At 42.0% G+C, this 72,089-nt stretch overlaps 2 long non-coding RNA genes and 1 pseudogene across 2 annotated transcripts in view; 1 reads left to right on the top strand and 2 right to left on the bottom strand.

Moving 5' to 3' along the window:
• Nucleotides 1-15,800, bottom strand: part of LOC140614419 (uncharacterized) — a 15,975-nt gene extending 175 nt beyond the window's left edge. The window contains exons 1-8 of the long non-coding RNA XR_012015282.1: nucleotides 15,660-15,800; nucleotides 11,175-11,271; nucleotides 10,980-11,053; nucleotides 5,600-6,584; nucleotides 4,648-4,764; nucleotides 2,198-2,373; nucleotides 683-771; nucleotides 1-80 (exon numbers count right to left, since the gene is read on the bottom strand). The exon at nucleotides 1-80 is cut by the window's left edge and continues 175 nt beyond it. This is a non-coding gene — a long non-coding RNA (uncharacterized lncRNA). The remainder of the gene's footprint in view (nucleotides 81-682; nucleotides 772-2,197; nucleotides 2,374-4,647; nucleotides 4,765-5,599; nucleotides 6,585-10,979; nucleotides 11,054-11,174; nucleotides 11,272-15,659) is intronic.
• Nucleotides 15,801-25,065: 9,265 nt separating this feature from the next.
• Nucleotides 25,066-46,646, bottom strand: LOC140613848 (uncharacterized). The gene is made up of 3 exons (XR_012014738.1): nucleotides 46,255-46,646; nucleotides 46,040-46,092; nucleotides 25,066-26,229 (listed from the first exon to the last, which is right to left on the bottom strand). It is a non-coding gene; the product is annotated as an uncharacterized lncRNA (long non-coding RNA).
• Nucleotides 46,647-65,713: 19,067 nt separating this feature from the next.
• Nucleotides 65,714-66,033, top strand: LOC140613847 (cytochrome c oxidase subunit 7C, mitochondrial pseudogene; annotated as a pseudogene).
• Nucleotides 66,034-72,089: the final 6,056 nt, after the last annotated feature.

The raw sequence follows: 72,089 nt of genomic DNA, 5'->3' as shown, positions 1-72,089 counted from the left end.
CATCTTCAGGCCACCAACTGGCCATTCAGGTCCCAGTGAGGAGTCATCTTTCAGGGTGTCCTTCCCCGACCCCCACGCACCTGGGGAAATTAAGTGACATCCTTGGCCCCACATCACAGGACTTCACACTATTCTGTTTCATTTTCTTCATCCAACTTTTTGCTGTTTGAAACCATCTTTTCACACGCATGACTCTCTTTCTTTTGTTTGCTTGTGTGCCTGCCTCCCAGCTTCTAGAATGTGAGTTCTACCAGGACAGGGACTTGCCTTGCCTTTGGTTTTCACAAAATTAAAGTCCTTGGTGTGTTGCTACCGCCTATAATAATGCCTAGGATATAGTAGGTGGTCAATAAATACTTGCTGAAAGCATGCGTAAAAAAATGAATAGATGTCCCTGAACTGCCATGGCCCACAGGAGTGGAGAAAGCATGGAGATACTTTGAGGTTCTTGCATTAGGGGTGAACTAATTTTAACTAAGTCTCCAAGGGGTCTTCAAGCAACATCTGGTTTATGTATGTATTTAATTGTACCTTACCTCATTGCAAAAGAATTTGCGGTCATTTTCAAAGATACATAGAGTGCAATAAAATTTTTAGAAAGGAAGTAGTGGATATAGAGGGGGAAATAAGCATTGAAAAACTAAGATAAAATGAGAGCAAGATTAGCAATTAAAACATATACCGTAAAGTTCTTTCTTCCTTGCCAGAAGTGGACTGCAAATGTGACTTTGAACTTTTAATAGCGAGTGACAGCTCATCTACACTAAAGTCCTTAAAAAGGAGAAGAGAGAACATGTAAAACTTGACTTTTCCTTTACTTTTTACCTGTTAGCCATGAATCATAACTATGCTAACGTTAAATGTGTTTCCAATTAAGTTTACTAATCTTCGTTACAGCAGTAAATATGAGTTGTTATCAATCAATATTTATTGAACATCTGTACTCAAAGGGCTTATGCATTCCAGCACATTCTCATGCCTTTCTCATGCTGCCCCAGTAACCTGGCAGGATCCCGACCAGTCCAAACATTTATGAGGAGCACAGCCTGCCTGAAGGATGGTTGACAAGGCCCTGGGTGATGCAGGTCTGACATGGCTTACTTCTAATTGGTAGAAAATTCTTATTTGAGTTTAATTTATAGGCTCCTTAATGATATTGAGGATCATTTTCTTCATACTGCCTGCCGTCTCAGCCCACTTCTCCACAATAAATCCCCTCAATTGGTTTAATCTTTTTCTAAAATTTGCGCGTCTTCCCAAATTTTGCTCATCTCTGTTTGTCTTCAGAAACTTTCTATTCTCCTCCCCCATCCTCCCATTTTCTCTCCCTCCTCCTCTTTCTCTTGCTCTTCCCTTTCTCTCCTTTAGACAGTTTTGAAAGGCAGTATAGAAAGTGTCAAAAGCCATTAGAAATTCTTTGGGCCATGGGATACCGGCCAAATTGCTTGATATTTTTGTACTTCAGTCACCTGTTAGATTATGATTATATACTGTTCCCTTTTAAAATGATCTCCTCTCAAGCACCTGGGTGGCTCAGGTGGCTCAGTTGATTAAGCATCTGCCTTCAGCTCAGGTCGTAAACTTGGAGTCCTGTGATGGAGCCCCGCATCGGGTTCCCTGCTCCACGGGAGCCTACTTCTCCCTCTGTCTCTGTTTATGAATAAATAAATAAAATCTAAAAAAAAAAAAAAGAGAGAGAGATCTCCTCTCTCTTTCCTGTGTCCCTCAGCAGAAACTATATTTATTCCCGTTGTCCCGTATCTCCATGTCTCTGAATATTACCAGAATTCCCTTCCTCTCTTCTTGGCTTGGAGAACTCCTATACGTGCTTAAAAACTAATCTTAGATATTTCCGTCTGCAGAAAATCTTTCTGAATTGGCACACCCAACTTCTCCTCCGGGCTTCCCTGGCAACCTGTGCGTACCTCTTTATCTATCTGCTTGCCTGTCTATCTCCATAAGGACTATCAGGACAAGGGCTAGAACTCGAGCCTTCTTGTCTTTGATATCTAGCATATTTCTTGCTACATAGTAGTTGTTCAGTTTAAGATTGGTTGAACTAAAATGAGTACAGAACTGACCCCTGGAGAAAAATCAACCTATAAAGTGGTAGCATCATATTTCTTATATATCCCACACAAAGTAACATGCTTGCTTTCCTGGATGAGACTAAAAGAAACTTATTTTTATTACTTACCAATTAAAGATTTAAAACTCATCTTTGTAGGAGACAAAGCCTTTTTTCCCCTTGTAAAAATAGATCAGGAAAGTAGCATAAAGTACTGAGCACTGGGTTTGAATCCCTCTTCTGTACCTCCTGGTTGTGAGATTTGGGCTAAATCAGTTCATCTTCCTAGACTTCAGAGTCTGCACCTATAAAATGGGCATTGTAACACTCACCTCTCTCATGTCTTGTGAAGATTAGATGTGATGTGTCTGCGAATACACTTTTAGAATAGCATATATTTCCTTTGCAGATGTTAGGTAATACATTACTTGGGGAGAAATCTTGGTGTCTAGATTTAGGTGCTCATCCAACTCAGGGGTGGGAAACTATTCTGGCTGCAAGGTTAACTGGAGATAATATTCCTTTTTAAAAAATCTTTAAATTTTATTTTAAGTTGGCTCCACACCCAGCATGGGGCTCAAATTCGCAACTCTGAGACTAAGCGTCGCATGCTCTACCCACTGAGCCAGTCAGTTGCCCCAGCACTATTCCTTCAGGATCAAGATTCAACTGTCAGGTAATTTGCACATTTACATTTCCGGTTACACCATTTCATTAGATACTAAGAGACTTTCCGATATAGTTTGCATAAATGACACTGCTTTGGGAGGCAGGATGTCGCTGCATGCCAAATCCATGGTCTCTACAGGGCGTGTGGAGTGTTCCCAGGGCAGAGGATGACAATGTAATTTCACCAAGGAAAGGTGGGGGCAGGCCTGCACAGTCCAGGCAAAGCCAGTCCATGCACTCCAAACACAGGGCCGTGTGGATTGTGATTATTTCTACATGGCAATTGACACCTTACGCACATAAGGATTTGTTGGCTAGAGGATGTCTACATGCCAGTCCTTTAATTTTTCTTTGCTGCTTTCTAATTTTACTGTGATGATAACAAACGGAACCACAGTGCTTCCATCAGAAACCAGAGCATGTCCATGAATAACTAACAGACTGCATACAGTTTTCCCAGTGAATTTTCAAAGCCAAACGTGGGTTGGCTTTTGTATATAAATTGCCAGTGCGCCTTTTCCATTCCGGTGGGAGCTCTCTGAAGGGAACATTACAGCTGTGATGAATAACAGTCCCTCTAAAGAAGCTGGCATGAGGCATGCATTTCATCCCACTGAGTGGAACACCGCGCCTGTCGCCAAATGTGCCGGGTCTCCCACCATTAAATAAATATATACATATGTCACTTGGCTTTGTTCCCAAGTCCTAGGCTCTGTAGAAACCAAGCACTTTATTACTATTAATAATGCTATAGTTATAATAGATGCAAAGCCAAGAAGTGGGAACTTTGTCCTTAGCATCTTTGATGAAATTTCCCAATGTCTGTTACTTAATTTTTACTTACCACATCCTTTAACTCTTCATTTGCCACTACTGGATAAATAGCAGTATTCTTTCCAATATATGCTAAATCTAAGCAGCTGACATTTTAATTAATGAATTTATAAAAATAATAACCTCTACCTCACAGACCAGGATAATAATTAACATTTATTATCTGGCAGGTATTTTTCTAATTATTATTAACCCTATTTTACAGATGATAAAACAATTCTAGAGAGGCTCATTGACTTGTCTCACATGACATTGCTAAAATTTGAACCCAGACCACTGTGTTCTAATGCTTCTCTATGGAAGTGAAGTATAAAAGCATCGTTCAGTAAATCTTTTCTTTTTTTCTGAGAAATAACAGAATCATAATTATTCTCATGTATAGAGATGTTTATTAGAACACTCGTTAGTGATCTCTCAATAATTTTTGCGAAGATATTTTATTTCGTTTTGAAATGACATTAAAAAAATAACTCAGGTTAATAGTTAGACAAGAGACCAATGGAGGCAAATATCCAGTTTTCCATTTCTTTTAAAAATTGTATTAGCGGGCAGCCAGGGTGGCTCAGTGGTTTAGTGCCGCCTTCAGCCCAGGGCCTGATCCTGGAGACCCAGGATCGAGTCCCACGTCGGGCTCCCTGTGTGGGGCCTGCTTCTCCCTCTGCCTGTGTCTCTGCTTCCTTCTCCTCGCTCTCTCTCTCTCTCCCTCTGTCTCTCATGAATGAATAAATGGAGAAAATCTTTTAAAAAAATTGTATTAGTTGCAAATTTTTAAGATAACATCACCCGGCCCTTGGATTATTCCTATAAACTTAAATCTGTCCTTCCGACTCCACTCTCCCCACCCCACCACTAACCTGAAGAAGCTTCATGAAACTGCAATTTGATGGCTTGGCTCCCAACTGCATCCCCGTTACATCTCCTCCCTTACTTCTACAGTGAACCTATTGCCAGTGGAATCAAATCCAAAATCCTCATGTCAAAGTCTTCACCAATGCAGTTTCATCCTAATGATCCGTTTTTATTTCCTACAATGAATCAATGTTTACCCTTACTTTAAACCTAGAGTGGTGCCTTACCAATTATTCCTTAATTGCTAAACAATTAGCAATGAAGTGTCTGGCCATGAAATATATTGTCAGCTCCTTAGGGACAGGTCTCCTCTCGTAATTTCTTTTGTATCCTCTAGGATAATGCTAAAGAAACATTAGGTGCTCCATATGTACTCACTGGGTAATGAAGATTAGAATTAGCCAAACTTGGATTTAAAATCTCAAATTTCTAATTTGTAATACACTCCCTAACTTTGTAATTTTATTTAAATAATGTTCTAGATCAATCTAAATATACAAGAGTAAATGTTGAGTTCCATAAGGGATGACATAGCCATACAGTGGAATACTGTGCAGCCATTTTAAATAGTGTTCTTGAAGAAATATGAGGTTAAATGCTTTGTAATATATTGGTAAATTTTTTAAATGCTATGAAAGGTATGTACAGAATAATCCCAATTTGGGATAAAAACTCCAAAATTAATAGGACATTGAAAAGTACTCATCCTAAAGGAAAAGACTGATGATTTGTACTTTATAAAAAACTTCTATTCATCAAAAGACACCTTAAACAGAGTACAAAGACAAGCCTGACAGAGGACTCATATCCAAAATATATAAAAGAAGTCCTACAGATTATTAAAAAAAAAAAGACAACAACATTTATAAGATAGGCAAAAGGCTTGAACAGGCAAAAAAGAAGGTATCTAAATGATTGATAAATAAATGAGAAGGTGCCAAACATCATCAGTCATCAGAGAAATTCAAATAAAGCCATGATGAGATACCAGTACACATCCACCAGCTGGCTAAGAAACAAAACAAAAAACCCCCACAAAACCAAAAATTGATAATATCAAGTGTTAGCAGGGATGTGGAACAACTAGAACTCTCTATTACTAAGGGGAATGTCAACTGGAACCTCCATTGTGGAAATTCTTTTTTCTGTTTGTTTGTGTTCTGGAGAACTTCCAGATACCTCTGGCCACAGATGTTGGCCTTCGACTTTCCTTCTCCCACTTTCTGGGACTTCCGATCACCATTCTCCTATGGTCTCTTGCTTCTTTGATTCAGTGACTTCTTATTTCTTAGTTCATTTCCTATTTCTGCTGGTATGTGTATTTTTTGATACTTTCCCAAGAAAGTATGGATAAGAGATAAATGTTTGAGTCCTCTTAGGATTTTGATGACATTTCTCATTGTCTCCCAGTATCTAACATTACTGTTGGTAAGCCTGGAGCCGTTTCATTCCTGTTTCAGTGAATGTGAACTTGAGAGAAATAAGCACTAGAAGCTTTAAGATCTTTTCTTAACCCTGGTGTTCTAGAATTTTTAAATGATTTGCCTTGGTTTATCTCCCACCACTGTCACTATGATTGACTTCCTGGGGTCCCTCCCTTTTCATCTAAAACTCATAATCAGTTCTGAATAATTTCTGTGTAATTTCCTCCTTTTCCCCAACCATGCACCCCTTGTTTTAACTCTCTGGATTAGAGGTAGCTGTTGGACCTCTAGGGTCATTTCTTATCTTTTTCCTTTTCTTTTCTTTCCTCTTTTCTTTTCATTTCTTTCTCTTCTACTTGTAGTATTTCTGTGACTTTATCATCCCATCCCTCACTGAAATTTTCATTTGGGCTATTATATATTTAGTTCTATGAGCTCTTGTTATTTGATTGTCTCCTTTTCACCAGCCTTGATTTGTTTCAACAGATGCAGTAGCTTTTCTCTTGAGGGATATGAATTCTAACTGTTTCAGAGATTTTTTTTTTTCTGGTCTCTTCATTATCTTTCATTGATCTACATTTCTTTACTCTGTACGTATTTGTTTTTGTGTCACTTTCTTTCATAGTGGAGGTTTTCTCCATTTTGGCGATCCTTGGCTTCTGTTCATATTTTAGAGGGAGGAATTAAAAAGCGTGAAGACTCTGGGTGTGTGAGCAGCGTGTGTCACCTAGTGGGCTCCCCTGTAAAAGAAGAAAAGGCAAATTCTGAAAAAAAAAATAATGTTCCAAAATGATTTCCAAGGAAAAAAGTAACCCATTCAGTACCAAAGATTCACGTAATGAAAATTTTGCTTATAAGAGAGTAATTGGGCAGCTGCAAAAGGAAATAATTAAATTGTAGAATCCAGTTCAGTTGTACAGAGAGAAAGTTAAGATGATAGATCTTCAGTAAAGCAGTTCCATAGCTTATAACAAAGTCCAGTAGCTCTCCTGGTTCTAAATAGGTAACAGAGGGGCACCTGGGTGGCTCAGTCGGTTAAGCATCTGCCTTCAGCTCGGGTCATGGTTTCAGGATCCTGGGATCGAGTTCCACGTCCATCCTTGCTAGGTGGCCAATCTGCTTCTGCTTCTCCCTCTCCCTGTGCCTCCCCATTCATGCTGTCTCTCTCTCTCAAATAAATAAAATCTATAAAAAAAATAAACAGGTAAACAGAGCTTCTTTTAAAGCAAGTATTTAGAAGATGAATCTGACCATTGTTTAAAGACTTACTGGTGCCTAATGGAAAATTTTGAAAAACATAATCTAGAGACAATCCCGTGAATATAGTGTATACTTCCTTAGGGTTTCCTTTCTTCTCTGTTTTAACCAGTTTACAAAATTTACATTTAAAAGCACCTTGGCTGCTTAAGAGTTCTGTGGGTTGTTGGTTTTTTCACTTTGCACTTCATGGTTTTATTTCACCAGTAATTAAAACTGCACTAAGCCAGAAAGAGATGAATGAAAAAAATATCCCTCAAAGCTGCTTTTCCTGTCTTGTTAGCAGAAAGTCTTCAAAACAGAATAGTCTTAAAAGTTTTCCAGGTGATACTGGATTCACTGAGATACTCAAGGGAAATGAAACTTGTAAATGCCATCAAAGCCTTATTAATTCACTTTCACGTATTTGCCATTAAATCATTTTGTCATAATAGCCTCATTAATTCATCACCCTTGTTTTTCCTCCCTTTTCCGTTCTCTTATTATTACTTATTGGTGACCTCAATGTGTAAAAGCACCTTTAGTCTCTTTTGTTTGCTAGCTCCTCTGTCTGATTTATCTGGGGGGAAGCAAGTAGAAGGTCACAAATGGTGACCGCCTGGCTTCACACAGGTGCGCTTGGAGGGTGGCTCATTGATTAATGAGCGTCTCATTTTGAAGGGAATTACTTGGCTGGTTTTTTACAGCTTGACTTTCTGCCCAGTGAGGTAATGGCAGAAAGTTTTCACTTGCCTAAAGACGATTCCTTGTAGGTTGTATCAGAAAGGAGCTGAGCATTGCAATTTAACTTGTAAGACATAATTTGAAATATGGAGAAAGTGCAGCCAGAAGACAGATTGAGTGGCGTGGGGAATCAAATACAGCCGAGGGCCAAGTCATCCTGCTTCATAACGTGCTGTGGAGCTCGCTCTTAGCCATACAGGAGAATCACTGGTGGAGCTTTTAAACAAAGACCCCAAACTGGGCTCCATTCTGTATCAACTGAAATGGAATCCCTGGGAGTAGGGCCCGGGAATTTGCTATTTTAAAAATCTTCAGATGATTCCAATGTACCGGTGAAGGTTACAAAAAACTCATGTAACAGGACAGGATACATTAAGCAGTGAATAGGAATAATTAAGCTCTGGCTTCCCAACTCTGGCTCAGACACACCATGGGAGAAGGTGCAAAGACAGAAGGTGTGGGTGTCAAGAGATTTTCCGACCCATTGGAGAGACAAGATAAGCTCGAATGAAGATAACTGAGAGCAGCATAAGGCACAATATAATCGTGGATGCTATACCTATGGGATTCTAGGAAGAAAATACCACTGTGGATAGAAGTAGTAAAGGGTCTTCGCAGGGCAAGTGTTGAGTTAGAGCTTTGTGGGGGGAGCAGAGGTGGCTCCACACTATAGGTGACACAAGAAGTAGGGGAAAGAGTGTGCTCAAGGGGGTGGGAAATAGTGAGCAGATTGTGCTGGAGCTTGGTTGAGGGGTGGCCTGTTCTGGCACCAACACCATCCTACGGTGAGCGCTTGACATCAATTTTTACTGTAACTCCTCAGCAAAGTACCATGCACGACAGATGGAGAAACTTGTCCCCTATTCTGTTGGAGGATTCCAGCTAGGCAGCCGGGGACAAGGGAGGACCAACGAGAGAAGTGGGAACACCTGTTATCTGCAGCTGTGACATCAGAGGGGCGAGAGTTTGCAGGATCAAGGTGGAGAGACTGGAGCAAACTGGTGTTTAGTGCAAGAGAATCTGAGGGCCTTGTCAGGAGCCCAGGTGAGGGTCCAGGGGCTCAGAAACCAGGGTCACTAGACCCAGGGCGGAAGGTCAAAAGTTGACCAGAACTCGACACGGGAGAGAGTGCCTCTGCCTTCAGCCAGGCAGCGCCACGCTCCGGGCTTGTGTGTGACGCAGGAAGTCCTGACATGGCCCTCTGAATGCTACAAATATTTTGTGACCTTTACAAAAATTAGCATTCAGGTTTTGTCTTATTATTGGGTAAAAACATGACACAGTGTGATTTTTAAGCAACATGCCCCTCAGCCTGCTTACCCCGTACCTGACCCCGAGCTAGAAGGAGACATTTTGGCACCTGGGGCAGACAGCAGGCGATGTTCTCCTCCAAATCAATTTTATAATTCATGATATGGCTCACAGATGGGCATTATTAACAGTGCGCACCATCTGGCAGTTTCCTACTTTCAACCATTACTCTTGCTAAAGAGATGTTAAGCTTTCAAAATCATTATTTACAATTGTCGTGTCCTCTAAATCTCAGGGCTTTAGGTCCGGCCTCCTTTCCTGGGCTTGACTCCTCCTGGGCCATCTCTACCCCTGCCAGGCGAGGGTGCGGGCACGCATGCTGTGGGCACACAGCGGCATGCAAACAGCTAAGAGTTGAATGGCTCAAGTCTTAGGCTCCTGACAGTATATAAAAGTATTAACAATGTTTGTGGAACCCAAGAGACCGTGTCCACACAATAGGAACCCACGGTGTGATGCGATGAGTCCCCTTAAGGGAACCAGGGAGGGCAGGAGATTCATGGGCTCAAAGAAAGCAAGTGGTATAGATGTGACTCGAATTTAGTGTGTGGGATTCCTGAAGCTGAGAATTTCTTTTGGCCACGTCCTGCTCTGACCCCATGTGCACGGCAGAGAGGCATCAGCTCCGACCCTTGTCTCCCAGGACCTTAACTGCACCAACCAGGCTGGAGTAGGAGATAAAGAACAATTCCTTGTTAGCGTCAGATCCCAGGCAAACATGAGGAAGAGGCGTCAGGTGCTGAAGCAGACCCATGCCCCAGAGACTCTCTTTGGAACTTACTCTTTGAGATTACTTAAGATTAAATTCCTATTTCTAGGCTTTTTTTTTTTATTTTATTTTTTAAAAAGACATTTTATTTTATTTATTTTTTTAAAGATTTCATTTATTTATTCATGAGACACACACACACACACACAGAGAGAGAGAGAGAGAGAGAGAGGCAGAGACACAGGCAGAGGGAGAAGCAGGCTCCATGCAGGGAGCCTGATGTGGGACTCGATCCCAGGACTCCAGGATCAGGCCCTGGGCTGAAGGCAGGCGCTTAACTGCTGAGCCACCCAGGGGTCCCAAGCTTTATTTTTTTATAGTTGCATTTTTGAATGGGTATTTTAGGCACCGAACCAGATCTTGAAATGACACAAGAGGATGCATCGTGAATAGTGAGCTTCCTACCTTCCTCAGTCAGGGTTCCAGCAGGAAATGAAATTCACCTCCAGAATGTTCAAATTTGGGGACTTTAAGGAAGGGACCACTTGCAGAGGTGAGGGCAGGGGTCAAAGGAGACAAAGGGGCCTGGACACCCCGGGAACTAGCAACAGCTGAGGAAGAAAACGGTGTGGCTGGAGCCCAGCGGGGGCTGGGCCTAGCTGGGCACAGAGCAGGTGTTCCCGGCATGGCACCAGAGGGGGGTGAGCGTGGGGGGGAAGGGCAGGCTTTCTCTTTGCCCAGCCTCCGATCTCCTACCACTGTCTCCCACTGGCCCAACCCAGGAGGACCTCAACCCTCGAGGGAAATGGGGTGATGGAGGCCCTGGAGGACAGATGCTCTGCAGGGAACAGAGCACAGAAAGGAAAATGATGAATTGGGGAGAGACCCAGATAACAGGCAACGTAGCACCCCCAACCCTCAGTCCTACAAGGCCTCCAAGGCAACAATTATTAGCATTTTTTGGGGGGGTAACCATCCAGAAATAGTCTATGTATATACCAGCTGCAAGTGTATATGTCAAACCATTTGCTATGCAAATAGTGGTAAAGTCTTCCCTGCCTCCTCCCACACCCCTGCCCTTGCCTTTTAGTCAGTATATCTTGGATTTGGCCCCTTCTGGCATTTATGGAGCTACCTTGTCATTGGCTGTCTTGTCATTGGAGACGAGAGCGTGGTCCCCAGAGAGCCAGCATCGGTGTCACCTGGGACCTTGTGAGAAATGCAAACAAGTTAGAGACCCTGGGAATAAGGCCCCAGGAATTTGTGTCTTAACAAGCTCTCTGGATCATTTCATGCACACCAGAGTTCCAGAATGAGGCTGGGACCCCACCTGACCAAGGCTTTGGCTGCTCAGGTGTCAGTGTACCTCAGGGACAGGAGAACAGAGAGTGCTGCAAGGCTTTCGTGTCCATGTCGTTCCACCGAACCTACCAGCAAGAAAAACAGAAAGCAGCACGTACTGATGCAGCCTCTGACATCAGCTCTCAGGGCAAATCAGAATCCCAAAAGAGCAAAGAAAGGAGAGGCTCACTCACTTCCTCCAGACACATCTCCCTTTCTCTCTTTTTGTGTATATTTAGCTCTTTGGACACAGATACTGTGCTTTAATATGTTGGGTTGAGTATGTGATGCAACGCAAGCTAAATATAATCGTGAAGACTCATAGTCACCCCATGCTTAGGGTTGGCATCTGCTGGGAACCCACAACTATGAGACTCACCACCGCCTTGGTCCCTTAGGACACTGACTCCCTCAGGAGGACCCCGTCAGGCATTGCTCTAGCTTTGTCTCGTGTGGCTCCAGTACCCACTGCATCTAAGGCCACTGCCTTCTATGCCCACACAGAAGATGGGCATCCGGTCCTCTGGAAGCTCGCAGAACAGCCTGAGGTTTGGGAGGCACTTGTTAGCCCTGTAACCCTAGGGCCCTCTCTGTGCCTTGGTTTCCCCACCTGTAAAATGGCAGCATTAGAAATGGCAGGGCTGCTGGCTTGCACAGTTCTGAGGGGGCATCCCTGAATACCTGAGTAGTGCTCCCTGTAGGGTGAGGGCAGGATGGATGATTATAATAGAATCCCCCTTCCTATGTGATATACATATATGTAATGGGTTACTATTCAGCCATCAAAAAAAAAAAAAAAAAATGAGGGCAGCCCGGGTGGCTCAGAGGTTTAGTGCCACCTTCGGCCCAGGGCGTGATCCTGGAGACCCGGGATCGAGCCCCACGTCGGGCTCCCTGCATGGAGCCTGCTTCTCCCTCTGCCTGTGTCTCTGCCTCTCTCTCTCTCTCTCTCTCTGTGTGTGTGTCTATCATGAATAAATAAATTTTTAGAAAATCTTTAAAATAAAATCTTTTTTAAAAAATGAAATCTTACCATTTGCAATGATGCGGATGGAACTAAAGAGCGTTATGCTAAGTGAAATAAGTCAATCAGAGAAAGACAATTGCCATATGATCTCACTCAGATGTGGAATTTAAGAAACAAAACAGAGGATCATAATGGAAGAGAGGGAAAAAACAAAACAAGATGAAATCCGAGAGGGAGACAAATCATAAGAGACTCTTGATCATAGGAAACAAACTGAGGGTCACTGGAGGGAAAGGGGGGAAGGGGTCACTGGTGATGGACATTAAGGACGGCACGTGATGTGATGAGTGTTGGGTGTTATGTAAGACTGATGACTCACTGCCCTCTACCTCTGACAGTACATGTTAATTAATTGAACTTAAATTTTTAAAAAAAGAAAAGAAACCCCCTCTCCTGGTGCCTAATAGTGGGCGGCACAGTTCTGCTGTGTGGCAATGAGCTGTGGGAGGAAGTGCAGTGGACGTCAGACAGTCTGGGATTGAATCCAGGCTCTCTTCCTTACTTAAAATTCTGTGACTTGGACCAGTCATTCACCTCGAGCAATGCGGCTGGCATATTAATGGCGTGCGATAGATATTTGTTGAAGGAATGAATGTGCACTTAATGAGTCTCAGTTTCCTACTCTGTATAATGGGAACAAGAATATCATTTACTTCATAGGGATAAATTAATATTAATCGAGAAAACATATTTCAAAAGTTCTGGCATAATGGAAGGAACCAAATATGTGGGCAGTTACCGTAAACATGTGCCAGGGGCTGTCTTGAATACACTGCTGAGTTTTTGGACCTGGGTTATCATGTCTGGGTCAGACTCCAGGCATGGAGTCAGTTTAGGAACAGAACTCAGTCTCTGTAAGGCCTGGCAAAAGCAAAGGAGAAGGAGTGGGTGCATGACCCCTGGTTGTAGTTTAGATTCACACTGGAGCTTTTAAAAATTTACAATTAAGTCAAATCCCCGGTCACGGATCTTGAGCATGGATATTTTTGAAAAGGGCCCCAGGTGATTCTAAGGTACAACCAGAAGTGAGAACTCTGATTTATGGACACCTACTATGTGCCAAGTGTTATGCTAGATGCTAAACAATATTATTTCCTTCACTCCTCACAACAACTCAACATATTAGATATTTTGTCCCCATTTCACAGGTGAGGAAATCAAGGATCGGGTGCTAAAGAAACATCTGGAAGGTCACAGACCAGTGTGATGGATCCTAGCATGGAAACCTAAGCTAGGGCGGTCTGACTTTGAAGCCAGTGCTCTTTTCACTGCTTTGTACCACATCTCGGAAGGATTCTCCAAGGAAAAAGTCCGGAATGCCCTATATGATTTCTGACTTGTCTCCCACAGGGCTGAGGCCGGGCAGGTGGTGGGCTCAGCGGCTCCCATCGTGTGGGCAGGGCGCAGCAGGGGTGGACAGTGTGCGCCTGTGCTCCTTCATATGGCAATGGGTCATTTACAGCAGAAAAGTATGGGAGCTGTTTTCCTTTCAAAATAAGGGGTATTTCTTGGTAAAATGGCAAGGAAATTCCTGAAAGCGTCAGAAATGGAGTTTCTATTTCCGGCTAAGAAAGATTGGTTTTGTGGCAGTAATTGATAGCTTCCAATGTGAGCCAAATCCAAACTGCTTACAAAATATCAGAGTTTGCATCCAAGGCAGACTGGCCCTCTTGCACGTCTGTGATTGCAACATGGTCTGGATTCTCTTTGAGTCTAGAGATAGAGTTTTTCACTTGTGAATATCACTGTCCCATAACTATGAGAGATGACACTCAGAACTCATATGGAGACAAACCCAAGGTTTTTGTTGTTCTATGAATAATTATATCCTTCCCCTTAAAACTGCCTTTAGAAGCAATGGGGAGGGGGGCAAGAGGTGGGGGCGTGGATAGCACTCCATTTGGTTATAAATTCACTTGGGCCCAAGCTGCATATTTGGCTGGTTGGCCAGGGTATATTTCAACAACTGGATAACCAAATATCAGGACCTCTGGGAATAAAATTTTTGCCCAATTAGTGATCGTATAAGCAGTTTGGACTTCCATAGTTTTTGTCTATAAATTACCATCGAATAACCACTATTGGAAAGTGATTTAATCTCTTACAGAGTTTTCTGCATTCATTAATGAAGGCGGGTTGGGGGCAGGACTGCATGATCCAGAGAAATTTCCAGTCCAGACATGTCGTGCGTCTCTGACGTTCTATTGAATTGACCGTTTAGGTCAAAACTTAAAATAATGTTTCCTAAACTAAGGACTGGGCTCCAAAGTAGGGCTCAAAATATAATACTGTGTATTAGAAACAGAAGACTTCAGAGCCAGCCAGACTCTGCATTCAAATGCTAGAATGTTCCACACTCCCCATCTGAGCCATCCCTTTGGGCCTCAGGGTTTTCCTTAATAAAATGGGAATAAGTGATAGTTCTGGCATAGAGTTCTTGTGAGGATTTAAGGAGAGATACAGAAACAGTATAGTAGTGCATAACGTGTCATTATTGTTTTTATGATTAATGGGATGGTCTGACTTCCTCAACCACCTGGTCCGCCTCTACTCTGTAGCACTTGGAGTTTGAGGATAAACAATTATGTTGAGACTGAGGGCCAGGAATTAGGGTGTACCAGAGGCTCCTTATCTCAGTGGTGGCATGGGGAATTGATAGCTGGGAAGATGTTGACTGGGCATGAAAAACTAACCTAGAATAACTTATACCTATGTTGAATGTATGCTTCTTGCTCGGGTTTAGTGGGCTAGCAACACCTCTTCCTTCTTCCTCCGAATTTGGAGCCAAGTAAGAGGTAGACACATAAATGAGACGCTTTGCTACTGATAGACCTGGCATGGAGGATGTGGCTTAAGCAGGTGGCACACGGATCCCAACACTCGCCTCATTTCAGACTCTGCACAGCTTCTCTGGAAGATGCACACCGCTACAGGCCCTCCCCACGGCCCACTTCCCTAAGCTCAGAACCAGCCTCCCCCTGCAGCTGGGAGGGAGCACCCGTCCCCTGAGTATAGTCAGCTCCTTCTCCCAAATGCACCATTCTGGGGAGTCTGCTTCCCCCAGAGGGGAGAGACTGTAGTTCCTGGGAGGGAAACTCTCTGGCTTCTTTTTTCCTCTCTCTTCCCCAGAAACCGAATGGTTAATCCATCCCTTCTACGGGGAGGTGGGGAGGAAGCGTCCCCTTTGTTAACACTTCTTATCTTGGATCTGCATGCTGTGTGCTTGTCCAAAACTGTTGGAATGCTTTATCAAATGAGAGTGGAAGGAAATTTTATTTGTTCCAGGGCTCCCCACTGATCTTAGATATGAGATTCTATTGGAAAGGACTATGCACACACAAAGAGCAATATTTGGCTACTGCAGTGGAGGTATTAGTTATCTATTGTTGAACAACAAATTACCCCAATGTGGTGACTTAAGACAACAATAAATTTTTCTTATCTTACATCGTCTCTGCTGGTCAAGGATTCAGCAATGGCTTAGCTGGGTGGTTCTGGCTCAGAATCTCTTCGGAGGTTGGAGTTAAAATGCAGTCGGAGGCTGTAGGGCTATAGTCATTTGAAGCTTGACGGCAGCTGGAGGAGCCACTTCCAAGAAGACTCACTCACGTGACTGCAGGTGGGAGGCCTCCTTTCCTTGCCCTGTGGCTCTCTCCCTAGGGTTGCTCAAGTGTCCTCGTGACACGGCAGCTGGCTTCCCCCCAGAGTGAGTGATCTCAGAGAAAGCAAAGCCGAAGCTGCAATGTCTTTTGTGACCTACCTTTGGAAGTCACCCTTGCACCCTTTTTCTACATTATCTTATTGGTTATACAGGGCAGTCTTGTTCTTTTCTTTTCTTTTCCTTTTTTTTTTTTTTTTTTGAGAGAGGGAGAGAGTACATGAGAGAGCAAGAGAGAGCATGCGTGGGGGGAGAGGCAGAGGAATAGGGAGAAGCAGCCCACTTCAGGGCTGGATTCCATCACCCTGGGATCATGACCTGGGCCAAGGGCAGATGCTTAACCCGCTGAACCACCCAGATATCCCAGGTCAGCCTTTGTCAAGTGTGAGCAGGCCCCACAGGAATATAAAGACTTGGAGGGAGGGATAATTGGGACCATCTCAGAGGCTGGTGACCACAGTGGGTGATCTGCTGAAGACAGTTTTGTTGTTTTTACTCCTTGCAAGAGAACAGTCGGTGAATCCCACCGGTGGCCTTTGAGAGGCTTCAAAGCCACCTCTCGCTGTCACCCCCAGGGAAAGCATTATTCATCAGCCTTTCGAGAATGTAGGCTGAGACAGGAAGATGCCAGGCAGACAGGGACACCCTTTAATACAAAGCAGTGGCAGGGGTAGCTCTCCATGTGTGGGGGATGGCACATGACTCCTAGACATTATTTTCTGAGCACTTACTTTGTGTAGGTGTTACAGTTCACACACAGGAGCACATTTCCCTCCCCGCAACAGCCTGCAAGGTGGGGCCTGTTTCCATTTCCATTTTACAGATGCAGAAACTCAGGCTCAGAGAAGTGAAGTAACTCAGCTGTAAATGGCGGGGCCGGGATGTGATGTCAGACCAGGTAACTTTGGATCAGCACGTCCCAAAGCAAGGCACGTCCAAATCACCTCGGGGAATCCAGCTGAAATGTAGGTTCTGTTTCGGTAGGTTCAGGCCAGGGCTAGGGTTCTACATTTCTTTTTCTTTTTCGGTTAAGATTTTATTTATTTATTCATGAGAGACACAGAGAGGGGCAGAGACACAGGCAGAGGGAGAAGCAGGCTCCCTGCAGGGAGCCCGATGCAGGACTCGATCCCAAGACCCCAGGATCACCACCTGAGCCAAAGTCAGACGCCCAACCACTGAGCCACCTGGGTGCTCAGGGGTCTACATTTCTGACAAGCCCCCAGACAATGCTGCTGCTGCTGCTGAGGCAGGAGGCTTTTGAACTCCTCTGGGCAACTCCAGCAAGGGCTGGGGACATCCTAGCATGGCATCTGGCACAACTAACTGTCAAACAAATGGTGGAGCTTCTCTGTAGAGAGGAGCTGGAGCCCAGGACCCTGTCTGCTCTGCAAGCACTTATGCCTGCAAAGGGGGAGGCAGAGAGACGATGGGCTCATGGGCTTCTACCATCCACCTAGAAAAAAGGGGCTAGGAGCCCCAACCATACTCTTTCTGAGGCCTCTTTCTTTACCTGGGGCTGCACCCTCCTGTCGAGCCATCACCCAGAAGTCCCTGAAGGCTATCTGCTTTTGGGACCAGGCAGGAAACTGTGTTTCCCAACCTCACCAAATACAGCCTTCTCAGTGAAGGCTTCCCAGTTGGGGCAGGGGGTAGGGCTGTTGAGTTCTGCGTGTGGATGTGGGGGCGCGGAGGAGGCACCCCCAGCTGGGCTGGGGAGCTCTGGTCCTCCTCTGCTTGTTCGTCCCCTACCACTGTGTGAGAGCATAAAGCCTCTAAGTATACGCAGTATTTCCCAGAGAGACAGGATAATGAGTGTTTTTCTTAGCTCATCCATAAAGTCAACATATAATACATTCTTAATCGCATTTAGGAGCATTTATTCAACCGAGTGTAACTACTAATTTCAGAGAATGCCCAATAATTCTAATAATACTAATGTTATAGCACAGTCGGAGTGCTTTGCTCCAAACGCTCCAAGCGGTCCCTCAAGTTTGGCTTTGGGGGCAAGGCTGGCACTTTGCTCCAGGAGAAAATCTTCATTCACGTGGACTCTGTGTCCAGCCTTCACTGCTCTTGGGTTTTCCAAGGTGAGGGCCTGATGCTTTACCTCCTTTCATCTTCCCATCACTCAGCCACCCACCAAGGTGGTTTCTGAAAGCCCTGAGTAGGGACTTGAGAAATTCTGTGTGGATTACTCTCCATTTCATGGCTAACCTCCTTCCCCTCGGTCTCACACAGCCTGGAGCCAAGGACAGAAGTGAACCAGAACCTGGATTTGACCTTCCTAGAGCCTTCCTTCCCAGCAGGCCCACAGAAGGAAAAAAAGGTTGCTTGCAAGCACCTCCTAATCTTCCTAGAGATAAAAATGCTGCACCCCTCACCCTGCAAGGAAAAGGTGCGAGGCTCTCCGTCTTCAGGGCTGGACACCTGAATCTGAAACATTTTCAGGAAACACGCTGAGTGAGACTGGAGAAGTGAGTCAGAAAGGCCTGGAAGCAAACATGAAAACACTCATGAATGGTGAACTGAGGTCCTGGTGAACTGAAAGGCTTACCAGGAGAAGGCTGAAGACTTTTCTGCTTGTGTCCCCCTAAAACATGCATGATTAGCCATTCGGAAACTTCACGGGCACTACTGTACCCACATAGACAACAAAAAGTATGCATATATGTGACAAGCATGCTATAGAACGAGAGTTTAGGCCTCCCCCAGTGAGAGTTCTGTTCCCCACCAGCACCCCTGGCACCCCAGTGCCTCCTCTTGGGTGGCCTCCGGGAGCACCTGCCTCCTGTGGGCGACTCCTGTTTGGAATTAGAGCTGGTCCCAGCCCTGCCTGGCCTTTGCCACCATATCAGCCCTATAACCGTGGGGAATGCATGTGACTTTCTACACCTTAGCTAGCTCCTCTGTGAAATGCAGGAATGGTAGTCCCTCCTCTGCAGGGCTGCTGTGAGATCGAGGCCAGGCCAGGGCACCATTTAGCACAGACCTGGCCCATGGCATGTGTGCAGTAATTTTCAGTGATGACTTGAAGCCCCCAGTTCAGAAAAATGATCAAACTTTTGGAAATAAGGCCAGAGAAAGGATGCCCGTGTGTCTTGCAATGTCATATTGGAAAACGCTGTCTGTCCAGCGTGCCTGCGTCAGGGTCGCAGGACCCTATAAGGAAGGAACTCTGGCCCGTGGTAGTCTATTGGTGAATAGACTTCCTGAAAGTTTGATGTTAACTAATTAGGTTGCATATGATTTTTGTCTAATAGAAATGCAAGTTGTTCTTGTTCGGTGGGATGGATATCCGTAGAGGCTACAGTTGTATTGCTTTGGGGTTTTTTTTTTTTTTTTTTGGTGTTTAATTTAGCAGTTTGATTCTAGCGTCCTGTCTTCTGCTGATCATGTATACATCAATCTCCTGCATGTTCCTTTGAACCAGCTTTACCATCTTGCTGGTTCCCTCATTAATTAGTTCAATAAATCTCTGACACAGGTACACTGTATCATTGAGTAGGAGACTCATGATTGAGCTTTTTGAAAATTCTACTTTGACAACAATTAATTCATCTTTCTGCTTTGGTTGCCAGAGCTGGATTCTAGTGACTGCAACCAAAATAATATTGACGAAATGAGTTCTATTTGTATAACCATAGTCACACCGTCTCTTTTATCCCAGCTTTACTCGTCAAGATCTCAGTTACCAGTCACCTCAACCTACTCTAGAATATTCTCAAGGGAAATTGTTTCATTCCCTGATTGACTTGAATAATCAATTCTTACCTTCCTTTTTAAGGCAGTTAGCATTTTCTTTTCACTCCATTTAATTCACAAAATGGTTACCAAAAAACCCAAATTAACACAATGGTTTTTAAGTGGTGGGACTTCGATAATTTTTTTTTCTTGTTTCCTACTTTGCTTTTATCAATATTCTCTATATCAATGATTTGCTATACTCATAGTGAAAAGATTTAAAAAAAACTTCACTTAAGAAAAAGTGTGCACCTGCTGTGTTCACGGCACGGGGGAAAACTCAGCAGGGAACACAGTGTTCTGCACCTCACTGCTCCTGCCTTTGACAGAACAAAGGTGGAAGCATAGCTATGGAACAGGACAGAGTGCAAGTGCAGATTGAGAAAGAACATATGGTGCCCAGGAGAAAAAGGCTGCGGAGGGGGTGGTGGGGAAAGAATTGTGTTGGAGGATTAGCCTTTGATAACCTTATTAATAGCCAATAGCTAGTATTTAACGTACGTTTGTTACATGCCAAACATCCATGCATCTCCTTTAACTCTTCATTTTTAAAATTGTGTGAAAATATTTGATTTACCATCGTAGCCATTTTTAAGTGTACAGCTGAGTGGTGTTAAGTATATTCGTTGTTGTGAAACAGATATATATATATTTTTTATTGTTATGAAACAGATCTCCAGAACTTTTGCATCCCACAAGTATGAAACTCTACACCCATTAAATAACTCCTCTTTTCCCACTTCCCTGAGGTCCTAGTAACCACCATTCTGTTTTGATTCTATGAATTTGACTAACTTTAGACACTTCGTGTAAGTGGAATTATATAAGTATTTTTGTGACTAGCTTATTTCAGTCAGCATAATGTCCTTAAGGTTCATCCATGTTGTAGCGTGTGATAGAATTTCCTTCCATTAAGGCTGAATAAGATTCCATTGTATGTACGTGTCACATTTTGTTTATGCATTTATTTGTTGATGACTTTTTGGGTTGCTTCTACCTCTGAGCTATTGTAAATATACTGCCATGAACACCGCTGTGCAAATATCTCTTTGAGACTCTAGTTTCAATTCTTTTGGATATATATGCAGAAGTAGGATTGCTAGATCATACAGTAGTTCTATTTTTAAGTAATCCCCATGGAATAAAAAAGAAATCTATCTTTTCCTCGGTATGGTTCAGAGTTCTCCCCAGCACAGTCTTTGGTAGAGGACTTAGGCCAAGAGAATAAAAAAGCTCTGTGAAGAACCAAATTCGTTTATATTCTGAAAGACAAAAAGTTTCTGCCATATTTTGAGGTCTTATTTTAGCTCCTTTTTTCCTCTTTGGAGAAGCTGCTCTTTTAAAATAATTACTCTTTATTTTATTTATTTATTTCTTTTTAGAGAAAGGAGAGAGGGCATGTTAGGGCTGGAGGGAGAGGGAGAGAATCTTAAGCAGGTTCCACAGGTGAGGCTCGAACTCACCACCCTGAGATTATGACCTGGAGCCAAAATCAAGAGTCAGGCACTGAACCAACTGAGCTACCCAGGTGCCCCTAAAATCATTAACCTTTAAAATGACACTCTCCCATTTATCTGCCCACACTCCCCCTCACCAATTTCTGGTATTAAAAAACCCAAGTCTTAAATATTTCATAAGTATTATATTGCCAGGCACAGTGCAGGGCTTCTTAATGGATTATCAGATACAGTCACCTCAGCCGTCATACACCCATCTGCAATGTCCTACAGCTTTGCGTGCTGTCATTATTTTACAGATGAGGAGACTGAGGCCTGGGGAGGTTCTGTATCTCACCATACGTCATAGAGCTTGTGGCGGCACCAGAGTCTTGAGCACCTGCTCCCCAGCACAGCCCCATATCTAGCCTCAGCTCTGCTCCTGTGTTGTTAAGTGATCCTAAAAATGAATTCCCTGAAGATATATCATCAGGATGGGGAGGAGGATGTTTAAGTTGCTGGGATTTCCTTCTGTCTGGTTCTTCAGAGAGGCATATTCAGATGTCTGGAAGTCAACTGGTTTTGAAACAAGAACAAGGCCCTTGATATCCATATGGAGATTTGCTATTCTGCCTACATTTTAAATTAACCTTATTGATGGATTTCCTGCCAAGCTTAGTTCATTTATTATGCATGTTCCTTTTGGTAGGTGGAAGAAAAAAAAATATGTGAGAATTATCCTCTAAATAAAGCGATATATAAGCCAGGCTCATAAATTTTCTAAAGTTTATTTTTGTTTGCCAAGCTCTTCTGTACTTTTTTGGGGGGGATAAATGTGTTTATTTAATACAAAGAAAAGCAATATTTAAAATAAGGATATTTTAGTAGTAAACAACTAGGAGAGGATCTTTTTTTCCTCTTTCATTTATCATTGTCAGCTGCACACATTCCCAACCAGCAACCCAGGGGGGAAATTTATGGCATCGAGATTGGTCAGCCAATTCACTATTTCTTCCTGATTTTAAAGAAATTTCAGCCTCAAATCCTAACCTAAAATGTGTCATCAGATGATTGTGTTACAATGGTTGGGCCTAAAACTCATTGCAGGGCGACAAGTCAGGATCAGGATTCCCTGGGGGTGACCTGGAGAGCAAGTGCTCTTTGGGCTGTTCTCATCTTGGGATGAAAAAATATAGATGAAGGAAGGAGAAGATAAGAAAACATGACTCCATTTAGTGACATTACCTACGATGGCCAGACAATACAGTTTGTCTGGAATACTCTTGGATTTGATGATCTGGGGAAGATAGTGAAAAAAGGAATTTGCATCAGTGGCACATATAAATGGCTACTTTGTAACAGTACTATCTAAGTCTAAACCAAGTTTGAGTTGAGGGGAAGGAGAGTGGATCCCAAAATAATTCAAAGCTTAGTGATTGCTCCAAATAGGTTGGAACTCTAGAACTTTGTGTCTGACTGGGAAAAATAATCACCCAGTTGATCAATTATATGTGGGCCTGTTCAGAGAATTTCCAATGGAAACTTAATTCCAACATTTTCAGACCCTGTGTTCTCTTTTATAACAAATTTTTAAAAAATATTTTATTTATTTACCTGAGAAAGAGAGAGCGCAGATGAGGGGGCGGGATGGACAGGGGGAGAAAAGGAAGCAGACTTCCTGCTGAGCAGGGAGGCTGACATCGGCTCCATCCCAGGACCCTGGGATAGTGTCCTGAGCTGAAGGCTGACATTTAACTGACTGAGCCACCCAAGAACTTCCATAACAATCTTTTTTAAAGATTTTATTTTATTTTATTTTAAGTTTTATTTATTTATGATAGTCACAGAGAGAGAAAGAGAGAGAGAGGCAGAGACACAGGCAGAGGGAGAAGCAGGCTCCATGCACCGGGAGCCCGACGTGGGATTCGATCCCGGGTCTCCAGGATCGTGCCCTGGGCCAAAGGCAGGCGCCAAACCCCTGCGCCACCCAGGGATCCCTAAAGATTTTATTTTTAAGTAATCTCTATACCCTACGTGGGGCTCAAACTCACAACCTCGAGATCAAGAGTTGCACCCTCTACTGACTGAGCCCATGAGACACCCCTATAACAAATTTATGAACACCCTTTCTACTCTCCTGAATTGAAATTTATGTATGACACATTAAAAAAATAAATATAACATCCTGTTATAAAAGGAACTAAAAGGAAAGTAATTTCCAAAAAGATATGTATCTCAATTTGCAGATACCCAGACAAGATTACTGTTAAAAGACAATTTTAAAAAACAAACAAGTAAAAGCTTGATTCTCATCCAGAGAGAAAAATGAGCATATGCATATATTTTAATTAACTCATAATGAGGAACTAGGCAGATATTAAAACCTGTTCAAGAGAGAAACCAAAGAATGAACAGAACACATTTATAAATCAGAAATATTGAAATGAATGTATACATGGAGGCAAAACTAGCTTCTTCAATAGTGGAAGAAAGGCCAATTGTACCTTTAATAGGACAAAATTTGCATGTTTATAGACAAAAATTATTTTTCATTGTTATCAGTTATCTACCCTTTACATGAGTTGTAGAACAGCTTCCATGAAATCAGAATCAAATAACCCAGAGGGGTGTGCTATAGACAGTGCACAGTTTTCCAATGAAGTGCAAATTTTTCCCTACACATCCTTAATGAATTAATCAAACATTTGCCACTTAGGTAAAAATACCCTGAATGAGGCATCTCCCTAGGTAGAATAACTCAGTCAATTTTTTACCCCGAGTTCATCAAACAGCGATGCCTTCAGGTAGTTTCTGAAATGGGACATTTCTGAACAGAGAAGGTATATACTCTTCCCTCAATTTACACAGTAGCTGAATTCCTAGAAAATTCAGTGCTTATTGAAACGGCTTGATAGTATTTGAATGTATAATGGAGTCAGGTTCTGGGTTCAGATTATTATAAATATGTTTTTCACCTATATGAATATCTGGCAGGACATTCAAAATTGTGAGGGATAAAGCAGATCCTTTAATATAGGGGATTTTCTTGCATTTTGCAGGGAATTCACCATCCTGGCCCTACCCACTACATGAGATGTTGCCCTCTAGTCATTATGACAATTGGAAAAAAAAATAAATCTCACAAGTTTTCAACACACTTCCTGTGTACGGAGTTGCCCTGGTGGAGAAACACTGTCATAGCTGAAATATGCCCTGGGACCCACTGCTTCATCTCTATCTTCAGCAATATCATTTGCTTAGTCAGGCAATTATGGAGAAGAGTAGGGGGTCTTCTTGAGCAGGGATAGGCCAAAAACAATTTTTAATTTACAAATTTTAATTCATCTCCTCTCAATCCCTCTCTTTCAAGTTTAACTACTCAATGAGTTACGAGATAAGGGAAGCCTCTCGTGGAAAGTGACCACCTACCTACCCACCCCAGTCTATTGAAAATAAACTGGAGTGTGCATTTACCTTTCTGAAGAGTCCCTGCCAGGAGCCCTGCAGTAGGAGGTGGAGTGGGATGGGGTACGGATAGAAAGTGGCACAGTCAGATGATCAAACAGGCCAGGCTGATCACAGAATAATGAAGTGGTCCGGGAAAGGTGGGACGATGTGCACTTGCCCTGAGTCAAGGGGCAGCTGCTGCTTAGACTCAGTCCAATGTTTCCAGATCTTCTGATTTTACTTTCAAAAGAAACAGGAAATCCGAGGTTTTTTGTATGCAATTTTTCAATTCTTAAATGTTAGCTCATATATGTGTATATGGTTTGTATAGGTGGATAGATATTTACGTACATGCCCCATGCGCACATCATTCATACATATGGCCCCTTGGAGTTAGACCCATGACTAATAGAAACTACACATTAGGTACTAAAGAGGCCCATCCCTTAAATTAAATGAAAACTGGGAATTATGACCCCTGTTGCAGATTTGAAGGTAACAGGACTTAGAGGAGTTAAATGATTTGCCTAGAGTTATACTCATACACATACTCATACTCATACTCATACTCATACTCATACTCATACTCATACTCTAGGGCAATGAGTTTGGGATGGGATGGGATTTGAATCAGATGGGATTTGAATCAGGACTATTCTGTCCCTGGTATCAAATTGCCACCCAGTCTATGCAGAAACCAAAAGATGTTGTTCTCTTCATCTTTTTTAAAATTCTCATCCTGAATTCACTCTTTTCTTTTATGTTTTTATTCTAATTCCATCACCCAGGGCTCATCAGAAGTGCACTCCCTGACGCCCATCAGCTATTTCACTCATCCCTCCACCCACTCCCCTCTCTGGTAATTTGTTCTCTATAGTTAGGAGTCTGTTTCTTGGTTTGTCCTCTCTCTCTTTTTCTCTTTGCTCATTTGTCTTATTTCTTAAATTTCACATATGAGTGACATCATATGGTATTTGTCTTTCTCTGATTTATTTAACTTAGCATTACACTTTCTAGGTCCAACCATGTTGTTGCAGATGGCAAGATTTCATTCTTTTTTATGGCTGAGTAATATTCCATTGCATACATATGTCATGTCTTCCTTATTCATTCATCAATCTGTGGACACTTGGGCTGCTGCCGTATCTGGGCTATTGTAAATAATGCTGCTATAAACATTGGGGTGCATGTATCCCTTTGACTTAGTGGTTTTGTATCCTTTGGGTAAATACCCTGTACTGTGATTGTTGGATCATAGGGTAACTCTATCTTTAACTTCTTGAGGAACCTCCATACTGTTTTCCAGAGTGGCTGCACCAGTTCGCATTCCCACCAACAGTGCAAGAGGGTTCCCCTTTCTCCACATCCTTGCCACACCTATTGTGTCTTGTGTTGCTGATTTTAGCCATTCTCACAGGTGTGAGGTGATATCTCATTGTAGTTTTTTTTTTTTTTTTTTTTTTTTTTGTATTTCCCTGATGATGAATGATGTTAAGCATCTTTTCCGGTGTCCATTGGCCACGTGTCTGTCTCCTTCGGAAAAATGTCTATTCATGTCTTCTTCCTATTTTTTAGTTGGAATATTTGCTTTTTTGGGGTGTTGATTTGTATAAGTTCTTTATATATTTTAGATATTAATCATTTATCAGATCTATCATTTACAAATAAATTCTTCCATTCTGTAGGTTGCCTTGTAGTTTTGTTGATTGTATGCTCTCTTCATCTTTAATGACTGAAATGCAAAGCAAGGAACAAGAATCATTTCTGCTGAAAACAACACTTACACATTTATTTAAGCAAAATCAACATTTCTTAAGGTTTCTTGATCTATGTTCCTGTCAGCAGCACAGGGAGGTCTCTGGAGAAGGATGAGTACCTGAGTTTTGATGTTTGCAGTGAGCTGGGGGAGTCCGAGGCTGTGCTAGCCTGCCATCCATCAAAACAGGTATTGAGAATGACAGACGGAATCCCTGGGGGTTGCTTGTAAAAAATGTTAAAGCTTTAATTGAAAAGATCTTCAACAAAGGCCACAAGTAACTTCCTCATTGTGAATTCCTGTCTTGCCCCTAGATGCCCTGGGGCTTTGCCAAATGCTAGGGCCAGGTCATTCTGATATACTTGAGCCATAATCCACCGGCAGGGCCTTGGATGAAGCTAGAGTCCTGCACAGCCCCCAGGAGGAAGGGACACACTTGGAGCAATGCCATCTATCAAGGTCTAACCTCTCTTCTGTGAATGTCTGCAAATTAAAGCTGCCTTACGGAAAGTGAGGATGTTTAATATTTTAAATGGCCTGATTGGAATGCTCATGTAATAAAAAAGGGTGGGTTTGGCCACCTAAAAGGGGCATTTGTAACAGAGCAGCAGGCATTCCATCTGAAACTTTTCATGAGGGACACCTGGGTGGCTCAACGGTTGAGCACCTGCCTTTGGCTCAGGGCGTGATCCCAGCGTCAGGGATCAAGTTCTGCATCGGGCTCCTTGCAGGGAGCCTGCTTCTCTCTCTGCCTATGTGTCTGCCTCTCTCTCTGTGGCTCTCATGAATAAATAAAATCTTAGGAAAAAAAAAAACTTTTCATGAGCTTCCTGAAAATCCCTTATCAGTTTCCTTTTCTTTGCCCGTTTGTGTATTCATTCATATATTCATTGTCCTAACTCAGATCAGGGTGTGACTCTAGGCTTATTCAAATCAGCAAGCATTTATTTCTTCTGGAGCAGATTTACTTCTGGAAGGTGTCCCCTGGCTTCCTCAGACAACCAGAGGTAATCAAAGACCAAAGTGGTTAAGAATTCCTTAGTGAAATCTCTTACACAGAAGTGTTTTAAACAAACATCTTGCTTCTTTAAAAAGATGTTTATTATATTCATAATGCATGCTCATTAAAGACAACATAGGGAGAAAAAAAAAGATAAACAAACCAAAACCAAAGTCTTGGTGACCCGACTTAAAAAAAAAGAAAAGTGCACGTTATTCAGGGTAAGTTGCAGGAGAAGGCATCGGTATCAATGAAATGTTCTCTGAATTGAAGAAGTTAGGTGAAAGCTGGCCCCCAAATTTGCTACATTCTCATATTCTTACAGAGACCGGCACAAGAGGATCATTCAGTTGCCTAATCTCCCTATGGATAAAATTTCTTTTGTTGACAGAGAAGACTATTAAAACAGTTATTAAAAAAATAAATAAATAAATAAAACAGTTATTTTCTGTAGTTAGAAGAATAATAAATAGTTTAACAATTACCCATCAATATATGCTCTGAGTTTAAAATCCGAAGCAATTTAGGACTGTTCTTTCTCTGTATATTGCAAATCATGCACCCTTATATGGAGCCCTTAGTGTACTTTGGAAGGGAGGCTGGGAATACAAATGCAGGGATGAAATGCAGGGAAGCACAAATTGTGTAAATGAAATCTAGACTGTTTCTGGGAACATAATTTCATGAATAAAGATGATCTAGCATCTCTGAACTATGTATTTTAAGATTAATATTTCTCAATAGTACTTGTCAAAGTGAGTGGCAGTAGAATCCATAATAAGTACTTTATTGAATTATATTTAGTCTAAATATAAATGTAAAAAGGCACCATGAATCCTCATGTCAAATTATATCACCCGAAAGTTAATTAATCGTACCATGATTCTGAAAAAAAGAATTCTTTTTCACTTGGGAAATATTGGTTTGTGTTTCTAACAATTCAATCGTTTTTTTAATCGATAAACTTTATTTTTTTAGTGCAGTTTTAGGTGCACAGCAAAATCAAGCAGAAGGTACAGAGAGTTCCCATACACTCCCTGTCCCCACACATGCACAACCTCCCCCACCATCAACATCCCACACCACAGTGCTACATTTGTTACAAGCAGTGAACCTACACCGACACATCATTATCACCCAAAATCCACAGTTTCCATTAGGGTTCACTCTTGATGCTGTACATTCAATGGGTTTTGATTAATATTTAATGACATATTCCCATTTCTACCATTGTATCATACGGAGTAGTTTTACTGCCCTAAAAATACTCTGTGCTCCACCTCTTCATCCCTCCCTCCCCCACCACCGCTGGTAACCATTAGTTTTTCACCACCTCCACCGTTTTGTCTTTCCCAGAACGTCATATGGTTGGAATCCTATAGCATGGAGCCTTTTCAGATCAGCTTCTTTCACTTAGTAATGTGCATTTAAGATTCCTCCGTGTTGTTTCATGGCTTGATTGATAGTTCATTTCATTTTATGGGATACTATCCCATCGCCTGGATGTACCACAGCTTACTCATCCATACACCTACCAAAGGGCATTTTGGTTGCTTCTAAGTTTTGGCAATTAGGAATAAAGCCCCTCTGAACATCCACGCGCAGGTTTTTCTGTGACATATGTTTTCAGCTCCTTGCATGCTGGCTTAGAAATGGGAACTCCTCAAGGCATGATTTTCTCAAGTTCTAGAAAATCAAAGTACTATGGTCAAAAGTTGTGTTGGTTACGTTGCTCAGCCTCTTCATCTCAAATTGAAATCAGTACAGACAAAGGCACTTTGGGGGAACACTTTTTTCTTTTCTGAGCTTGTTTTTAGCATTCCCTGAATAATTATTTATCGAGCAAGACAGGAAAATACACATTTTCCTCTGGTTTCTGAAATCAAGACTCTACTTAGCCAATTTAACAGCTCATTTTTCCAGTAAAAAAAAAATGGAAAAGAATCAGCAAGTTGTATTGCTACATTTCCATATCATTTCCTTTCATGTCTATTTCAAATCCAGGTCCATCAATCCGGAATATGAAATCACACCAAAAAATTTTCATCAGTAATTCTCTGTCCCTACCCTCTGTAGGAGAAATAAATTCCCCCATCTTAGAAGATAAATATCCAACCTGCTGAGAATCAGGTGATAGGTTCTGTACCAATGGGTGATGAGTACATTGATGCTGTTGGTCTACATACTTATCTTCCACATTGTGATTATTTGTTTATTGCCTGTCTTTTCTTTGAGACAGCTCCCTACGCGCATCAATAAGGCTTATTTGATTCTTCTGCAGCACATAGTCGGTATTTCAATATGTATTTGTTGGATGTATCATTGGTTCATCAAATATAATAAATGTTAATCAACTTTGTCTAACAATGATTAAGCACTTATTATGCACAAAAGCTACATGCTGATTATTTGGGGTATACCAAGGTAAGTAAAATTCATTCCCTGCCTTCAAAAAGCTTACACTACTGGCAATCCTTGTAGTATGCTGTTCTTATGAAGCCCATATCCCTGCAACCTGACTCTCCATCTACTCTGATAGTTCCCCTAGAGGCTGATGGCTTCCCACATCTCTTCACCTAAAGGTGATCTTTGGCCTTGGAGCAGCTCAGCATCTTGGAGGCAGGATAGAAGTGTCAGAGAATTATCCCCAGAACAACTCACAACCAATGAGGGTGGCAGTCCTTTGCCCTTCAGTAGTATACTTCTGAGCACGTGCCACCTAGACCCTCAGATCTCTAATGGGATTGAGCCCCAGTTGCTCACAGTCATAACCTGTTCATTCAAACCACCCTTTATTCGCTTTTCTCCTTTCTTGGTCTTACTTCCTACTCACTCACAGGACTTCCTGGGATCTCTTTCCCAATAAATTTTTACATCCAGATCTGTCACTCAGGGTCTGATTTTAGAAGAAGCACGAGCACTAGAGTGATAAGTAACAGAGGCATAGGGTGTTGTAGGAATGCAGAGGAGGAGGGGATTAATTCTAGCTGAGAGAAGACTTGGCATCTTTTGAATAGGGTCTGGGTGGGGGCAGTGAGTGTCCCTGTAGGAAGAGATGCTTTAGGCAGAGAAAAGAAAGGCATGGAGATGCTGAAGCATAAAGAGTGCTCAAGGAACTGTAGGCAATTGAGTCTGGAAAGAATGTGGGTAGAGGAGCATCACGGATTTTCCTAGAAAGTACCTCAGAGCCCCTCACATCCCAGCAAGGAAGCAGGTCTTTCCTGTATCTTTCATCCAAAACCTCAGCTCCAGCTACTCACCCTTCTTATATTGGTACTCCGAAATGTCCAGACATTCTCCTTTTGGTAGAAATATCCAAGTATAGAAATAAACGTGACTACACATCATCTATAAAAGCAGCCATATGGTAACCACCGACCAACCTACCGCCTTTTTCAAGCATGAATCTTTCTTTCTGCGTGCCAGTTTTAATTTGTGTTTTTTGAATTCCCATGCATTAATATGTTGCTCTTTCTGAGAGCTTATAGTCTAAACACTGTGTTTGTGCCTCAGTCTAGATAGGGAACTTTTCTGCCTTCTGTTAGGGATTAATCTTGAACTTAAAATAAAAGAGGGGTGCCTGGGTGGCTCAGTCAGTTAAGTGTCTGCCTTTGGCTCAGGTCATGATCTCGGGGTCCTGGGATCAAGTTCCATATCAGGCTTCCTGCTCAACAGGAAGTCTGCTTCTCCCTCTCCTTCTATGGTCTCTCTCAAATAAATAAATAAATAAATAAATAAATGAATAAATAAAATATTAAAAAAAGAAAAAGAAATGGTGTGTCACGGAGTCAAAGAAAATGATCCAACTTAACTCTACTTTGGAATCCATACTATTAGTTCCTAAGCAAGTACAATGTGTATGTACAGTCCTGCTCATTCTCTCTCCCATTCCCTCTCCCCATGCCCTGGAAATGGTTTCCTTCTAATAAAAATGTTCTGACAAATCATTCTGTCTTCCAGTACTGACTCAATTATAGCCTCTCACCATGACCAACAACTGCGAAATTGGTTATAAACCCAGAATAAGAGGCGAAAACCAAAAAATAGAGGTGTGGCAGGAGGACAGGAGCAGAATAATTTGGTCATTTTCCCAGCAGAGGAAAGCCAGTTCAAGAAAGCCAAAATGAGTGCTTCTGGAAAAGGTATACAAGATTGGAAAATAACAGAGAAATTAAAGAAGTTATTAAAGCTCACAAGAGAATTTGGTGAGGGAACACTACTCATTTCAGCTCAGTAGGAGCCAGTTTGCATTATTATGTTTTGCTCTATACTTAGCTTTGAAGAAAGCACAAATTACAACGGTTAAATAGAGCTTTTGAAAATAGAAAATAGCAACATCGCAAGTACAGAACAGCACTGGGCTAGAACACCCTCCAGACCATCCCCAAACTAGGATAACTGTAGAGAGCTTCGGAAATTCCTCCTCCTTTCTCCCACCCCCAGGAATTTCAGTTCCGTCCTTTGAGAATCCCCATTACTATAATATTATTTGTGTAATAGATACAGCTTTGTTTTGTTTTTAAACTGGGAAGTTCAACCAAAGGCTGGGATAGAAAGAAAACTGCTGGGGTAATTTGACCCCATTGAATATTTGGAGAAGAGACTAAATTAAGGCATATCTGGATCCAGAAGGGAATGATGATAATCACATTTGTTGAACTCTTTGTGTGTCCAAGGTAGTGCTCTATAGACATATTCCATGTGTTAAGTAATTTATACTCACAACAACCTTATGAGATTGACACTGTTCCTCACCCATTTTAGAGATGAGGACACTGGGACACAGAAAGGCTAGGTAACTGCCCAAGGTCACATGACTGGCAGATGGCAGGACCAGGATTCGGACTGGTGGTCTGACCCCGAGCCTGTGTTCTTGATAACCACACTGCAATGCCTCAGGAGTCATGCTGTGGAGTAAATGTTTGTGTTCCCATATGCTGAAGTCCTAATGCCAGGGTTTGGAGGTAGGACTTTGGGGAGGTAATTAATTAGATTGGAGGAGGTCACGTGGGTGGAGCCCCATGATGGAATTACTACCCATATAAAAAGAGGCTAAGCCACTAGAGCTTTCTCTCCTTACCATGTGGGGATACAGTGAGAAGGCAGCCATCTGCAAGCCAGGAAGAGTGCCATCACCAGGAACTGAATCTGCTGGCACCTTGGTTTTGAACTTCCCAGCAGCCAGAACCACGAGAAGATGAATTTCTGTTGTTTAAACCAATCTTTGGCACTTGGTAACAGCAGCCCAAGAAGACTGGGACAGACCACTAAGTTATTACAACCAAGCTGTTATCTGTGGAATCAGGGATTTGTAGGCAGAAGAGCTTCCACTGAGACCCAGGGACTTATTTTAGGTGCTTCTTTATGAGGCTCTTGCTTGCTGCAGAACGAGGTTGAGTTACAGAGACCGTTTGGCTCAAAGGTCATCCAGGGCAGGTGCAAGACCTGGAATCAGTCTTCCGTAGGAAGCTAGGTAAACCAAAGGTTGGTACCTTGCGGGTTATCAGTGGCCACCACATTTCCGAGTGAAGCAGCAGTTATGAGCTAAATATGCAGGGATTTGGATCTGGATAGGGGTGTTGAATTAGAAGGAGGAACAAGGCAGTTCTTCCCCTTCTCATTTCCTGGGATATGGAACAACTCAAGATCTGTGTGTAAAATATGAAGAGATCACTAGTTGAGGGGCCTCAGTGTGTCCCTTTTAGCTTTTTATAGAGTCTAGTCCCAACTGGTTTGGCTCTAACTCAGTCCTTTTTATTGACTACATGTTTAATGGCATAAGTTCAGTCCCTCTCAGTTAAATGAGATCCACATTGTTATCAAATTTTTGCCACAAAGAATAGCGCTACAGAATATCCCTAGGCATATATGCTCTTATGTATAGGTAATTTTACTTGTATGGAGTAGATTCTGAAAAGTGGGATTTTAAAGAAAAAAAGAGTATTATTAATTTGAGAGATATGATCAGGTTTGCATTTTAAATAGGAACTAACAGGGGTGCTTGGGTGACTCAGTAGGTTAGGAGTCTGCCTTCAGCTCAGGTCATGATCTCAGGGTCCTGGGATCAAGCCCCACATTGGGCTCTGAGCTCAGTGGGGAATCTGATTGTTCTCCTCCCCCTCACTCTGCCTCTCCCCACTCCCTTCCCCCTGCATGCATGCATGCTTGTGCTCATGCTCTTTCTCTCCAATAAATAAATACATAAAATCTTTAAAATACATAAAAATAAATAAATAGGTGCTAACAAATTTACTTTCCACTGAAACTGTAGGGCATGTTAGTCCATCTTTCTTAAACATCCTTCCTAAGTTCAGAGTGTTCTTCCAAGGGAGAAGCCAAGTACTCACTTTCCCAGCACCCCTTGTGGTCTGAGTGCGGACGTGTCACTTAGGCCCTGCCAGTCAGATACCAAAAAGACTTCATGCTGATGAGACAAAGACAGAGGCCCTGTACAGAATCCACTCTGGTGAAGTGTCTGCAGCTCCTTCCAGCTTCTAAACATAGCGGTGGCAGTCATACTTCATTATGGAAACTCTGCAGCTCTAAAACAGGGATATCTCATCAACCCGTCAACCCATCAGTAGTAGGAATTGATCTGCTCTTAAATGCACACACTTCAGTCTATCCCATTGCCTCTACTTCCCCTGAAGCCACAGTGACCTCATCCTGGAGCAGCAGCAACAAACTCCCTTCTGGTCTCCCAGTCCCTAGAGTAATTAGAACCCATTTTCTATCCTGTAGCCTGAATGATCTTTCGAGAACTCAACTCTGATCATGTCACCCCTCTGCTTTCAAAATCTTTCATTTTCTCCACTTTGCCTTAGGCTAAAGTTTCTATTCCTTAGCCTGGTCCATAAAACCCTCCAAGAGCTGCCCCAGCTTCCCTCCCCAGGCATGCCTCTCTCCTACTGTGCTTATTTTTAGTAGGTAATGAATAAGAAATTTGATAAATTAATAAATATAGAGATAAGATAGGTGCTCATATCACTCATATACTCATGGAGTAACTAAGGTTTTGAGAGTCTACTTTCATAAAGCTATGAGACTAGTTAACAGTAGACCCTGGACCAAAACACAAGAATCTTCCAACTCTTGACATGTTTTCAACTATCCCTCATTGCCCTCTTCAAATGCAATTTGTCGCTCTTCTAGGCTCAATAAACACCACGATGATGTACAAACACTGTAAGGTAGGTTTTTCAACCTTGGCACTATTGACATTTTGGGGTAGGTAATTCTTTGTTGTGGAGCTGTTATGTGTATTCAAAGATGTTTAGCAGTAGTTCTGGCTTCTACTCACTAGATTTTAGTAGTATCTTCCTCTTTTTGGTTGTCTTCAGACTTTGTCAAATTTCCCTTGGGGGTGTGGTGGGGGAGGGGCCAAATTGCCTTCCAGGAAGAACCAGTGCTCTAAGGATACTACTAGGCATGCTTTGTTAAATCTCTACAGCTTTGGGTTGAGAGTATAAGCCTCCCCATATGTATACCCCAAGTGGAAAGATGGAAGGCAAGAGCAAATTTATGTCTAAATATTGACCTTGCACCTTTTAAGCCACAGGGTCTTAACCTCACTGAGCCTCAGTTTTCTTATCTACAAAACAGGGATGATAATGCTCAAAAACTGTAGGGTGGATTAGAGAGAATGTTCATAAAGAACTCAATAAATTAATTTAATGAAGCAACTGTTTTCTTTCGAACAATAACTAGTGGATGTAGAGCACCATGCTCTGCACCATGCAGAGCATACATAAAGAAAAATAGGACTAAGGAGAGGAGCTGGAAATTCAGGGTGAAATGGGACGAGTTTGATGAGAGAAGGATTTTGCATTCTGAGAGGCCAAAACAAACCCCATATTTCAGGAATGAAAACAAGTATGACATTTGAACTAATAAACTTATGGGTGTGCTGCCTCTTATTTATTATCTCCTTATTTGATGGTTTTATGGAGAAAAGAAAAAAGAAAAGCCATGCCTAAGGATCAGTTACTGTTTTTAAAAATGATTATATACCTAATTGGAGCAGAGGGTCGGGGGGTGAAGCACAAGTTTCAAGATCACTCAAAACTGGAATCTGGGGACACCTGGGTGGCTCGGCGGTTGGGGGTGGCTCAGAGGTCTGGGGGCTCAGGACATGATCCTGGGATGTGGGATCGAGTCCCGCATTGGGCTCCTTGCAGGGAGCCTGTTTCTCTCTCTTCCTGTGTCTCATGAATAAATAAAATCTTAAAAAAAAAACAAACCTGGAATCTGGTGAATTAGCAAGTGCTCAGACTCTCCCTTATGAATTTTAATGCAATTTTTATTTAATATTTCATATACTGTGTTTGTTTTCAAGATCCCTTCAATTTTTTTTTTTTAAGATCCCTTCAATTTTGAATAGTAAATCTAGAAAAAAATATTTTCCTTCTAACCATCTACCACTTTTGCTGACTCCCTACCTTGACGTAATAGAGCTGCTCCAGAAAGTGCTTTGGAGGAAATTCTACAGGGTGTCCTTGCCTGAGGGTTCAAAGGAGTAAACTATAGGGACAATGACATTCCTGTCCCGGTAGCTGGGTAGTGGAGGTCAACAGCACACTCTAGCTCCACAAAACATCTACTCTCTCCTCCCATCCCCTCTTCCTTCTCTCCCTCTGGGACTATAGAACTTTCTCTTCTCTGCTCCTAGGGAGATGCTCCAAAATACAATCTTTCACCACAGAGCTATCTCCTCCTGCTTAGGTCTAAGGATGTCTACCTCCTGAACCCAATACATGAAAATACAAGGAAATAATATCAACCAAAAGACAAGCCTGAAAATGCCCACTATTAATAATGGCTCAAACCTGGAAGCATCCGAAGCATCCATCACAATGGAATGGATGGATCGTGTAAATCCATACAGTGGAATGCTACACAGTAGAGAATGAACAAAGTGCAACTTTGTGAAAAACACAGACAAATCTGTTGTTAAATGAAGGAGGGAAGCACCAAAAAGTACATTTGGTTCCCTTCAATGAAGTCAAGAGGCGCAAAACCCGTGTCAGGTTTTGTAAGTTAGACCAGTGGAGTCATGATGGTGGTAATCCTGTGTCAGGGAGTTGTGACAAGGAGACTTTCTGAATGCTGTTTGTAAGAGTGTGTTCACTTTGTGCAAATTCATCAGCTTCTCATTTATGTCCTGTGCATTTTTTCCATATGTAGATTTCACTTCAGACATTCGCTAAATAAAACAAAAACAAAAATTTCCGACACTCTTCTTTCTTTGAAAGTCCTTTCTTTGACGGTAGTATTCTTTCATGAATATGAGCATCTCTCTCAGAATATAGCCTTGTAACAAAACTGCCCTAATAACACTTTTCAGAAACTAGAAGCAGCACTGAAAGTCTTGAGTTCTAGGTTCTGCTTAATTTTCCTATTGATTTCTGTGAACCAAGTGCAGACATCATGAGACCCTTGAGTGAGTGCACTTGAATTTCTCCCTTCTCCAAAGTAGGGAAGTTGAAGCCTAGAAAAATGAAGTGACTTGCGCAGGGCCACATGTTCTTTAGCAATAAAAAGGACATTTAAAAAAAAAGATCTCATAGGCACTTGGGTAGCTCAGTCAGTTAAGCATCTGCCTTCAGCTCAGGTCTTGATCCTGGGTTCCTGGGATAGAACCCCCTCATCGGGCTCCCTATTCAGCGGGGAGTCTGCTCCTCCCTCTCCCTCTGCCCCTTCACCCCCCACCCCTTGCTCATGCTTTCTTCCTCTCTCAAATAAAATCTTTTTAAAAAGTCTCAAGATGAAAATGACAATGGGAGTTCACAGCCCCTCAAATGCCCATGATTTCTCCTTCTATTTAAGAATAAAAATTTTGCTGGGAGGGAGAAGGAACTGGGTTGATTGTTATATAAATACAGAACTTTAATTAATTGACTCCATTTAGATAAGAGGTGATGCTCTCATCGTGACTCTTAAGTAAAATTCCCTTTTAATTGACACTTATTTCTCCTTGAGACTAAAACAGATGTAATAGGAGAAAATACACATTATGCTGCAATGACAAACAGCCCCCATGTCTTGATGGCTTAAAACAGCGAAGGTTTATAATTATGCCACATGCCCATCAAATGTCAGCAGGAGTTTTGTTCCACCTCCTTAGGGTTCTTTCTCTGGGACCCACTGAAGAAGTCACTCTCTGGGTCCTGGTTGGTCACCATGGCTATGGGGAAAGAGAATGTGGTAAAGCACACACCGGCTCTTAAACCTCTGCCTGGAAATGACGCAGCCACTTCCACATACATCTCTCCATCAGAGCAAGTCTCTTGAGCACTCCCGACCTCCCATGGGGCAAGGAGGAACAATCCTACCCTGAATCCAGAAGCAAGGAGAGCAGGAATATTTGGGAACAGCTCTAATGACTAGCTCAAAAAAAAAAAAAAAAAGTGAAACTGTCTGCCACGGGAGTCCCATATTTCCTCATGAGTAACACCATAATCACTGTGACCTACACTATTTAAAGATATGATGTAGTGAAGATGAACTCTGGAGAAAGGAAAACAGACATGAAAGGCAGCATTGGCAGGTGTAAATAAAACTCTATCAACTCCAATTGAAAGGATTTTTATGAAAGGCACGAAGTGGTTTCATCGGCCTTTCTGCAAATAGTTTAGTTGGCTGAATGATCAATATTCCTCTAAGTGCCCAGAAACCATTTTGACCAAAGGCAACTAAATAAATTAATTGCCCTCCAGGACTATAACATTGAACTCTTTAAATGAAGGCGGCTTCCATGGATGCAAACAAAATGTGTCCCTTGTGGTCATCGTAAGATTGAAACATTAATTAGGAGAGAATGCTTTTAAGTAGGAAGGGGGAAAAAAGTCCATTTTATTGGGACTACAATCTCTAATGCTAAGTTAAAAAGAAAAGAAGAAATAATTTCCCAGGTAATAATTGTTTTGCTTGATTTTCTCCCTTTCTTTCCTCTGTACGCAAACATAACCAAAAAAAAAAAATCATTAAGTGCTGATAAATTAAAGGGAGAATGTGTGGTGCGCCTGGGTGACTCAGTGGGTTAAGCTTCTGCCTTTGGCTCAGGTGGTGATCCCAGAGTTCTGGAATCCAGCCCTGCCTAAGGCTGCTCCCCTGCTCCCTGTTCAGTTGGGAATCTGTTTCTCCCTCTGCCTCTGCCCTCTGCTCGAGATCTTGTGCACTCTCTCTTTCTCTCTCTCTCAAATAAATAAAATCTTAAAAAACAACAACAATGGGAAAATGTGTCAGGCTTCACTCTTCAGCCCCAAGAAACCCACATTCTGTACTAGATTTCAAGGGATATTATCTTCGGTTGGTAGCAAATATTTTATTTAAAAAAAATCTAGTCAAGACATGCATTTGAATGGACACTGGTCATTTAAAAGGAAGGTTGGGTTAAAAGTAACAGTTTATGAAAAACACACAACACAACTTGGCTAGTTAGCAGGGGGCAAGGCAAGGGTTCTCTCTGGAATTAAGTATCCTGTTTATGTGCTATCGCACTTCAAATGATGCCAGACTCAGAGACTTGCTTTACAACTTGAAGTCATGTTATATAGATCCGTCCTTCTGGGGCCTGTGTAGTAGGAATATTGTTGATGCTCTACAGTCATTACAGTCATATAATCTGTTAGTTTCAATGTCCTAGTGTTTGTGTATATTGTATACAAGACCATATGTGGATTTATGGCTGCATCAAGGAATACAAATGATTTAGGTTGTGAATTACCACCCCCCCTCCCCCGGCTTTATAAATTCATCAAGAAAAAAATTCGGGTAAAAAAATTTTTTTCAGTGTGGAATGTCACAGTGGAATAAGTGAAATTCACGTATGATTCTGGAATGTTGACTAAAATTTCAATGTTAATGGGTTGTAATAAAGACATAAAGTGCAAGAACCATACCAGAGATGTGGTTTTCCTGGACTAGGGGTCCAGATAGGGAACAGTCAGGTGCAGATGATGGTTTCATGAGGCTAGGCAAAAATTGGGCCAGGGGATGACGAAAAGAGTGGTAGTGGTCAGGAGGGCGAGGAAAGGAAACAGTCTTGCCCTCTGGGTCAGGTGCAGTCTATATATATGAAAGCTCTCCAGAAAAGAAAAATAAAATTACCCTGATCCCACCTGGAGGACTTTTATCTTTCCCATCTAAGGCTTACTTGCTTGTTATGGTCTAAATAGAAGTTTAGTCCTTCTGTAACTGAATGTCAGCCTCTTCCTCCTTAGAGCACTCTAGCTGGAGACCAAGGTTTTGCCTCTGGTCTGACTTTGATCTCCAAGGAGGAATCTGTACTTGCACTTGTTATATTTGTGCCAGAACTTGGCACATATAAGTACTTGATAAACATTTGCTGAATACATGAATATTGAATAAAAAAACATGAGCAGAATGGGAAGTGGGACAAATGGTGGTGATACATTCTCTTCCAATTGATGACCCATCTTTACCAAATCATTCATTCCTGGCCTAGCATCAGGGCCATTCCAGGAACATCCTTAGCAAAGCAGGCACCCTTCAGCGTTGCAGAAACTTGATTCAGTCCCATGCCTGGGTGTCTTCCATGTTGTGTACCTTCATTGGCATTTCACCTTTAGCCGTAACATGCAAACTCAAAGCACCTTTGTTAACATTCATTTATGCTACAGGGTACTTGGATTAAAAATGTCAACTGTCACGACACAGAAGGAAGGCCAAAGGTACAAGTATAATTTCATGGGGAGGAAATGTTGGAAGTAGAAGATGAGCAACCTCCTAAATTACAGCGATCTTACTGTTGACTAGAAAAGAGTGAGGTCCTTACTATTTTAAATGCCATGAGCAACAGAAAAGCACTCATGTATAAATATATGACCTTTCTAGTGAATTTGACAATGAATACATGTTGAAACCGTAATAATTCTGGTCTCTCAGTGGCTATACTCACCTTCAAACACTTAGCTAAAATCTAGAACAGTTGGATATCTGAAGTTTGAAGCTGAATACCCTTAGGTTAATAGTTGATATCACCAAGAATATAATTACAAAATGGACACTGATTTTTAAAAGTAGTTCTTGAACATTTCCAAGTCCTAATGTACACTTTTTTTTTTCAAAGCATGCGGTTGAGACTCCACAATCTAACATTCACATCTTGCGCTTGTGACTATTCTAACAGAGTTATCGTGAGAACACTGCTTGGGAAAGAGTATTTTCACAATGTGTTGTGTTCACCCCCAATAAAGCCCTTGCCCCTTCTGCTTTCTGGCCAACAGTGCACAGCTTTATGTTCTTCTTGACTGGACTGACAGTGGACACAAACGTAAGACAAGACATTTCTGGAATGGAGACAGCCTGGCAACAGCGCCAAACCAGACTCTTGCTGCCCCTAAACTTCCAGTTTCAAAAGGATTCTCCAACGTTCTCAGAAGTTGTTCTCACCCTGGCAATACATTAGAAAAGCCTGTGAAGTTTTAAAAAATACATATTCCCAGACCCCACAAGAGACCATCTTTGGAGGGTGAGGCCCAGGCATCTGCTTTCTCAAAACTCCTATGTGATTCTAATTCAGTGCTATGGCCTGAATGTTGTGTCCCCTAAAATATGTTGAAATCCTAATGCCCAGTGTGATGGTATAAAGGAGTTGGGGCCTTCAGGAGATTAGGTCCCGAAGGCAGAGCCCTCATGAATGAGACTAATACCCTTATAAGGAACTCCCTCACCCCTTCTACCAAGTGAGGCTACGAGAGTAGCCTGTGACTAGAAGGGGCCCTCACTTGGTCATGCTTGTACCCTGATCTTGGACTTCCAGCCTCCAGAACTGTGAGAAATATATTTCTGTTGCTTATACGCTACCCAATCTGTGGTATTTTGTTACAACAGCCTGAACGGACTAAGCCATCCAGTTGGCTTGAGAACCCAGCAGACGATAACCACAGGAACTGAGCAGCTGATGTTGTCTCTTAGACTTAACCTTCTTTATTTAGAAGGCCCAAATATCTGTTGGCCAGGAAGTAATAGCTGAGTGGTATTTCTCAAACTACTCATTTTAGCACTTTCATAATTTTTGCCACATTCAGGTATCACGTTCTATCTTTTAATTAAATTTTTTCTAAATTAAATTACACTTAAACTGAAATATAAATAATAGAAAACAAAATTCTTATTACAACTGTGATTATGAAATCAGTACCCCTTGCCATCAATAGAAAGCAACTGAAAAAAAAAAAAAGCAAAAACAAACACCCCACACATTATTCAAATCAAGGGAGACACTGTTGCTGCCCAAAGGCATCCAGCCAGAGGTCTGCTCTCTTTTTGTTAACAAGGGAATGGAAAGAGTCTTGTTTTAACGAGTCAGCACATAGTTCCCACCCCCCACCCCAACAGGGCTAAGGCTCAAGGCTACTCTTGGCCATTGGAGTCTTCAGCAAAGGTCCTGTGAGTCAATCTGTGGTGATGAAACAGGAAGGGGAAATTTTCTGGAGGTTTGGGGGGGAAAAAAAAGATTTTCTCTTCTGGGAGCCTCTGGAAGAGAATGTATCTCTTCCTTTAGATGTTGACTGAGACCAATCCTGGGGACAAATTGCAAAGCCTGGAGCTGCCCCCACCCCTGGAAGGGCTGCTGCCAGCCCCAGAGTGAGTGAGGCCAACCAAGTAGAGGCTGCAGAGCCAGCAGAGCACACCAGCCAGAGCTCCTCCCTCTTCCCCCTCTAGGCTATTTCAGTCACCGAGAACATTTTGAGTTGGATTTTCTGTTGTTAGCAGCCCATCACATCCCAACACAGGGAGAAAAGCGAGTGTTCAAAAACACACTAGCACCCAACAGAGACTTTCTTCTTGATATAAGCAGGAGGATTGCAAGAGAACTGAAAGGGGAGTAATATCCTTATTGATTCAAGGTCATTTTATGCCATGTCTATCCATCAACTGAAATCACCCTAGTGGCACCCAAGCCCTCACCTGGGAAATATTTGTCTTAGGTTAGGAAAAGCTGATGGCTTAACAGAAGCAAAGCTGCGGTGGCTGTGATTGGCTTCTGTTTACTTCTTGATAACTTCTCTCAATAAGAAAATCCAAAGAGCACATTGTCAGCTGCACTTGAACTCCCACAGGAATCTGAAAATGTGGGCTGGGAATGGGGGAGAGAATAAGTTACCTAAATAGCGTCTGTGCCTCTGGCATTTGCTTAGAGCTCTCTGAGCATCTCCTAAGTCATTGGAACTCAAAGTGGAGCCCATGGACCAGCAGATTCCATGGCATCACCTAGGAGCTTGTTAAAAATGTCCAGTCCCAGGCCCCACCCAGGCCAACTGAATTAGAATATGCATTTTAACAAGATGCCCTTGATATGTGCACAGTAAATCTTGAGAAGCACAGTCCTGGGAGCCCAGACCAGCTTAGTGCTGCTTAGACCACAAACAGCTGATGTTTGCAGAGCCTGGACTCAGAGTGATTTGCTTCCACTTGTGGAATGCCAGCTCCACACTTAGCAGCCAAGACTGTCTGCTTTGTTTTCCTTCAGCTTCTCTGCAACTGATACGTCACCTGCACAAAAGAACCAGTTTCCCCAATTCCTTGGGTTTCACTTAATACTAGTATATCTCTGTCCATCGCTGGCGCTCTCATCTTAGAGCTGTAGAGGTCACAGATACTGCACCAATGAACACCTTTAAGGTTTTCTCCTTTGCTATTACATTTCCTATATCCTATATGTCAATTCATTCATCAGCTCAAACACAGATTAAACTCCTTCTTTGCATCATTTGTAAACCATATCTCCCCGGGTTTTTTTATCAAAGTTATTACGATGATTAGCAATTCCCTAAGGCCTATAATTAGCACATGTTGAGCTGTCCTGAGAAACACACAAACAAGAGCTCTCCTGCCCCTGTCAAGTTTTAGAAATTAACTTTTTGCTAATACATCAGACAAGAGTCACGAAAGTAACATACCAAGGGGCAGCTAAAGGTTTGGTGAAATGCAGACAAAAAAAAAAAAAAAAAGAAAAGAAAATCATAACCTGTTCCTGCTAGGTGGGTCCTCCGGACTTCATTTTGCACTTGCTCTTCAGGAATGATCTACATAGTACCTGAGTGACTTGGAATCTAACTTCCTGCATCTGTAAAATAGAGACAGTGGTGCTGAGGATTCCAGGTCAGGTGATGGGGGGGAAAGGCCCCGGCACATGCTCAGCAGGTAGTGCCGCTCCATATGGTGAGGGCTCCAGAGTGATAGAAGCAGGGACCTTATACCAGAGAACTTATACCCTTCCCATGCAAGGGAAGTCTACGTCTGGTCATCGGTAAGAAAGGGAGAATTGGAGGGAAGGGACTAGGTTTAGGTGCTGATGGCTCCTGGGACCCAAGGTTCTGGGGAGGAGTTAGGAGCAGATAGTGGGTAAGACCCTGGGGAGGGGCAGCCTGTGAACATAAAAGGGGGAAGATGGGGCAGGGGAGGCTCGGACTACAATGCAAATCTTATTATTTATTTATTTATTTATCTATCTATCTGAGTGGGAGCGAGCAAGCAGAGGGAGAGAGAGGGACAAGTAGACTCTGCAGTGAGCTCGGAGTCCAATGCGGGGCTGGATCTCACCACCCTGAGATTATGACCTGAGCAGAAATCAAGAGTCAGTTGCTTAACTGACTAAAGACACTTCTGTAATGCAAATCTAACGAAGTCTCTGTCAGCCCAAGCAGGGCTCTGGAGCAGAGACTGCCCCTTGGAGGCATCCCATGTTGGGTGGAAATAGCAAGGCCTGAGTATCCCACTGTGTGCTCAGTTACTGGCAAGGCCCTACCTCAGAAGTATGAGAAAGAGCCTGATGGGGCAGAGAGCTGGGGCCTAGTACCTAAAGCCATTCTTGCATCTAAATAGCAACTTTCTTTCTTTAAGGGAGATCCAACCTGCACAGCCCTGTGGCTGGACAGGATGGGATAATGGAAATCCTCCAGGTAAATGTAGAAGGATCCCAGAGCCCAAGATAGACCATTGCCTGGTTTCCTCGGAGAGGCCATCACTAGGACACAGCCCTTAAATATAGGAGTGGCAATATCTGGGGAGGTGTTGAAAGAGGTCCATCTCTTTGGACCTATGGGTAGCTTCACAGCATCCTGCACTCCCTGGCTGGTCCAAGGGAAAGAGCTGAGCAGTTCTGGGATGGGAGGCAGCAGTGTCAATAAGGAGGGAAGACCCAGAGAGACTTCCCTGTCGGACTAGGAGAAGGCAAGAGGGTGTGGACCAAGTCCCCAAGGCACCACAAGTAGGTGCAGCAGGAACAGAGTGACACGTGAGAGCTGGTGGGACCAGTTACAGCTCAGGGGAGGTCCACAAAGCCAGCAGATAACTGTGGCCCAGAGGTCTGCCTCCCTGGGGCCTTCACCGGGCTCAGTGGGGACCACAAGAGAAACAGGAATCCTAACTGATGGAGCAGCTACGAAGAACAAATGGGATCTTAAACTAGAGAGACTAACTTACTCTGAAATAGTGGGATTATGTTGTCTACTGAGGAGGAGAACCAAGGGCATGGGGGCTATTTAAGTTCAGTTCTAGAAAGTAAAGAAATTCACAATTTCCGCCTTTCTGAGTTATGCGGTCTACGGAAGTTCATCTCTGCTGCACACATATCCTTTAATCACTTCACTTTGGGGAATCTGAGTTCAAAAGAAAAACGATACCATGCAGAAATATGTCTTGTTTGCATATTATTTCTAATAGTAAAGTGACTTAAAGCAGGGAAGCGTTAGGTAAATTGCAGTACATTTACTTGAAGGCAGATTAGACTAATTACAATGACATTACCATCAACGTGCAATAGCATATAATCATTTTTCTGTTACATTGTCCAGTGGGACAAGCAGAAAGGAATATTCTACAGTGTTTTTCAAACCTTTTGACCACAGGCCACGGGAAAGAGTTCATTTTACATCTTGACCCAGGTCCCGCGTACATATTTTTATCATATTCACAAAGGTGGCAGGAAACGATGCTTGCCTACCCTGTGTTCCAGGCATTTCGGCATTTCATGGGCTCTTCCATTGTCTTTTTGGATGCTAGATTCACTATGTGGGTCTCCTCACCACTTACAACTCATGGCCCTGTCTGGATGGAGCATGGCCCCACTGATGAAAAATAACAAATGACAAAAACGTACGTCTAGGAGCCATGGTTGGGGAGATGGGCCAAAATCTCAACAAGCCAAGCTCCTGGGGATTCATGTATGTGTCCTGATTTGTTCCTAATAAACACAAATTACTTTTTATAGTGTAATTTATAGCACCATAGCAATGTCTAAGCTGTTCCCAAGGCTTCTCTCCCGCAGGCTAAATAATCCCAGTTTCTCGCTGCCTGGTGAATTCACTTTATACCTCCCAAAAAACTCCAACCCAGGAGACCAAAAGCAGGGGTGGCAGGCAGAGCGACAGGCAGTTGCTGAGCCAGAGCCGCACATGGAACAGCTCTGCACCTCATGACTCATGGCCTCCACGTGGCCACTGCTGAATTATGTGCATTTTAATGAGGAGACTGATGTCACAGTTATCATATCCTTGACTTCTCCTTTCCTTTCTTCCTCTCTCCAACACAATTTTATTGAGTGCCTGTTTTGTCCCAAATACTATTCTAAAAGCTGCATTTAAAAAGATCTTTTTTTGTATTTTCAAATTTTTCCTATGATTAGCATGTGGTTTTTGTCATAATCAGAGAAAAGCAAGTATTGTTATAAAAGGCTTGAAGATACAAGTCTTGCCTTCAAGATGCCCACAGCCTAGGGAGGAGCAGTCACATAAACAAATATGTCAATGTGAGACTTACCTGGGTCCCTTGCCTGCCTCCTGTCCCAGCCAGAAAGTGGTGCCCCCAAGCAGCTTTAAAAAAAAAAAAAAGATTTATTTATTTGAGAGAGAGAGAGTGCTTGAGGGGAGGGGTAGAGAGAGAGGGAGAAGCAGACTCCCCACTGAGCAGGGCTGGACCCCAGGACCCTGAGATCATGACCTGAGCCCAAATCAAGAGTCGGCTGCTTAACTCACCGAGCCACCCAGGCACCCCAACTCCCATCAGCTTTTAATTGATGGGGATCGCGGTGTTTGTCTCTCTCCTTTCCCAGAACACTACAGGATTGGTCTCTGCCCCTGGCTCTGAAGTCTCCATTTCCGTTTGCTGATTGAGGGAGAGAGATCAAGAACAGAGAGAAGGAGAAAGAGGAGAGAAAAAAGAGAGGGAAGAAGGGAGAGAATGGGAGGACAGAGAGTCTGCATGGTATCTCGTCCAGTGGTGGCCCACAGATGCTTGGATCTAAGGGGGATCATGTCCCTCCAGTGGCCATGAGCATGTGACCTAGGCCAGTGTTCAGGGGCATCCTGTGGTGCTCAGAATACTGTGTAACTCTACACCCTTCTGAGCTTCAATCACATTAGCCCAAGACTGGTTGGCCCGCTGGTTGATTTTCCCATGGTGTCACGGATGGCCTGGCCTGTGACCTCCACAGGAATGAGACAGCCGGCTCCGTATTTCTCTGGCATCACTGCTGCAGCCAGATCTTTCTGATTATTTTCAGGTTTTCTCGGTTAATGAGTAATGTTCTCGTGGTAGCTACTACTCAGGACATTAACTTCTGATTCTGGTATTTCCCCCAAAGAGTTGGCAGACAGGCAAGCTGGATAAATCACTAGAGAAAACAGCGCCGTACTCCTAGGTCTGTGCTTCAGAGGCCACTGCTCCTGGAGAAGAATCGATTTATCACCATCTTGTTGAAGGAAGCGTCTATTTGTTTTTCGATCTTGGGCAACCTGTCAAAATTTGATATAACGCTGGGGGCACCTAGAGTCAGTCAGGGGTGTTTTACCTCAGCAATTCCTTGACCTCTTGAACTCTTGTCTCCTGCTGTAATCAGAAAAATTTCCTCTCAGCATATTCTTTTATTAATCTTTTGGACACAGTTGTGGAGGACTCTAACATGCCAACTGCCCTGGACCTGTCTCCCTCAGCATGCGTCCGCCTCCCAGGGCCCCTGTCCTGCTGAAATGTGCTCTGCTGATATCAGAGGGGCTGCACCGGAGGTGTCGGAGAGGTCTGGGAGGCATGTTTCAGGTTCTGAGAAACCCAGTGAAAAACATTCCTCTCCGGCACCTCTTTTGTTTGCACCTCATGATAAATGTTCCTTTGGCAGCTTTATAAACAGACTGCTAAAATGTCACCTTTTTAGAAGTGTGAGTGGCTTGTTGGGAAGGGATGCTGGGAGTCAGGCAGCCCAGGTGCCATGGCCTCCTTGGCCTGAGCGGGTGCTTTGACAATGAGCAGGTTGTCTGTCTGTGGAGTTGGTTTCCTGGTTTGGAAAATTTCAAGATGCCATCCTCATGCAGACAAAAAAAAAAAAAAAAAAAAAATGACATCACTGATGCTCTGAAAATCAAACATGGGGCTTCTGCGTGCATTTCAGTCTTCATGAATGTTTCTTGGTCCTATCTGTGAATAGCATGGAAAATGGCATGGAGCAGGATGCAAAGATAGTCTTAGAACAAGAGAAGCCAGTTGGTCTAGAGTGGGAGCAACCCCCACCCTCCTACCCTCAACCCCCTCTTTTAGGAGCAACAAGCTCTAGCTTGTGGAATGAAGCAGTCAGATAAAATTGGGCATTTACCAACCAAAACAACCAGCCTGCAGAGTGAGAAGGAATTAGGTCATCTTGATAATGCATTTGGGATCCCGAGAAGCTAATGTATTGTGAGACGAAGGAACACATTATTTGAATTCATGCTTGTTCAACTAATGCAGAAATTAGTTGTAATTGGGTTTAGTCCCGTTCACCCCAGAGAGCAGATGGAGTCCATTCTGGCTGGCTCATCCATCACACATGGAGGAGATTCCATCTGAATTCCAGAGATTCCCAAGAGGCTCATAAAATTATATCTTAGACGCTATACAGGACACATTGGAAATCAGGAAAATAAAAGTCCTAATTGGTAAAGTGAGGAAAAAATGCTAGTGCTTCAGGAAAGGAAAATGCTCAGAATTTCAGAGCTAGTGGGGCTGGTCCTTTAGGAAGCAAGCTGTTTCCATTCAATGGCCTCCAAGGCCCACGTCCATCAGGCCCAGAGTTTTCTCAGGTGAATGGTGTAGATTCTTCTTTTTTTTTTTTAAAAAAAAAAGACTTATTTATTTACTTATTCGAGAAATAGAAGTGAAAGCATGAGCAGGGGGAGGGGGAGAGAGACAGAGGGAGCGAGAGAATCCTAAGCAGACTCTGTGCTGAGTGTGGAGCCTGACATAGGGCCTGATCTCACAACCCTGAGATCATGACCTGAGCCAAAATCAAGAGTTGTTCCTGTAACCAACTGAAGCACCCAGGTGCCCCTGAATGTATGATTCTTGTTAGCAAAAAACCTGTTTTATATTTGAATGGTACAAATAAAACCATTTTTGACCTCAAGTTTCCAGATTCTTATCACAACTCTTTGCCTCCCTTTGACAGTAAAAGATTTAAGAACTGTGTCATCCAATACAGTAGCCACTGGCTACATCAAGCACTTGAAATGTACTAGTCCCAACTGACATGTGCTGGAAGAGCACAATACACACAGTTTCAAAGACTTAGCCCATTACCAAAAATGTCAAATATCTCAATGATTTTTTAAAATTTTAAAATATTTTATTTATTCATGGAGACACAGAGAGAGACAGAGACACAGGCAGAAGGAGAAGCAGGCTCCCTGAGGGGAGCCCAATGCAGAACTCGATCCCAGGACCCCGGGATCACGACCTGAGCCAAAGACAGATGCTCAACCACTGAGCCAGGTGTCCCTCAATGATTTTTTATATTGATTACCTATTGAAATGATAATGTTTGGGATATAGTGATTTAAATAAAGTATATTAGAAGTAATTAATTCTGTTTCTTTTATCCTTTCTAATGAGTCTACTTGAAAATTTCAAGTTGCATAGGTATATTTATAACAGATGGCGCTGTTAGTGGTTTCATTTCAAGTGTGAACAGAATCTCAAGCTTCCTTTCCCACACACCTTCAAAAATCTTTTGGTCTAATTCTGAAGAATTAGAGATTTTTTTTATGAGATATCAAACTTTTTTTTCTGTTGCCACAATTAGGGATAACTTTCAAAATCCAATATTTTATTTTATTTTGTTTTGTTTGTTGTTGTTGTTTTTCAATATATATATATATTTTTAAATGGACAATGACCGCTCAAGTAGCTTTGTACTGGGAAAGCCAGGCGAGAAACATGGGTCAAAGGGATAGTGTCAGATGTTTTCCATTGAAACATTACATTTTCTTCCCAACCTCTTTCCATTTGTTCCACCTCCCATCACCCCAGCCTTGCACAAAATGGAAGTTTGTCTGACCCCCCACCAAACAGGCTTGCCACAAATAAATCATTGCCTAGGAATCAGGTTATCTAATTTTACATACCAGTGGGCTGGATTACTATTAAACATAAAAATACTGGGGGCAAAAAGAACCCTGATATTAGCAAAGACTAGAAACCTAGAGGCAGTGGGAAGGACTTGGAATCCATCATGTCAGTCCAGCCACTCACAGTCATCTGTCTCTTAGGAGATAATGTCAGATCCTAAGAGAGGTTACATTCCAAAATTTCTGCTATGTGAATTCATTTTTTAATTTTTTATCTTATTTTAAAATATTTTTATTTATTTATCTGAGAGAGAGAGAGCGCGCGCACAAGCAAGGGTGGTGTGGAGGGGCAAAGGGAGGGGAAGAAGCAGGCTCAAGCAGGGAGCCCAACATGGGGCTCGATCCCAGACCCTGGGATCATGACCTGAGCCACCAGGCACCCCCAAATTTTATTTTTAAAGACTTATTTTTTTATTTGAGAGAGAGAGAGAGAAATAGAATGAGCAAGGGGAGGGTCAGAGGGAGAGGGAGAAAACCCTCAAGCAGAATCCTCCGTGCTGAGCATGAAGCCCGACATGGGGCTCGATCCCAGGACCCTGAGATCATGACCTATACCAAAGCCAAGTCAGACACTTAACTGACTGAACCACCCAGTTGCCTCTAAATTCATTTTATTTATTTTATTTAAATTCAATTTGCCAACATATAACACCCAGTGCTCATCACATCACGTGCCCTCCTTAATGCTTTGATTCTCTTTATATATTAGGTATCATTGATTATTAGGTTTGCATGGGCTTCAAATCTGTTGATATTCCTCAGCATTAACATCATTCCTTGCACTGAGCTACACTAAAGTACAAATAACTGATATTGGATCTTTTCTTCCTTTCTTGATATCTTCTGTTTTCATAAATGGAATTCTGTCTCTGTTAGGCCCCTGTCCTTTTTTCCCTGTCTACTAAATATAGGTATATTCCAATTATAGCATATATATATTTTTTTTCTTTTATAGATCTGTCTGAAGCTATTGCCTCTTTTCTTTTCATTTATTCACTGGCTTGATCTTTCCATACCTTGAATGACTCTATAAAACACTTAGGAGTATAATCTTCCACTTTGTCAAAAGTGTTACTTAGTCCATCCAATCCATTTTTCTTCCAGGGTTTTTTTTTTTTTTTAAGATTTTATGTATTTATTTGAGAGCACAACAGAGACAGAGCACAAGCAGAGAAGAGAGGCAGATGGAGGGGGGCAAGCAGACTCCCCCACTGAGCAGGGAGCCTGATGACGTGGGGCTAGATTCCAGGATCCTGTGATCATGACCTGAGCCATAGGCAGATGCTTAACTGAGCCATCCAGGCACCTCCCAGAGATATTTCTGGATGCCCTGTCTCCTGGACCCTATGTCTTCTTTTCTTGGTTTAGTCTAATTTAATAAAGCATTTCCTCCAGTAACTTCTAAGAAACATCAGAAGTAAATCTTTTGAAACTTAACATGTCTGAAATGTCTTTATTCTCATATTAGAATGCTTCTAGGTTGAAAATAACTTTCCATCAAATTTTTGAACTTGTTGTCTTTTAGTTTTAAGTGTTGTGGTTGAGAAGTCTGATGCCATTCCAATTTCCAATTCTTATGTATGATATGATTTCTAAGAGTCTGAGCTCCTTTACTTAACATCGGAGAGCTTAAATTTTGTGATATGCCTTGATATATATCTTTATTCTTTCATTTCTTAGATCCTTTCAATATGAAAGCTCATGTCCTTAAGTTCTGAAAAAAGTTTATATTAAGTTTTAATATATAATACTTTAATAATTTAATATGTAATATTAAATTTAATAATATAATTTTCCTTTAATATATAATTTCCATTTCCATTATTTTTTTTAATCTTCTCTTTCTGGATCCAAGGTTTAATTTTGTTTTTTGATCATCTCTTTTTCTGTAAGTTTTGGTGTTCTAGGGAATTTTTCTCTCTCCCTTTCACAGTGGAGGCTGTTCTTAAAAGGCTAATCATCCTTTGACATCATAATTCAGTTTAAGCTACCCAGTGTGTCTGGATGGAATTTGTTGGTATGGGCTTTACTCTAGGGCAATTGCATGACAACCTGGGTTTTTCATAGGGACTCTCAAATGTCAGTTTTGGGATACTTTTGTTCTGGGTAGTTCAGTTCCTCCAGAGAAGATCCTCTGATCTCCTGTTTGGGGGTATTAGTAAGCACATTTGTCTGTTTAAATTTGGACATGTTACATATGAGGTGCCCATGAGACATGCAGGTGTGGAGGTTGGGAAGGCAGAGATCGATTGGCTGTATGGGTTTGGGGCTCAGAAGAGAGGATTAGGCTGAGACATCTAATGGGGGTGGTGTGGATACATAGATAGTAAATGACAGGGCTGAAGTTACCTAGGGAGGGACTGTAATGTAAGGGAGAAGTCCTGGGAACAATTCCGAAGAGTGACAAAACATCAGGGTGAGAGACAAGGACACCATGTGCCTGGGAGATTGGGAAGGAGAGGTCAGAAAGGTGGAAAGAAAAGATTATGAGAGAATGAGAGTATGGCCTCATGGGAACCAGAGATATCCTGACCCATCTGTTTTTCTCTGAAATGTGGTTAGATCCCCCATCATAGGATCTTCTCCAGGTTGCACTTTCCATCAAGTACTGTAATGAGTATTTGTGTAATGGATTCATTTGTTCACTGAATAAATATTTAATAAGTACCTGCTATGTACCAGAACTTTTCCAGAACACAGCAGGTACAGGACAGACAGGGTCTTTGTTTTCATGCAGTTTATCTTCTGGTGGGGTTAACAGGTAAGGAGACTAAGGAAGGAGATAGAGGAAGAGATCGGTCAAGTGCGCCAAATGTTTGAGAAGTCAATGACGGTGAAGACTGATGAGCCCCCATTGGATTATACCACAAAGAGTTCACTGGAGATACTAGTGTGGTCGGAACAGAAACCAGGTCAGAAAGGTCTAAGGAACAAATGATGCCCTGATCAAGAGTAGACAACTCTTGTGGGAAGAATGGACAAAAAGGGTGGGAATAGGACAGTGCCTGTATATATCTTCATATAGGAAAAGATTCAGGTTAAGAATGATTGGAACATGTTTAACAGATGATAGAAAGGATCCAGTTGCTAGGGGAAGATGGAAAAAACAGAGAATAAGGGCAGATACTGAGTAGCATGAGGTCTCTTAGGAGAGGGGTGGAGAGGGGGATGGGAATGCATCTGGGGAGATTTGTCATGGATAGCAGGAGGGACATCCTCCATCATAATAGGGTGATGAAGGGATTTCATAGGTGATTTTAATAGGTGAAGGCAGGGATTTGAGAAGGGTCAATTTAAAGAGCAGTGACAGGAAGGGGGCTTTGAGATTTGAAACATGTGCCTTTTTTACTTCCTACCATTGACTAAAGGGCTTTCATTGTCTAAGGAGGAGTGATGGAGGAGCAGAGGGAGGGGTGAGGAGGTGAGAGCACAGATGAGGTCAAAAAGGGTTGAGGGATCCCTGGGTGGCGCAGCGGTTTAGCGCCTGCCTTTGGCCCAGGGTGCGATCCTGGAGACCCGGGATCGAATCCCACATCGGGCTCCTGGTGCATGGAGCCTGCTTCTCCCTCTGCCTATGTCTCTGCCTCTCTCTTTCTCTCTGTGACTATCATAAATAAATTAAAAAAAAAAAAGGGTTGAAACCAGAGTGTTCAAGCAAAGACTCTGGAAGTGTGGAGACTGAGGGCCAAATATGGGACGCTAGAAATGAGTGAATTTAAAAGATTTGTGGGCAGGAATAGGTAAAGCTGAGTATAGGGGAAGATCACCAGAAATGAAGACGTTAGGAAGCACGTGGCAGAGGAACTGATGGTCATCCCAGGCGATGTTTATGTTGCCAGGAGGAGGGAACAGATGGAGTGGAGAGGAAGACTGGGCCAAGGTTCTCAGTGTGAAGCCTTCAGGTGATGGCCTGGCTCATGGGCTTTGTCCAGGCACTAAACGTCAGGGAGAGGTAGATCCCTAAACAAAAATCCCAGCCAACAGTCCTAAGAAGGCATATCATGTGCTGGGCAGCAAACCTCAAATGTTGGCCAGGAGTCCCGGATGGTAGTCTCCAGCAGATGCTCCGTATGGAATCAGCCTGCCACATGGGACCAGCTCTGGAGTTGGGGCTGGGGACTTCTGTTGTTCCCTTCTACCTTAAAGCCTCACAGTTTATACTTCCATGGTACTGCACAGTTCAATTTAAAGCCAGAGGCCTAATTGTTGTGTCAATAGTGGCTTCTGTCTTTAGACAAAAGCCGTATGTCTCAAGCAGTGTTTGGGGCTGCTCAGGTTTGTATTCCCTTAAGCTCCAGGTGGGGAGACATAGCATTTTATTTAGAGCAGTGCTTGTCAATAGTGCTGTAGCATATACCAGAATCATCTGGAGGGCTTGTGGGGGAGGGGGGGCAAAAAGATTGTTAGGTCCTAGTCCCAAAATTTCTGATTCAGAAGGGCTGGGGTGGAGTTGGAGAATTTGCATTGCTAACAGGCTGACAGGTGCTGGGGATGCTGCTGGCCCATGGACCACATGAGAACTACGGATTCAGAGCACTGTTCTAAATTCTGGTAGCACACTGGAATCACCTGGAGAATTTTAGAACTCACATGGGCTGGGGGAAAACGTGGACATCAGGAATTGTCAAAGCTCCCCTGGTGAATTTTACAATGAGGGTTGAGAGCCTCTGATTTAGAGAATAGGCCCCACTTGAGAAAAGCATGTGGAACAATCGATTTCTTCCACTCTTCAAACAGCTGTGGTTATTTACCTCATCTCTTTGGACATTCAGTTTCCAAGAGATGGTTCATTATATACCTTGTGCCCATGATAGCTGTGCAATATTCCCTTATTTGACTTTTTGTTGCTGTTGTTTGTTTGTTTGTTTTTCTTCCAGATCATTATAGAAGGTGCTTTTCTGATCCAGAAGGAATTGTGGTATTTGTTTATCTGAAAAGACCCATTTGGATGAATTTGCAGTTGAAGGGGACATTTAGAAATGTGGTATATTTCATTAATGGAAGTGACCTGGCTCATTAAGCCCCACCAGTAAGTTTCCACTTGAAAAGCTTTATAACTTCCTGGTCAGGTTGGGGCAGGATGTGTACTTGAAAAACACATTTGACCCCATAATGTTTATAATGTGGAACCCACCAAACTTGCTTCTAGGTTGTCTGCATTAGGGAACTAATAGAAACGTGGACAGAAGTGCTATGCAGTGCTTTTGGCACTCAGGAAGTCCTCATTTACTCCTTATTTCTCGGTTGATCTATACTTTGCTAATTAGCAAAGATCTACTGTTGACCAGTTGATAGCTCTTTCTCTAGATCCATGAATCTGGAAGTTTGTGATGGTAGCCAAATCATAATGAGGTCCTTCTGGTATTCCTATGAACAAATTAACAAATTTCAAGGGCAATTCCCAGATTCCTCAGCAGTTAAAAAAAAATCCAGTGTAACATAATAAAATCTGTCTGTGGTGCTGTTTAAGAGTACGGATTTTGGAGTTTGAATACTAGGATTCAATTTCCTAAAAGCTGAAGCACTTTACATAACTTACAAATTACGTAACTTCCCTAAGTTTTCATTTCCTTATCTGTAAAATGGGAATATTAAGTCACCTGGCTTAACTACTTCACAAGTTGTATCAAAAGACACAATATGCGTGAATGCTTTCTATACACTGTTAAATAAAATACAAATGTTAATGATTTCTATCACAGGGCTTACAAGAATATAACATTTTGGAAACTGAATTTTTAGGGATAATTGATGTATCTGTGCAAATATTTTTATTTCAATTAGAGTGGGATATGTTCAGCAGTCCTGGGACCAGTCCAAATAACTTACCTACTTGGTCCAGAAAATACTTGTTCCCAGACAATAAGACTGTGAACCAGTTAAGGTGACTTACCAAGACTAACAGCTTGCTCAATAAGATTCTCTTTCAAGACTCTCTCCTCCCAAAGAGACTGTGTTGTAAACTCAGCTTCCTGTCTTCCAAGTCTTGTCTTAAAGTCATCCATCCTAGGCCTTAAAATCCCAAAAATATCCCCCCTCGACTTTCCCCTTTTGAGATCCAACCTGGACTGTGGTTCTTTCTCAATACAATATAGCTAAGAAGCTTAGCGTTTCTCACTTAATAGGTTTTTCTGGGGGTCTTTTAGGAAGTCAAAACAATCCTGTTGAAAATTTTTCCAAAAGATAGCATTCCAACTTTCATCATCCAAGTAGGGATGACTTAGTATGAAGAACATAAAGTAATCTTCTCTATTTTCAGATATTATTCAGTGCTTTGGGTGCTTTTTCAGAGTATTGATTTTTCATCCAAATGCATAGTCCACTAAATAATCTAAACCTCTGGTTAGTTGAGCTTTGATTAAGTGACAATAGAGTGGGATAGTCTTCAAAACTGGCTACCTTAGATCTCTGGGGGTGGAGCCCAAGAATAGGGTAAGTTCCATAGGGGTTTTGGTTTAATGGATCATTAATTAGGGAGTAGTGAGTTTCTCAAACTATGTGCAACACAATCTCCTGAGGAGCTTAGTAAAAATGCAGTTTCCTGAGCCCTATCCCCAGAGATTCTAATTCATAGGACTCTGGGTGGGATCCCAGACTCCATATGGTGAACAAGCATCTGTAGTCTCTACCAACCAATTCTGGGAAGTGTTGATTGATGTGGAAAAAGTAAGATCCTCATGACTGTAGGAAACTGGTTATGATTAAAATCTTTCAATAATATGTAATAATGAGGTACCATTTCCTAAAATGATAGTTTTTAAAATTCTGAGCTTTAGTTCCCTCATTTGCAAAATGGAACTGCTAAAATGTATTAACCATAAGAGATGTCCTATTTTTGTCTGTGTCAGTACCCCAACAGAAATCTGCATGATGAAAGAACAATGGGCAGATTTAGTTAAGATCCTGTTTTGAATCCTATTGTTAATGTTGCCAAACTTCTTTCAATTTAATGTGTTGCCTTAAATAGAATAGTCATTCTCTAGGAATAAGTCCAATTATGCAGAAGTTTTTCAAATATATTTGATTTTTGCTTTTCTTGGTATTTGAACTTAATAGATATTATAGATATTTTCATATGTTCACCAATATAATCGGCACACAAAGTCTTACATTAACAAATAAATGGTTGAGGTCCTAAAAGTGCCAGGTACTATGGGATATGAGTTGAGGAGATGTGACAGGTACATATAATTCTAAAATAAGTCCAACTATCATAAGTAAACAAAAAAGTTCTGGGCCCAAAGGATAAGAGACAAATCTATGAGAAGTTGGCACTTTAAAACAGCAAAATTTGGGATCCCTGGGTGGCGCAGTGGTTTGGCGCTTGCCTTGCCCGGGGCGCGATCCTGGAGACCCGGGATCGAATCCCACATCAGGCTCCCGGTGCATGGAGCCTGCTTCTCCCTCTGCCTGTGTCTCTGCCTCTCTCTCTCTCTCTGTATGACTGTCATAAATAAATAAAAAAAAATTAAAAAAAAAAACAGCAAAATTTATAGTACATGAATTATATCTGAATATATCTGTTATTAAAAACATATTTAGCAAGCAATCCCACTTTGGGGTATATATCCAAAATAATTGAAATCAAGATCTCGAAGAGATACCTTCATTCCTGTGTTCATTATAGCATTATTCACAATAGTCAAGATACATAAATAATCCGTATGCCTGTCAACAGATAAAGTGAGTGAATAAGGAAAATATGGTATAATTCACACCATGGAATATTATTCAGCCTTAAAAAAGGAAATCCTGGGAAGCCTGGGTGGCTCAGCTAGTGCTGATTTCAGCCCAGGGCCTGGTCCTGGAGACCCAGGATCGAGTCCCACGTCGGGCTCCCTGCATGCTTCTCCCTCGGCCTGTGTCTCTGCCTCTCTCTCTCTCTCTCTCTCTCTCTCTCTCTCTCTCTCTGTGTGTCTCTCATGAATAAATGGATGAAATCTTTAAAAAAAAAATCCTAAAAAAAAAAAAGGAAATCCTGTCATGTGACAACACAGATGAATCTGGAAAATATAATGGTGATAAGCCAGAAGGACAAATGACTCCCACTTATATGAGGTATCTAAAATTATCAAACTCATAGAAGCAGACAATAGGATGGTAGTTGCCTGGAGTTGAGAGGAGAGGAAAATGAGGAATTACTTGGTATAAAGTCTTAGTTATGCAAGATGAATGAGGTGTAGAGATTTGCTGTACAACTTGGTGCCGATAGTTAACAATACTGAATTATGTACTTTAAAATTTATTAAGGATAGATCTCATGTTAAGTGTTGTTACAACAACAAGAGATACAAGCAAACTCTTGGAAATAATGGACATGTCTATTACCTATGATGGTTTCATAAGTATACACATATGTCAAACTCATTGAATTGTATACATTAAATACGTGCATTTTTTGTACATCAGTTATGATGTGAGGAAACAAAGGTGAAAGAAAAAAACAAATTTCCTTACCATTTACAGCCCATTGACATGTCCTTGAAACAGGCAGAGTGAACTTGCTCTAGGAATTCAACTATCTTGATGCTGATACTTTGCTAAGGGCAAAAGGCAATCTTAGGGGGCATGTGGGTGGCTCAGTCAGTTAAGCATCCCACTCTTGGTTTTGGTTCAGGCCCTGATCTCACAGTGGAGCCCTGTGTGGGGCTCTGCACTCAGCATGGAGTCTGCTTCAGATTCTCTCTCTTTCTCCATCCTACTCTCCCACCCCCTCTCTCAGGTAAATAAAAGATCTTTTTTTAAAAAAAGGCAATTTTAGCTTAATATTATCTTGACTTCTAGGATCCTGTAAGTCTCCTTTAACGTATAAAAATTCTTTTGGAAACTTCTTTTACCTCTACCACCTAAGACACATGTTAGCAATCATCCTCCAAGCATATGGCCCACTGATAATACATCGAAAGGGTCTTAGGACTAAGGTTTGCTAGACAGTAAATGACCTTTTCTTAATAATAGCTAGCCCCCTCAAGGTCCTAAAAACTTTGCTTCCAAAATTCCTTAGAGACTTATACACTATCCTCAACCCCTTCCTAACTTGAAGGCATATAATCAATTGCTCTACATAATCCCAGTGCAGCTTTATCTGCCCATGGGTCCTGCCACTGTGCTTTAATAAAACCACCTTTTTGCGCCAAAAATATCTCAAGAATTCTTTCTTGACTGTTTGCTCTGAACCCCAACATTGCTACATCAAATTATACTTCAGAGAGCTGTTAAAAATGCATATTTGGAAAAATAAAATTAGGATAGATTTTTTTTTTATCTCTTCTATACAAAATGTAGTCCCAAGAAGAGTCAATTCAGGACTGATGTGGATGTTCCACAAGGTCAGGAAAACATGCTCTGTCATCTTCTGCTTGTGGCTTCCCTCTATGGTTCAGGATGGCTACTTGGCTTTCAGCGACCGTGTTGGCATCTTAGCCAGCAGGAAGAAGGACGGGGAGGACAAAAAGCATGGGTCTCCCTCCTACGGTACTTCCTGGAAGTTGTGCATGTCACTGCTTATATCTCCTTGGCAGAATTAAGTCACATAGCCGTACCTAACTAAAAGGGAGGCTGGAGAATGTACTCCTTACTCAGAGAAGCCCTAAGTCTGGGACTAACATTCAGTAGGGAAAGATGAGCTCTTATTAAGGAAGAGGGAGAGGACAAATTAGTAGGCTCTGATATACGGACATTCTGTGGAGGGTCTTGAATATCATGTTAGAATAGTTTGTACTTAATTCATCAAAACTTGGAGAAAATGCATTATTTTGAGGCAAAATGTGACATTATTTAGAAATAGAATCTCTGGCAGTGATGTGTAGGATGAGTTGAAATGAGGAAAAACTAGAAGCAGGGAAGCCAAGTAGGTGATCACAATACATAGAGCAAGAGGTACTGTGGCCAGAGTTTAGAGCGGCCTCAGGGGGACTGAGAGGAGACACTCAGTTGGAAGAACACAAGGGCTCCAGTAGACAGGCAACTGAGCATGATGGGCTCCCACCACCCCAACAAGAAGGTGTGGGGTGGGGGGTCTCCTGGATGCCTGGATGAGAAAAGCTGCTCAGGTCCCTGGAAGCATGCAGTTCAAACTCTGAGCACCCCCAGGACTGGCCAAGAGTAAAATAGCACTCTTTCATTTGAAAACATTTATCAATAGCTCACATTTTGAAAATCTCCAACTATCCCAGTGAGTAAGTATAAAATACTAGACTATGGGTATGTGATCGCTCCTACCTCAGACTCCAAGATGCGTAATGATTATATAACAAAGCCAGCATTTCTCAATGCCCTGACAGGACATTTATGTACCATTTTGTAATTTATGAAAATGTTTTAATCCATTCGATCTTTCCCTTAAATGAGCTACCCATTCCCTTAAATGAGATACGCTTTGGGTATGTGAGAAGATAAACTAGTAGGACATTAGTAGAGCCATGTGGAGTAACAGCCTTATTGATGAGAAGGGGCTGAGGATGAGATCATGAGATCTTATCTCCTAGTCCCGTGGTCTTCCTGACTTTGCTACTTGAACGAGCAGAAAATGGTCATTTCTGAAGTGTGTGTGTGTGTGTGTGTGTGTGCGTCTGTGTATACATGCACACGTGTGCATGTATGCTGTGCACTTGGTTATTGCAAAAAAAAAAAAAAAATGAGAAGGCCCCAAGCAACCTGTGAATCATGAATAACTTGTCATGGTCAGAAAAACTGCTCCCGTGTGAAAGGGGAGCCGGTGTTCCCCACAGTAGGAGTTGTTTCTCCAGCTGGGGCGTTGAGACCGGCTGGTCTTTCTAGCCTTCCTAACTTACTTGTACACATCCTCTTGGTTGGTGTGGTAATGCGCTCTCCTTGTTACTCCTGATTTATGTAGGCCTTTCATGTTGTTCACTGAACTTACTGAGACTTCGGGGTTGGCTCACTGCCCATCGACATTTCCTTAAACCCTTTCTACCTAAATTCGCAAAGATAGAAGCATGCTTTCAGCCTACTTTAGAGAATTAAAGGTCTGCTAACCAAGAATAAAATATGTCTGGTTAGAAAAGAAAACATGAAGTTTACTGCGGTTATTGATAACATGGGGAATTTGGGACCAGCCCAAACATCTCATGCGAGGGCTTTATGTGTCCTCTTTATTTATCATCATAAGCAAATAATGATAGATCTGTTCAATAAAATGTTATTTATTCATCGAAAAATGGGAGTTACAAAGACCATATAGCCACATATACACACAAATATACATTATACAACAAGGCGGGGGGAAGCAGTTAGGAAATTAAACACACCCTACAGTTTTTATTATGTGAAGGGAATCTAAACATGTTACCCCCAAATATGCCAACTGGGCATAAAAATTGCTTTGCACTGATAACAATTAAGAAGCAGCAAATACAGAAAGAGCTCTCTGACTTCCTCCATCTACCTGAAAGCAGGATATAAATTTTCCTTTGTGGATGTGCTCCCCTTCCCCTCTCCCAGACCAGGAGAACAGTCATTATTACCAGAGACAGAAAGTCCGCACTGAGATGCACAAACAAATCTTACTAAAATAACTCTTATCTTCCATGAGTTTCCTTTACCATGAGGTAAAGTATATTTACCTTCCCCCAATTTACTACCCCCAGGAAGCCCTTTTGTCTTGCACTACTCCACAAATTTTTCATCCTTTGTTAAGATGGTATATAAGCCCCCGATTCTGACCACCCCTTTGAGTTACTCATTACTAAGTCTGCCAGGGGGTATGCACATTGGACACATAAATAAACTGTGGCATTCTCCTTCTCCTGTTAATCTTTTCTTTGTCAGTTTTATTTGCAGGGCCCTAGATACTGAACCTAAGAAGATAGAGGAGAAAGTTTTTCCTCCTCTACACATGCTAAATACAATGGAAAATGGCAGGAAGGAAATACACCAACATGCTAATACGGATTGTGTAGTATGTAGTACGTTTAAACAGAAAAAAAAAAAAAAAGGCTCAAAGCAGTATTTTGTAATACTCATATTAAGTGAACACCAGTATCTTAACTGTTACAAATTTGGTTCAGGAGTCGATCAATAGTAATACCCAGAAGGGTGCTTAAATTCCGGCCTTGATAAAGAGAACAGAATTCCATGAGAGCAAGTAAAACCCATACTAAGAGGCAAGACATACACACGGTTGTACAAAAGAGTTAAGAAAAGCATGATAAAGAGTCAGGTTCTGGAGTCAGACTATCTTTATTTGCAAAGCTTTGGGCAAGTTACGTAACCTTTTTTTTGCCTCAATTTTGGCTTCTTTAAAATGGGGACAACAGTAACTGCTTGGTGGTGGTGTTGAAGCTTAAGTAATATTGCCTCTGTACAGTAAGCACTCAGTAAAAGTTACTAGAAGCATCTGAAAATGATTCTTTTTGTGCTAAGAAAATGCTAATAATCATCAGTTACGTGTAGCAAAAGAATGGCTGTATCAAATATTTGGCAACTTTATTGGCCCTTCCATCTGTTTGATTACCTAAAGCTTTTCCCTGCGTAGCGTAGCCCTGCAAGTTTCTCTTGTCTGGGAGCTCTGTGGTCTCCTCTCTGGGTGGAAACAGAACTACAAATATGGGGTCCGAAATAAAATGATTTCCACAAGTGGTCAGAAAAACAGACACCACGAGATGCCCTGTGAAACGCTGTCATATGTCCCCTTCCCCGCTCTACAGCACACCGGGGGGGGGGGGGTGTCACAGTTCCAACATGCAGCCCACCTCACGTTAGGTATGAATAGTGGGTTGAACAGAGGGGTATGGGTGAGTCAGCTGCGCAAAGTGGAAAGCATCATTATGAGGGAAAGAGGAGAGGATGCCAGGCTAGCAGTGATGCTCTGCCACAAATTAACTTTGTGACCTTGGGCAAGTGGAGTCACTCTGAAAGGAGGAGGTGAAAGCAGGGGACACAGATGGATGCATTCCAACACTCAAATTCTATGGTCTATGGAAGAGGAAACACTGCAGGTCCTCATAGCCCTCTACTGCCTCAGGTGATCCTAGGCAGATTACCGTGTGCCCCAAGCCCTTCTTCACCGATGAAGTCTGATTAATACTCAAGCTGAATTTAGGCTGGAGTTGAGGTTAGATGTTCTGAGCTCCCCACTTATTCAGGCTCTATGTTTCCTGGCTGTTATCATTGCCGTGGCCTATTGCTGCCTCATCTTTGGGATCCCTTCATGCTGTGTACTCTGCTCTCTTTTCTCCCAATACCCTCCTTTAAAAAAAATTATTTAAATTCACTTAATTCACATATATTATTGGTTTCAGAGGTAGAGGGCAGTGATTCAGCAGTCTTATATAACACCCAGTGCTCATTACATCATGTGTCCTCCTTAATGTCCATCTACCCAGTTACCCCATTCCTCCACCCTGCTCCCCTCCAGCGACCCTCCGGTTGTTTCATAGGGAACAAACTGAGGGGCACTTAATCTCAACACCCTTCTGAGCCGTGCTGATCTCTTCCTTTCCTTCACGGGAGTTCAGTTTACTTTTGGCTTGAACTTGGAGTTTTGGTGATGAAAGAAAAGGGATCGTATTTCTTCTAGTCAGGGCTATATTTTCAGGTTAGAGCTGCTTAGACCCACTAGAAATAAAACAAGAGGAGATATGAGGTCATGGGCAAATCCCACCTAGCTCCATCCTGATTGGAGAAGAGCCAGGTAAGAATTTAGTCTTTGGAAGGTTGAGCCCAAAAAGGCTTGTAGGGTGGATACTACACAGTGACGTCTTATTAGCCAATGGGTTGCAGGGAGAGCACTTTTCTGAGTGCTGGATAGAGCTGCCTCCAACCCTTGCTCTAATCCCAGATCTTCATGACTGCCTGAAGTCTAGAAGAGGCCTTAATCTTTGATACGTGGAATGTTGAAACCAGAAGGTCCCTAAAACCTGTTCTGCATTGTGACACCAAAACCTTGTTTGACGTGGCCCCAAAAAGCTGTAGCACAATACGGCTGGTGCAGAACACATTGTGGAAGACTTCTAGGTGGATTAGGGACTTTCCATTTTTATATACTTCATGTTGTGTGACAAAGACACACATATACACATACAGACTTGTGCTCAAAGCAGGGGACTAGAGAATGAACAACCTGTTTGCCAAGGCATTTGAAATATTCACTCCAGGATGGCAAATAGCTACTGATACAAGTCCTACGGATCTGGTAATAGTAACTGTGTGTAGACAGTATCTATTGCATCTTAGAAATTACAGGTGCTTTATAAGGATTCTATCATTTAATGGTCACTATAAATTTATCAGGATGGGGCCACTTTTCTCCATACTTTATGGATGAGAAAACAGAGGCTTGGAAAACTTAAATAACTTTTCCAAACTCCCAAAGCTACTAAGTGGTGAAAACAGAATTTAAATAGAAGTAGTCAGTCCATGGAGCCTGTGAACCCATCCGAAAAACTGACCTACTTCCTCACATGTGGTCTCTTTCCCAAATGGCATGGTTAACACCATTTATTCTATAATAATTTCATTCATTATAGGTTAAGAACTAGGATTTTGGGGACTACTGCCTGGGTTTAAATTTCATTTCTGCCCTCTATGTATTGTTGTAATCTTGGGTGACTTGGCTTAACCTCTGTGCCTTAGTTTCCTTATCTGTAAAATCCCCTCATCTGGGCATAATAATAGTACCAAGCTCATGGCTATTGTGAGGATTAAGGGAGATAACAAATAAATCCCTTAAAACATAGTAAGTGCTAGTCCTTCTTATAGGATAGTTATTATTTTTAAAAATTTTATTCATTTATTCATGAGAGACCCAGAGAGAGGCAGAGACACAAGCAGAGGGAGAAGAAGCAGGCTCCATGGAGGGAGCCCAACGCGGGACTCAATCCCAGGTCTCCAGGATCAGGCCCTGGGCTGAAGGCAGGTGCTAAACTGCTGAGCCCCCTGGGCTGCCCTATGATAGTTATTATTAATGACACACATTTATTGATTGCCTACTATATCCAGGTACTAGCTTATTAGATATAGGCAGAAGAGAAGAACAGTATTTCGTGGTTAAAAATATAAGCTATGGCGGGGGGAAGACAGATATTTAAAGCAATTTTGATACCAAGTGCTACGATCTATCCTGTAACACTAAGAAAAATGTGATGGGCAGGAGACAGAGCTATATGGGGGAGGTTTGAGGCCAGACTCAGCATGTCAAGGAAATCACATGTGCTAAGAGGTTGGGACTTTATCCTCTGTAGGAAGTCAAGGGGCTGGGACATTTTATTTTATTATTTTGGGGGGAGGTACACTTTAAAAATAGGTCATGGCACAATCAAGTAAGGGCTTTACTGGCCTCCGTCAGAGCCCCCATTTAAACAGAGGTGAGCATAAGCAAAGATCCAACAGAAGAAGAATAATTCTTCTGAAACTTTTTGTCCAGATTTTTTTAAAGTTCTGTCTAGAAGGTCATCTGTAGATTTTATATAAGACGATTCATTGTACAAAAAAAGGACTTCAAAATGTTATATCCTGATCCCATACGCATCGTGCAAGTGACTCTCGTTGACTTAATACATTTGGCACCCTCCTGGATGTACAAAACGTGTTATATAAATAGTAACATAGCCCATGCTGCCAGGGGCTCCTCTTGACTAGGGCAAAGACGACAGTGTATTCTCTTAAGAATATGAGGTAACGCGTGAGGCAGTTCCCTCACTGTGTATGCCAGAGAGTGTTTGAGCTGGGGGCATAATCCCCAGGGAACAGAAATAATTTTAAGAGTCAAAGCTTGGGTTGGCTAGTTTTTACAGCAGTCAACCCAACCTGTTCCACCGGTTCTAGTCTGCGTGGCTGATTAAATGACCAGCGGAACCAGCCAGCTCCAACATACAGATGTAAAGGAAGTGGAAAAACCCAGGCTAATAAATAGCCAAGGAAGTGTGCGGGGATTTAACATAAAATGTTCATCACAGAGTCGATTATAGTAGTAAGAATGTCCAACAATTGGTGAAGTGCTTGAAAATATGATAGTACATCCGTACCACTCATTCACTATTGCATATTGAAAATGGGGACATGGAAGTGTGCCCATTGGCAACCCAAGCAGGTTGTACTATATATATCACTATGTGTGAAAAAAACAAAAACAAGACCGAGGAACAAGGTCGCGGAGAGGCCCTGGTGTGGTGCTGTCGTTTCTGCCTACTTAGGGTCTGTGACTTTCCAGAACTTTCAGTGGCGCTATGTTGGGACAGAGCATCCTGAGGTTCACAACTTCTGTGGTCCGCAGGAGCCACTATGAGGAGGGCCCCGGGAAGAATTTGCCATTGTCAGTGGAAACCAAGTGGAGGCTACTACTTATGATGACTTTGTATTTTGGATCTGGATTGGCTGCACCTTTTTTTTATAGTAAGACACCAACTGCTTCAGAAATAAAGATGTTTTAATCAATCCATTAAACAGATGTGAAAAGGAACATTTTAGGAGGTGCAGTCGCTTTGAAAAATGGATCAAACTCTTGAATTCAACATACTCAACATGTTTGTAAATAAACTTAACGGCATGAATCTTTCATGCCTCTTCTCTGAAACATGGAATGTAATAATTGTGCTTTTTTATTTGGGAAATATTTAGGATTAGTTTGGTCAGAATATGTGTGTGATTGTGTCTGTTTCTTGTTTTTAGATTTGAGGTTCTGTTTGATTTTTGATGACTAGGTCAGGACCTTGTTGGTAATCTATGTTATTAAAAATGCAAACTTTGTTGTCACATAGTAATCTTTTAATTGAAAAAGAAGTGTACTTTTATTTGTCTTTACTAAATAAGCAGTAAAATTGGTTTTCTTCATGAGTGACATTTAGTCGTGAGGAAAAGCACTAGTGTATACAGAGTGAAGTCCCAAGAGTTTTCCTCCAGACCTGTGACCTAAAACTAAAATTTTGCCATGATAAACTTGCTATTGACCAATACTAGTCTGCTTTAGACTGAATAAAAGTAGAATATTTGAAATGAAATGCAATAGCTTGTAAAACAGAATATGGAAATACTCCAAGTTTATTCTGGAATTTTAGTAGAAATGGACTAAAAGATGGCTCTGATTAGTAATTATATCAGTGAATCAGACTTATGTTATTGATAGTGAAATGCTGCTAGCTACTTAAAATGTAGTGACTTAGTTCCTAGGGCTTTGTATTGGGGCAGGAAAAGGGTAGTTTTTAAATGTTTAATCCTCGTTTGGTTACTTTTGGAATACCACACTGATGTTGGAAAAATGCCGCAAAGCAGAGATTGTAAACTGGTGCTCCATTTGAGCTCTAGACTTGTTGGTGAATAGGGTTGCTGTACTTTTTAAACCAGTATTTAAAAACAAGAATAGTTACGAGAAAGTCTCTTTAGGTTCTTGAAAAATTGCTCTGAGTGGTTCTACATCCTTTCATAGAACAAAACTGCTGCCTAAATTAGTCCTCACAACATTAGATTATCTGTGTACCCCTAATGTTAAACTACTGATTTTGTGGAACCTTAAAAAACTTTATGTGACGGGGCCTATCATCACAATCTTCAATAATCATGCAATAGTTACTTAAATATGGATATAATGAAATCTTTATGACTGCCCCCCCAAAGAAAAACAAAAAACAAAACAAAACAAAACTTCTAAAATGATGTGCAGAATTAAATATTATTTTTTGTAAAAAACTAAAAAGGCTCATATTTTAGTAGTTATTATCTCTAAGTGGAGAATTACAGTTAGTTTTTGTTTTACTCTTTTGCTTATGTGTACTATATAATTTTTCTATACTGAACATCTATTAATTTTGTGTCCAAAGTTTTTTTCTCTTAATTAAAAAAAATTAAATGTAACTGGTGGGAACCCAGAGGCATTGACAACAGGATACATGGAACATTCAAGGGCCAGATTGTCACACCCAACACTGGCTATGGGAACAAGAAAATGACGCACACGCAGCCCAGTGGCTTCCAGAAATTCCTGGTCCTCAACATCATGGAGCTGTAAGTGCTGCTGATGTGCAACAGACCTTATTGTGTGGAGATTGCTCAAAAAAACCCAAGAACCTCAAAACCATCATGGGAAGAGCAGCCCAGCTGGTTATCAGAGTCTCCAATCCCAATGTTAGGCTGCGCAGCAAAGAAAATGAAGAGGCAACGCATATGCAGGTTTTATCTGTGGTAAATAAAACCATGAAAACCCTGCCATCATGCATTTTCCTCCCTTAAAGGAAAAACAGAAACAAACAAACCAAAAACGCCCAAACAAAAAACTTGCTAAAATGGAATGACAATAACATCTGTAGGTGTTTCATACATGTGGCCCATTTTGTCCTCATGACAATCCTATGAGATAGTTGTAGCTGAAACCATTGGTTTTCTACCAAATCTGTGTCTTTCACAGCATTTCCCAGCCTGCCTTGAAGTCAGGTTGGTCATACCACAGATTTCCGACAGATGGAATGTGAGCAGAAGTTAGGTGCCCCCTGTCAGCCTGGCCATATAATATCTCATAGTCTCTTTGCTTTGTCTTCTTCAACTACAAAATTGTAAACAAATGACTCCAGGTTGTGCCCCATGAAACGAGGCCACATGGTCAGAGGGAGCTTCCAGGGAAAGCCATCCACCTGTACCCACCTGTGGAACAAGAAATAAACTTTTACTAAATCAGGCCATTGAAACTTTGGACTGTTTGTTACAGCAACATAGCCTGTCCCACCTTAACTAATATGGATTAATACTATTGTTATCCCATTTTACAGGCAAAGCAACCAAAGATCAGAGAGATAAAGTAGCTTTTCTGAAGTTTCAGAGCTATACAGGGTAGAACTGGGGTTCAAACCAACAATGTTACGCTCTGAAACTCTACAATGGACACCCTGCTTAGAGTTATACTTTTTCTCCCAGCTACCCCAGGTGGGAAGGCAACAATGCTTCCAACATATGCAGATTTTTAGAGTGAATATCAAGGATACTGATGGGAGTATATACTAAAGCTTGAGGTACATAAAAATTACTAGGGCTGCTGGTGAAAAAACAACAGTTCCAGGACCCCATTCTCATAGATTCAGATTTAGTAGCTCAGAGGAAGGGACATGGAATCTACATTTAATTTTTTTTAATTTTATATATATGTGTATATATAAAATATCTATCTATCTATCTATCTATCTATCTATCTATCTATCTATCTATAGAGAGAGCATGAGCCCAAGCAGGGGGAGTACCAGGCAGAGGGAGAGGAAAAAGCAGGCTCCCTGAGGAGCAGGGAGCCCAGCTCGAGGCTTGATCCCAGGACCCTGAGATCATGACCTGAGCCAAAGGCAGATGCTTAACTGAGCCCCTCAGGTGCCCTTGAATCTGCATTTTTAACAAGCACTAAATAATGAACCTGGTGTCCTAAAGGCTTTTGAGGTAGTTGACCTCAATGGTAAACAAGTCCCATCTTTCTGGTTCCCAGCCAGTGACCTCCTCTCATGGAGAATTTCTGGTGAAATTCCTCCTCTTTTCAGGTCAAGGTGTCAGAGTCCATCATCACCTGCTAGGAAGCTGAAAATGACAATTACACATTTTTTGAGATCCCAGGAGCATGACCTGGACTTGATCTCTCAGATACACTTGTTCCAGACCTGAAACCAAAGTTCATGAAGGAAAGGAAAACTGAGATGAGCTATAGGATAAAGCTTGTAAGATTCATGAAGTTTTAAGATCATTTTAGGATCATTTAGGATCATATAGATCATATAGAGACCCAAGCCCAGTTTTCTACCTTTCTCCAAATTCTGTGAGCTACCCAAAACCTCTTTAATAAATGACCTTTAAGCTTAAATCCACCAGAACGTGTGACTTGCTGCTGCTTACTGGTAAGAGCAATGGAACTTGCCACTCAAGAGTTACTATTGAGCACTGTGGCCACCAAAACTATAGCTAAAAGTAGTGCAGTCTCCGCCATCTCAAAGTAATTTCAAAATAGCTGACAAACGTATTACTCAAACACAAAGCAAGACGATACCTAATCCAGGGCAATAAATTGTAAGCCATCTTTTCTTCTCTGTCCACTTGCTTCCCACCTTGCAAACTCCCCCTTCCCCCATCACCCAGTGACTCCTCCCCCAGGACACTAATGAGATTTCCACTCTCTTCTACCTTTCCCTTTTACCTCTCAGCTCTGTAGGAAAGCCTCTGGAGAAATCCTCTTGCAAGGGTAGACCTCTCCCAGAGGGCACTAGAACGAGTCATGCTGAACAGGGTAAGGAGAATCCAGTGCCATGAACTTGGGAGAGGAAATCTGGGAAATCTCATATTTTGGTGCTTTTTTTGGTTGCCACATATCCTAAAAGTGGGTAAGCCCCTTGCCTCCACCACTGCTTCATGATGCCCTGGAACTGACAGTAGTCATGGATTTTGCTCAGGGAAACCCAGAGTCTCCAGATAAATCTTGTTGTGCACCTTCTGAGAGACTGAGAAGCAGATAATCAGACCTGTACTCAGGGAAAGCACGACAGCAAACCTCAGGACATTTATACACTTGGGCAAGAAACAGAAATTCTCTGTTGTTCTTTACCTGTTCTCATACTTTAGCTTTCATCCTATCTGGTGCTAGAAACTTAATGTTAGTTCACCGCTTGGGTTCCATTTGGGCAGTGAAAATAAGCACCTTCTGCACTTGGATCCCTCGACCTGTGTGGGATTTCTAGCATTCCCCCAACCCGGCCCCCTACCCCAGGATGCAGCCCAGGGAAGGCAGGCCACAGGGCACCTCTTTAGGGGCCCAGCTTTTTATACTCCCCTCTAGTGCTCTTCTGGCAATCCAAGGGATTTGGAAAAGCGATTTTGGAGGGTGGGAAAAACTGGCTCTGAGTCATTACGTATTCTTTGGAATCTTTTGTCCTATGCCCTGTGCTCTTTCTGGTCCCTGCTGTGGGTTAGACTTTTAGAACTACAAAGGCTTCTTTTCCCTCTTCCTGTGTCATTCCTGCCCCGAGGCAAAGTGCATTGAGCCTGAGTGGGAGGAAGGGCTGTGGGAAAATCCTGGGGCCGGGTGGGGACCCAGTGGTTAATATCTTAAAATATTATTCCACCCCGGGGGTCTGATATGTAATGTTTGCCGAAGGCTGTTTCTGGCTTTTTATGAATGTCTAAGGCTATCATGCTCCTACTCAGTCTCCCCCATTAGGCGGTGATTAGATTATAAGACATTGCTTGCGTACAGTCCGTATAATTAATTCCTTTGATCATGTCCATTTATTTAAAGAACAGAGATTATTGTGTCTTTCTGTACTATACAAGTACAACTTTTGTGTGCACTTGAAATTAATTGCTATAAAACGAAATACACCATTTTTTTCTTCTGGACTTTCACAGAAATGGACTCATACACTGTACTTTCTTGTGTAACTGGATTCTCTCGCTCAGCTTAATATTTGTGAGATTCACTTATGTTGTTTTGTGTATTTTAAAAAATTACTGTATAGGACTCCATTGTATGAAAAGGCCAGGACTTATTTACCTGTTCTCTTATTGAAGGATATTTGAGTTGTTCCCAATTTTTGGTTATCACTAAAAATGCTGCTAAGAACATTCTTTTACACATTGCCTAGGAGCACAGACTTTGTTCCTCTTGGGTATATGCCTAGAGTGGGATTGCTGGATCATAAGATAGTTCCATGTTTCATTTTAGGATTTTATTTATTTATTTATTCATGAGAGACAGAGAGAGAGGCAGAGACACAGACAGAAGGAGATGCAGGCTCCTCGCTGGGAGCCCGATGTGGGCCTCGATCCTGGGACCAGGATCACACCCTGAGCCAAAGGCAGACACTCAACCGCTGAGCCACTGAGGCATCCCTACATGTTTTATTTTATTTTTATTTTATTTTATTTTTTAAGATTTTATTTATTCATTCATGAGAGAGAGAGGCAGAGACACATGCAGAGGGAGAAGCAGGCTCCATGCAGGGATCCAAACGTGGGACTCCATCCTGGGACTCCAGGATCACCCTGGGATGAAGACAGGCACTAAACCCCTGAGCCACCCAGGTATCTCCTACATGTTTCATTTTAATGTATTACATCAAATAGCTTTTTAGGAATTGTACAAATCCGCACTCTCACCGGCAATGTATTAGAATTCCAGTTGCTTGACATCCTAATTAATGATTTGTATCTTCGGACTTTGAATTTAGTGATTCTAATAAATAGAATAACATTCTGATGGGCTACATCATCGTGGCTTTAATTTGCATTTTCCTGAGGAGTAATGATGGTAAGTACCTTTTCATATGCTTATTAGCTACTTGCATATCCTCCTTTGTGGGGGTGTCCAAGTCTTTTGCCCATTTTTTTTTTAGATGTTTGTTTTTTTCTTATTGATTTATAGGAGTCTTGTATATATTTAGATACAAATCTTTTGTTGGATATATACATTGCAGATATTTTCTCCTAGGCTATGGCTTGCTTTTTCACTCCCCTACAAGTATCTG

The sequence above is a fragment of the Canis lupus genome, chromosome 22 (assembly GCF_048164855.1).
Source record: "Canis lupus baileyi chromosome 22, mCanLup2.hap1, whole genome shotgun sequence".
NCBI lineage: Eukaryota > Metazoa > Chordata > Mammalia > Carnivora > Canidae > Canis > Canis lupus.
The sequence above is the reverse complement of the archived record's forward strand: the minus strand, read 5'-3'. Positions and strand labels throughout refer to the sequence as shown.